At 47.2% G+C, this 72,089-nt stretch overlaps 1 protein-coding gene across 1 annotated transcript; it reads right to left on the bottom strand.

Moving 5' to 3' along the window:
* Positions 1-22,398: 22,398 nt before the first annotated feature.
* Positions 22,399-68,251, bottom strand: LOC138514503 (pepsin A-like). Its single transcript, XM_069629977.1, has 9 exons — positions 68,166-68,251; positions 66,750-66,909; positions 65,633-65,750; positions 62,392-62,510; positions 43,346-43,545; positions 41,438-41,554; positions 29,867-30,011; positions 28,596-28,694; positions 22,399-24,151 (listed from the first exon to the last, which is right to left on the bottom strand). Exons 1-9 carry the CDS (start codon positions 68,249-68,251, stop codon positions 24,002-24,004), a joined length of 1,194 nt encoding a protein of 397 aa, XP_069486078.1. The 3' UTR covers positions 22,399-24,001.
* Between the last annotated feature and the right edge of the window lie 3,838 nt (positions 68,252-72,089).

Here is a 72,089-nt window from a genome sequence, read left to right as displayed (position 1 = left end):
AAATTCAATTGTTAGATTTGACAAACTGAAAGAACCCCACAATTATATGGTGCTTTTTTTATTCGTTGATTTTGGACACCAAGAACCAAGATCAGGGCCACATCCAAGTATTTTCCCTGTCAATGATAAAAAGAAAGTCCCACATAATTGTTTTCTATCGTGGTCAGCACTGTGAGGCGACCATCAGTGTCATGGACCTTGAATGCCCAATCGCATGTTCATGTGATGGGTGAACCATTTTACATATAAATCCCAATGATAGGCAGAGGGGGGCACGGGCAGGGGCAGTGTGCAGAACCACAGTCTGAATCACCTTGGATTCCCATGTATTGTACCTTGGAGGGCAATAGCTGGGTTGCCATAAACTACTGTAGACAACAAACCCCCTTGCACAGGCAAGAGTGCAGAGCAGGGACTCTAGAAGAGGGCAATTGGCAGGGTTTGCTCCAGGTAGCATGCAGTGAGAATCGTGGCTCTGTGTGGTTAATGCATGCAGGGTTATCTCTGGCTAGTATGGCGAGGCAGAAGCTGATCTGTGAGCAAAGCTTGCTCCAAGTGGTGTATTGTGACAACGGAATCCCTGGCTGGATCACTTTCCCAATTGGCCCACAGGTTTTATGGTATCAACAGTGACAGCTCTGTGTGGCAAGGTGTGACAGGGAATGCGTTGGGCTGCCAACTGTGGCTGGTATGGCTCTTTATTGCAGCAACTCTTTGGGAGGGAAGGTGTGAAATCGAGAACTGGGCGTGGTAAACTGCGGCCATCTTGTTCCTGGGTTGTATCGTCTTTCAGAGGTGTCTGCAGGCAGTTTGGCGAGACAGTGATGGTTGCGAATGACAAGATGTGTCACCAGTGCGCGTTACTACTGATATCGCTAGTAGGTGAGGTGCAACAGTAGTAGTATTTGGCAGTAAAGTGTGAGGCTGCAGTTGTTCTCAGTAATGAGGTCTAGCCATGTTGGCCCTTGGTAGTGGGAGATAGAAACACTAGTCATGTTGTGAACGACGTGACAGTGATGGCCACAGTTCCCCTGGATTTTGAAGTGTGACAGTTCTGGGCTTTGTGATGTACCAGTTCTTGCTGCTTGGAACAATGTTTTAGACTGTGGGGTGGGGGTTAAATAACGTGACCGGAATAGTTCGGATGAATGGAGTCGCAGAGAAGACGATAAGCAATACTTATTACGTCTCTGGCTTGTATGGTGTGACAATGATAGCTCTGGGTTGTATTTTGGAACAGGGTTGGCTGTTGAGCAGTGGTGGTGATGACTCTGCATGGTCATGTGTGAAAGAGAGACGTGATTTCTGGGATGGTAAGGGGATGCAATGAAGCCTGCTGGGTTTTCATCCGTAACAGTCATAGTTTGTTGTTGTATGGTGTGATGGTCATCGCAGGTGCTGGCAAGTGGTGATGATAATGGTCCTGGGCTGTGAGTTGGTGCAGTAACATATCTTGGGTCTTCAGTGTGGGAATGACGTCTCTTTCTGGTAAGGGGTGATGACGAGTTCTCTCTGTTTTGCCCTGTGGCCATAATGACTATTTTTTCTGAGGGATTTAAAGGTGTTATTGCAGCAGAATGTATAATTTGCACAGCGAGACCGTGTTGGCTCTTGTTTTGAAGCCGAGAATGATAATGGCTCTGGGTTGCAATGATAGGCGAGTATTGTACAATGTTACAGAGTTGGTAATGAGCAATGAAGATGTCTCTGGGTTTTAAGGAGTCAATTAATGTTCTTTACTCATAAGGGGCAATGATGATGGTTTGTGGTGCTAGGGTGTGGCAGTGATAGGTCTTAGTGTTCTGGCCGGACAGTGATAGGCCATGGTCATACATAGAGTGTGGCGGTAATGGCTGCTGCAGGCAATGGATTCTAATGATGACTCTGGTTTGTAAGATGTGAAAATGATAGGCCCAGATTTCACTGTGTGGCACTGATGGGTATTGTTGTTAAGGGGTGATGGCGACCATGGTTCTGGGTGGTACAGTGTGGTAGTGATAGACCAGGGCTGTGAGGTTTGGCAGGGATAGCTGGGAGGGGGTGGTAGTAATAGCTATAGGGTGAAGACTGTGGCATTCTCAGGCTTCCCGTAAACATCCAGCAACAGGAGCTGTTTTTATAACTTTGCAAAAGTCTGTTTTAGCCTCACTTCTCTGTCACAGAGCAGCTACAAGAGCCGCCCTGTAATGATAACTGTTGTGAGGCATGCTCTCGCGAGAAACTGCGTCACTTCAATAGACCGCTTTCAGGGCGTCACTACTCTTCTGAGAGCAATGCTGTAATGTTAGCAAGCTGACAAAATGTCCCTGAAATCATGTTATTACTGGACTTTAATGTTTACATATTTTTTAAATAATCAGCTTTTACCACATGTCTGTAAATTGCCCTCTATTTAATACTGAAATTAAATTCATACATCTCAAAAATAAAAAGACGTTTTTCTAAATACAAAATGATTGGGAACTGGTCGTTAATATTTGCTGAAACACTCCTTTAAGTAAGCAATGGAATATATTCGCGCGCGCGTGCGTGTGTATGTGTATGTTTATATATAAAGTGCCTCAATTTTTATTTTCAAAAAGTTAAGATTAATGGTTGTCAGAAGTAAAAGTCTTAAGTAACGGGCATGCCGATCTTAATTTTGACTCAGCTGCGGCCCCTTGTCAGGTTTTATGTTCAGACTGAGACATGGGAATATATTTGTATGTACCGGACTTTGGGCCTCATCACGAGTTTGGCGGTAACCCTTAAATGCGGCGGTAGCGCTATTACCGCTGCATTTAAGGGTCCGCCAGATCATGACCTTGGTGGATTTCCCCCCAGCTCTCAGCTGGGAGGAAATCCGTGGCAAATTTGCCGATTTTCGGTACATTTACCGCCAGCGGAAAATCCGCCGGTGGTAATAGCATGAATTTTCCCCATTGGGCCCAATGGGGAATGGGCAATAACCGTTCCGCCAAACCCGTGACCCGGTGCTAATAGCGTCGGGGGTTTGGCGGCAGGGCTATTAGCGCCGGTGCTAATAACGCCGGCGTTACCGCCCAACTCGTGATGAGGCCCTTTCTTAATTCTGCAATGAAGGTATTCCCCACTTGGGAGAAATACTGATGTTCTACCTAATGCTTGGTGATACTTCCTTCAGAACTTTCTGAAGCTGTTGGTGGAGTCCTCCACACGTGCTGAGGTAATACAATCCCCCACACCTCCTCGTGACACTGGCTGTACTGGTATCTAAGACTTCTCACCAACTGGTTTCCCTTGATGAAACCAATTGGGCAAGATTTCTGTGGAACTATCCTGAAAAGAAATTGTCCAGTCAACCTGGCCTAGCGAAAAGCTGGTCTCAGCCTGAAAACCTATTAGGTTTCATATAGAATGTTGCAAGCTCTGTGTAGCAAAATGTAGTCAGACTCCAAATTAATTCTGTTCGTGTTTATCTCTGTTGGCATCAAGAAGCTCCCTGAAATGAACTTAAGTGCCTTGCACCTTATGGATCCCAGGTGGGATCTCTGTGTTTAGGCTGGGGCTAGAATGCAGGTGGTAAACAAAAACCAGCCATGGCATTCCTTTATTTTCTCCTTTCTTTTTTACTCAGAGTACCCAACTTGGCCCTCAGTCTTCCCTTTCCCCCCTTCAGCCACCATCTAGCCCTGGCCCCTTGCGTAACCCCTCTATGGAGTTTAACCAAGAATATTTCAGATAGTATTTTTATGGGTGGGTTTCTAATGCCAGCAGTAAGACCTGGGACAGGTAGCTGACATCATCCTGCCTTCAGGTTCTGGTAAAGGCAAGGGTGGGAGTTGCATCCATTGGAGCCCTTATGTTCTCCCGATGGCGAATAAAAGATTTCACCATCCGGTGATCACTGGCCTGTCTTCATGTACCTTCTTGCCTATCTGAATATTGGGGTGTCATTCTGGAAGCCCGTGCAGATAGAGAGGAACTATCTTGGTTGCTGAATCGTTCTTCTGATCAACCCTCCCACGGTGTGATAACCAGTGTTACGGTGCACTTCAACAGTATACTTGTGACAAATTGAATTCTGACATGCAGGAGTACAATGATGATTAGAGGCCAAAATGCCCACTCAGCCCTCACACCAAACCAAACCAAGAGCCAACACAATTGTGAAAGCAAGCAGGCACAGTCAAGAGATTTACCTCCTTCACCTTTTGTGGTAGCGTGGGCCAAGGGAAGGCTATACTCTTAAGAGGGGTGTGAATATGGTTTAGTAGCAGCCCAAATAGCAAAGTTTAACGGTCCAAAATGAAAGAATGTCCAATCAAGGTTCTATAAAAAATATATAATTTAATCAGACACACCATGTTCAATAATAACTAACTAGAAAAACAGTCCACAAAACCCTCCCCTGAGGAAAGAACAGAGAATAAGCAAATATACTAGATGCAGCATTCTGGGTAATCAAGCAGGGGTTAAAGGCCAGCAAAAGCAACAATGTTCTTTAAAAAGGATATGTACTTGAGTGCAAAAAGGATTCAAAGTGACCTAACCAATCTCTAGGCACCACAAATTGACCAAGGGGCAGTTAGCAGTCAATAATACCTTCTTTGAAGTTCTTTGGTGATTCGGCAGAGCTGTACCAAACTTCTTCGTGTTGTGTGAAGATCGGGAGAGAGCAAAAGGCAGCTACGGCGGGTCCTGCTGGTTCAAATGTGTTTAACCGTTGTTGAAACATGCTACAAGCATTTCAACAGCAAACAATACTAGGATCCCAGCTGTATTGGCTCTCAGGGTTCTGATCCAGGGGCTCGGGGACAAAATGAGTCATACATTGTGCTCCAAAACATGGGGGAGGCTGGAACACAACTGCAGGGGTCCTTAAACACAGTGGGGTTCTGGGAACTGCCGTGGCTGGCAGACAGGCAGTCTTGCTCCACCTGCAGGTCACTTATTAGGTTGCTGTGAGCCAATGCAGGGACTCAGGGACAAGATGGGTCCTTGTTCTCGGGGACCCAAACACGGGGAGGCTGGCACACAACTGCAGGGGCCTCCAACACTGAGGTCCTGGGTACTGCTGTGGCTGGCAGAGAGGCAGGTCATGTTCCAGCAGCAGATTTCACCCCCAATGATCCCCGGAGATGGTTGGGGGACAGAGCTGATCGCTGCCTTGGAACACGTGCTTTCACCTCATAGCTGGAGGTCTTTAGAAAGAAATGCTCTCTGAGCAGGGTACAAGTGATGATCCAACGATTCTTCAAGGTGATTCCCAAGAAGATCCAAATAAGAAGTGGGAGACCCCTTCTTTTATAGGTGAAGGTCCACAGGTGATTGGACTAAAGCTAGCCTACTTTAGGAGTCCAATCCCTACACTTCAAATGTGTGGACCTTGCCCTTATGATGTCACACCCAAAGTGCTTTGCTACAATGGAAGTGGATGGGACAGGCAAGAGAAAGAGAGGCAGAGAGAATCAAGATGACAGGACCCTCCACCCCGAAAACTGTACAGCTCCCTCTCTAACTACCCTAACTCCACCCGTCTCCTTCTCAATAGGATGAAAGGCCTTTAGAAATGTGTCCCCTCTATGAATGGATGTGCCCCTTGGTGTCTGTTCCCAGGGCAGTGTCCTGTGGAGGTGCTGTCCTGGGGAAAAGGGTGTTACCTGCCCTTAGAAAGGAACAAAGAGAAGCAATTACCGAAGGCTATAGTCCTGTCAGTGGACAGGAGTGGGTCTTGTCTGGGAGGAATACACATAATCCTTCCAAAGCTGAACTGGGCCCACAGGGCTGACGCATGTACACAATTAAATTAGATGTGGCTATAATAATTATGAGAATGCCATCCATCACACCCTAACTCTGGCATGGTTAATGTTCAAAGATCATTCTGCCACCAGGAGCTAGAACCATAATTATAGGTTTTTTGGAACAGGGGTGCATATTTTAAATGCAGCCCCTGTGCTGCAGATACTTGTATCTCACTGCAGCTGCAAGAGGGCACCTGTGATGTCTGAATCTGCTGTGTGCCACTGGTAGAGCAGGTGCTGCAAATCAGGATATTGATGAAGCAGGGCACAGGAACATACTATGCTTTTGCAGCTTATGACAGGAGAGTCTGATAGGCAGATTTCGCCTTTCGGAGATGGAATTACCCACAGAATTGTATTACTTAATTGAAAACAAAGGCCAGGGCTTTCACACACTTTCCAGATAGCAATTCATCACAATACTATATACGTTATAGACTAGGAATGGCAGCTATAGGTTGTACACTTGTATTTTTATTGGACTCAATAAGTGCGTTGGGAATAATATTTTTATGCTAGACCAGAATGGTGTGTTTACCTGAAGAAAATGTAGTTGCACTTTAATTGTATATTGTTTACATTACACTCTAAGAATGGCAGCTTTAGATCATGCACTTTCACTTCACTAGGTGTATATATTTATTTTATTTATTGGTTATTTATAATGCGCTATGCATAACATGGTGTTGCAAGGTGCATCAAGGCAAACAAGGGGGGAAGCACTGATACAGAAGAAACAAAACATTCATTCCATTCGGATCATGTAAGTGCTGAAACATGAAAAAGCAGGGTAGAGGAGAGGAGAAAACAAAAGCATTCCTATTAGGCCTTAACATGAAAGTAGGTAAGGGGTGAAGGAAGGGAAGTGCAGAAAGGGAGGAGGGAGAATACATAACAGAGGGAAGAGAATGGTACATAAGTACAGGTGAACAGGTTCAATCACAACGCAAGTGTGGACTGAAGAATGGGTGCACAAATTGGGAAAGCCTCACCTCATGGAGGAGGGGGCTACATCAAGTATGCAAAGTAAGTAAAGCAATAATTGAAAGCCTCATTTTGATGTGTGGGGGCTACATCTGGTATCACCTCAAGGTAAAAAATGCAAACACAGCACACATGTTAATCCAATCAATATGGGTAGGTAAAATGCAATACACAGCACAGGCTGTACAAAGCCAATCCATTGAATGCAGGTAGTCAAGATGCAATACACAGCACAGGCTGTACAAAGTTAATCCAGTTGATGCAGGTAGGTTAAATGCAAAACACTGCGCCGGGATGCGAATAGCAAACCAATGGTTGGAGGTAGCTGAATGCAAAACACAGCGCAGGGCAAGGGAATAAACCTATCAGAGGATGAAGCAAGGGATGCATTGGTAGGTGAAAACATATTGGGCAGCCTCATCAGGGGCGTTGCTAGGGGGGGGCTAAGGGGGCTATAGCCCCTGATCTTTTGGTTGTAGCCCCGGATAGAATCTCAGGAGCTACAGCCAAAAGACTAGCTAGCCCCCAGTCCCAACAGTTCTGACATCAGCGTAGCCCCGGGTCTTTTCCAGACCTAGCAACTCCCCTGAGCCTCATGATATGGTGGAGAGACTACTGCAAAGCAAGCAGAACAGGTAGGGACACAACGGGTAGGTACTAACAAGCTGGGATGTCTCATCAGAGGCTAGGGAGACAGACGTACATGTAATGCAATTTCACATCCCGCAGGTCATCCAAAGTCATCCGAAGTCATCCAGCAGGGCAGGCGAGTGCAACTTTAAAACAAATAACTGCTGCAAGGACAGCTGAAATGGTGACCCGGAGAGAGCATGCAGAGAATCGCGCCGGCTGCAGCGGACAGAGTGAGGGTGACAGAGGGACCCAAGACATGATGAAAGTAGGAGGCGGAATAGGAGAAATAGGATGAGAGGAATGGCTGGGAAATACAGGAAGGCAGAAAAGGTAGAGACAAAGAGGCAGTTGGGTGACATACCTGCCAAGATGACCAGCCACTTTGGAGGGACTTGCAAAATAAAAGCACTCTCGAAATTGGTGGAGCTGGTGACAGGGCCCCTCTATGCGCAACAGGCCCAGACAGGGAAAGTCCTGTCCTTTACTGTGGTCCTTCACCAGCGGTTGGCTCCCCGGCAATCAGACTAAAGCAGGCAGCAGCCTATCAGGGCAAATACAGGCTGGTGCAGGGCTGGAATGCGCCCGATCATCAAATTCGGACATAGCGTCCGTCATCTTGTGGAAGCTGCTGCTCCGGTGTGAGGGAGAAGGACAAGACAGTCCCTCGATCCAGGGCAGCTCCAAAACCAAAGCTCTGGGTGATCTCGAGCTTTGTAGTGGTGGAGTTGTGGCGAGGGCCACAGTCCTCAGCAGGATTGATGAAAGTCCTGTCCTTTACCGTGGTCCTTCAACGGGGGCAGGCTTTGCCTGCCGGCTCCCCGCCAATCAGATTAAAGCAGGCAGCAGCCTATCAGGGTGAATGAAAGCTGGCTCTAGGGATGCACCTACAGATCACCACCCCTCCCAAATGATTTTAATTGCAGAAAATATATTAAATGGTACAGAATGCCTAGAGGGCAGTGTAGGGGGAGGGGGAACATATGCATGGAAGTAGTTGATGGGGGAATACATGTATTTTAGGAACGTATGTAGGGGAATATTAACCATTGCTTTGTGACAGTGCCACTTAGAACACATTGCATAGGTGCGACATTCACAACATGAACTAGGGCTGCATTCGAGAATAGGCTTGAATCTTTGCAGGCCATGTCTGAAACACAGAACACCAAGCCCTCACCTCTTGCTTGATTATCACATTCCAATTCCCAGGCGTGGCAAGGAACATGCACGTACACCCACATATAACTGTCTCAAGTTAGTTCTTTGAACAATTAGGTAGGAAAGTCAGAAGGCGAATGGGAGACGGGCTGGAACCCAGTACGAAGGCCATACTCATGGGAGCCGGGACAGAGGTCTAGAGCTGCCAAAACAGGAACTGAGATTTAGGACACTAGCACCCACAGAAGAATGGTCATTCTATTTGAACTGCCAGATGCACAGAAATAGTGCTCTTAAATCCTTCATGGATTGAGGGGATTAGTAGGACCACAGGTCCATCCCCCTAGAGGGGTGGCTGATAGACGCAGGAGCTGAGCACAACAAAGTCTATGATTTGTACCAGGGAGAGCAAAGGGTGATGCCAAGTTATAATATTACGACGGGGAGGCACGATGGGGGTGCCTACGTGTCTTGGATGAGATAAGAGTTGCTTTGATTGCAAGGACCAGGCTAAACTCCAAGTTATCTGCTGAGTTCATGTTGACGACCAGGTGCACATTACGTGGTTAGGAGTGAAGGTAGGATGTTGCCTTTTTAAATGTAACAATTACCTTGCAGCGCTTCAAATTGAAGAGCCTGTCACCCACGTGGGGAGAATATGGCAAAAGCGATGACACCCCCAGTCGGTAACAGGGTTGTATGTAATCAGTAGCATGTATACAGGCAGCAGCCAATGAGGGTGGGAGATAAATACTGTATATCAAATGTGTCATGAAAGATGATGTTATCGTTAATAAAGAAGACTCAATTTTGATGAGGGCAGAGAGCTCTGTGGCAGTGGACTCGTAATACCAATAACACTGTCGCCATTTTCCTTTTTGTACAGAATAAAGTTCTTGTCTCCCCCAAAAAGAGTGCGCTAGCTTTTTTCCTTAGCAGGTTGTTTTTTCTATGTCTGGTTGTTAGTCTACATTATTGGTCACCCCACGTGATCCCAGATTCCACTGCAAAGACGCAGGATTCCTGGCCACACATCCAGAGGGGCTGCACCCACTTGCAGCAAACAGTCCCCACTTGTGCACACCTTCGAGAGAGTGACAGGAGCTATGTAATCAGAATTTCTGTCTGTTATTTGGAGCGGGGTGCTGTCCCCAGATTGTGCAAGCTGTTAACGGGACCCATTGACTGCTCCGTCTTTGGGGAAAAAAACAAGTGGTATATGGGGAGGGAGCATGAGAGCTCAAGAGCATGAGGAGTGGTGTGTGTATTTGTATGTATTGACAAGCCAGAAAACCATGTGGCATTGGACAGATGTTAAGTTGAGTTTGTTTTTATATATAAAGGATTGTGGTGTAATGGGACCCTTTCCTATGTTATTAGGCAAGAAGACAGTCCTGTGTAATGGAATAAAAAGGATGTGGATAGAGACCCTGTATATTTAGTGTGTCTAGGATCTCTCCGCCAAATGTAAGGGGGGGGTGAGAATGAAAAGTACATGTGGTAGAGGCCCTTTGGGACCTGGGATCTCCTCACCCAATATAAAGGGTTGGAACAAAACAGTAGACATTTTTGTGATTTATTTTTGCTGTTGGTGATTTGTTGTTGAAGATAGTTGCAGATGAGGGAAGACCTGTTGTGGTGTGTTATAGAAGTATTGAGAGGAGTGAGTGCATGTGTGTGTATGTGTGTTGTGTGGAGAGAGCACTGGGGTAGTGAGCATTGAGGGGAGGGGCATTGGGAAAGAGGTTTCTTGGTTGTTGGGTGGGGTGAGGGTGTTAAGGGCATCATAAAATAGGGAGACAGGGTGGCTACAATGGAGTCGGCAACCCCATTGTAATATATGTGCAAAGCCCTTCCTATGTACCGAGGAAAGATTTTTAAGTACCATCAGGAATGGCTTGCATAAGCCAAAGGAGGAATGTATAAACCATGGCCAGAAAAGAGGACAAAGAACAGGGATATACTAAGTCACATGTATACATTTTTGGCAGCTAAATATAAAGGGAGAACATTGAAAAACATAAAGGAAGTTTTAGAGTTATGGGAAATGGTGCAGATTTAGAAGATGTGTCTACAGAATCTCTTAAAATGGCAAGTGAGGTAGTAAGTTCTTGTGCCCAGACAATGATGCCCACCATCCCAAACGCCCCCGTTTACCACATTGAGGTTGCCCAGTGTCCCCCCGGTGGGATGTTATCGTACGCGTGCTGCCTCAGGATATATGAATACCACATATGTTCCACTGCCCACCACAGCTCCCCCACCGCCTATGCTGTCTCAATATCAGAATCTCCCTAACCCCATGGAGTCTGCCACCGCATAAAGTACCACCACAAAATACTGATATAAAGCAGCAGAGGAGTTTGTAGGTGCATTAAAGAAAGTGGAAGGGAAAGTTGTGTGGTTAAAATTGAATACGAGAACATTGTGTGGTTAAAATTTAATAGGAGAAGCGGACAGTGTGTTACTGTGGGAACGGATGAATGGAGGGTGGGAGATATTTTGTTTCGAAGAGATAGCACAGCTATCAAGGATGTACATGTAGAACAGGACAGAGAAAAAAGGAGGACACAACAGGAGAGTTTGATTTATGGTGCTGTACAATCAGATGAAGAGTATGATCGTACAAGAGAGGGAGAAGAAGAGTGGGATACTGTAGATGAGTTGGAAGAGGAGGAACAGCCACCTGTTATTTCCCCATGAGTGGAAAGCTAACAGGGACCTAGGTTACGAAACAGGTATGGCCACATGGCAGTGACTAAGAGTTCGGTGGCAGGAAATTGAAGGGGATAAAGCCGGTAGGAGTGCAATTTTCTATTGCTACACAAGGGGCCTGGGAGAGCTCAATATTTACTGTGGGCTCACATGGATAAGAACAATCTGATAAAGACACTCCCATCTCTTACTGCTGGGGCGGGGAAGTGGATATATGCTTTTTAAAAACAAACACCTGGCACAACTTTGGCTGTGTGTCTCTGTACTGAGAGATCTGGCTGATGACATATGGATTAAGGCTGAATACCCGAATTTGAAGTTGGGTGGTGACAGCCATGATGGGGTGCACTTTAACGATATTAGACCTCAAGTGTCAGCAGCGTTGCAACGCACATATCCAGACACAACCGATCTCCAATCGATTATACAAAGAACAATGTGGGACGATGAGGATCCCGCTTAGTACATATTGCACATGCAGAAAATGTTGAGGGCAGAAAAGAGAGACTCTTGGGACCAGGCGACTCCATTCTTTCATTTTGTTGTGAATAGCGGACTTCCGAAAGAGGTACAGAAAGCACTTGACAAGATCGTGGGGATCGAAGCAGAGGGGCGGGCGGAAATTCAGTCTATTATTATCCACTATTGTAAATGGTTGAAAGAAAAGGAAAAGGATGTGGCACTGTGAGCGTGAACAGCAGAAGCGAAACTGGTTCAAAAGAAGTTAGCAAAGGTTGCGTTGGAAGGAGCTGTAGTAACAGTACAGATGGAAAGACCGGCAGGGTTAAGGGCTGTCCAGGTCGATGTGTGGATGGCCCCAGGGTAGGTAGGTGAAAACAAGTGGGCAGGTGGGTACCAGCCTCAGTAACAGGGGAGATTTCAAGTGGGGGTTCAGTGAGAAAGAGGGGGGGTTTTCAGGGCCCAGGGAGGGCGGGGAGGTTTTGGAGTCATCGGCCCTCAAGGAGGAGGAGGAATGGGTCAGTGCTAGACATGTGCGCAAATGGATCATTTTTCAAGAGAGTGCAGGAGTAGGCAATGTTTCCATACCCCCATCAGCAAATGTATCCCAATACCCAGGTAGGTCCAGCTCTGTAACCTCAGTCATATGGCCCACTAACCCCAGCAGTTCCTTATGGTTCCGCAGTGTCCGCTGCCCCCACTGCGCCCCCTGTCATCATATCTACAGTTGTCAGCTCCAGGCTCCAGTAACGTGCCAACATACGTAGTGCATCAGGCACAACAGCAGGGCCCTCAGATACCGAGTAGTAATGCTGTGCCGAATGGCACAGTAATGCATTACCAAGGGGCTACAGTGGTTGGAGGAAATCCATTTGTTTTTCCAAGGACAAATACATAGCCAGATTAGGACAGCCCACAGAGAGTCTTAGAATGTCCAGTCCTATCGGTCACTGCCGAGCCAGAACAGGAACCCTTGGTGGGCGTGGAGATAGGGAATACATCATTAATTTTCATGGTGGACACAGGTGTGACTAAATCATGCATCAGTGAGGAAGGATTCCCTTTCCCAGACAATGTTATGGAATCACAGGGCTTCTCTGGGGCAATTCAATTGGTTCGCTTCACAAAAGAATTACCCATTAAGGTGGACAGCCGGGAAGTGTGGGCCCCCTTTTTGTATTCTATTGCAACCCTAATCAACTTATTGGGGAAGGACATCTTGCGTAAGCTCAACATGACCATCTCGTTCACTGAAAGGGGTGTGGTGTGTTCAATGCCCGGTATGTGCTCTGTGAGACTGATGTTGACTTTACATTAATTGGGCATTGAATCTGCAGTGACGGGAATAGAAGTAGCCCCAGATTTGTTCAAATACTGCATTGCAATCCTGCTCAGCGCTGTCACGCTCACCTGATTCCCACGGAGGCGCAGGTCTGGCTTCGAGTGCTGATGCTTCTTCAATGGTGAAGCGCAGGACTCTGAAGATGGACAGGTAGGGCCCCTCTACTCTGGCTTCTCTGGCTCGCAGGAATATTCCCCTGTGCGTGAAAAGGGAGTATTACCTACTGACGGAATAATGCTCAAGCCTCCCACTCCCTTCCAACCCTCCACGATACCCTTCCACGATTCCCCGTGAAGTCTCACCTTAGGGTCTGGAAGGATGAGTTCTCCATCCTGCTTCTGATGCAGGGGCGCGTTGAAACCCAGTTACTTCACTGGATTGAGGTTTGATGGGAGTTCAAATAAGCTTGACTATTCAGGTAAGGCGCTGTAAGAGTTCTGTTGCAAGTTCAAAAGTTCAAGCTTAATAATAATGTTCATTGTCTTATTGCAGCAAGCGCTAACGCTTATGTCTTTTTCCCCATAGGGGCCGGGGTCCGGAATGCCAGGAAGCGGCAGGACCCGAAATGAAATGGGAATGACCCAACAGGTAAGTCTTAGAAGGAAACTGAGCTTTTCCTATTCCCTTCCATCTCTCACCTTGTGTTCTTGTCTTTTTCTCTCTAGGCTCTGGGAAGTGGCTGCGGATCCGGATGATCGCTGCTGAAGATGGAGGAGCCCAGGAAAGGTGAGTGAAATGCAGCGCTGCAGCGATCGAAGCGAAATGCTTTTAAAAATGATGTCTTCCCTTTCAGGATCGTCGGTGTGATGTCTCCGTGATACAGCTTTAGCAAGTAAGGTCTTCTTTCTCTCCAATTCTCTCTTATCTCCCTTTTCAGGTGACCCAGGATGCTGACACGGTGAGCGTCCAGCTGCGAGGAGCAGAACAACGCGAAGCGTGAGTTGCTGATCGGACGTGGTTTAAATAGCTTTGGAAGAAGTTCCAGGTATGTATCCTTCTACCGATCAGGTATGTATCCTTCCCTGACCACACCCAGGTGGAAAGTAGTCCCACAGGTAAAGTAGTTCCATTCAGGCCTCAAGAGGGCCTGGATGTAGCAGCATGGTCTGCATCAGGTAAGTGCACATTAAAACACTTGAACACATGTCTAGCTTTATGAGCCTGGCGCCTAAGGCGCCAGGACAGGGGTCCAACATGAGCCTGGCGCCTAAGGCGCCAGGACTGTGTCCAAAGGGCCCCAGCTTGGGCCCGCTGGCACTTCCCTGGGGGGAATGATGCCTGCCTCTGGGGTTGCTGGGTCGGACCTGGCTCCTTGGAGGTAGGCATCATGACAAGCGCAATACCACAGGTGGCCAACCAATACTGGTGTGCCCTCTGAATTCTCGTTCCGGCCCGCCCAGCCCCAGGAGGTAGTTGCTGGGACAATTATAATGCTTGACATAGAAGGAGTTCTAGTGTCAAAAAACATGATTGTGTTGATTGCAGTTGACTCTGAAAATGGGGAGTGGCATACAGTGTTGTGCATCGACCCCACAATACTGATGAAAATATTTTCAGATGATGTACTTTTTGAGAATAAGGAATATCAGGGGGAGATAATATTGGGAGTATTAGTCCTGTGTAAGATAATGATCCAATATAGACACATGGCTTGTTCTATGTTACTAGTGGGGACTGGCCCCTTGTTTGCTTCAGAAGATTTATCTCAGGTACCAGATATGTTATGGACAAGTAACCCGCACAACGTAGGACTCTTACGGAGTGTTGAACCAGAGTGCATCACATTGAACCTCGGTGCTGTCTTACCCAGAGTGAAGCAGTACCCCCATATCGAAGGCAGTGGAAGAAGGGATTATGACACTATTATGGCCCTATTGCATTAGGGCATTATAGTACCATCTCATTCCCAGAGTAACACAGCTATCAGAAATCAAAGAGGGCTAGTTGGAGAATGATTCAGGATCTGTGCTCCCTTAATGATGTGGTGCTGGCCGGGTTTCTGATGGTTCCAAACCCTACCACAACATTGTGTAACATACCTGTTGAGGTGACTCATTTCACTGTGGTGGATTTGAAAAATGCTTTTATCTCAGTGCCCTTGCATCCAGAATCTCACAGCATTTACATTTGCCATGAGCTGATTCGAGCATATTCAACTGCCTCAAGGGTACTGTAAATCCCTGAGTATTTTTAATAGAGTCTTGCAAGAAGATTTTGCAACCATTGACATACCTAGCACGATTATTCAGTACGTGGATGATTTGTTGGTATGTAGCACCATCGAACAACAATGCAGGGAAGATTCTGTTGCCTTGTTGCAACTGTTGGCTCCCAAAGGATATAAGGTAGATAGGGAAGTACTGTCATTGTATTTGGGCCAATTAATATCAGTAGATGGAAAGGAAGTGACTCCAGATCGCGAGGCAGCAGTGTGCGCTACCCCTCAGCCAGTGACAGTTAAGGATATGCAAACATTTCTCTGATTATGTAATTATTGTAGAGCATGGATCTTTGAATGCATGTCTTACACAGGACGCTTGCTTCAAGTCCTCCCTCAAAGAAGCACAGCGAACAAAAAACATTATAGTTTGGACTGACAAGATGGTTAACAGTTTTCAGGAGCTAAAACTGTTATTTCCACGGCTCCTTCCCAGGCAACTCCTCACTACACTAAAGGGTTTTATCTTTTTTCCCATTCCGACAGTCAAACCATGGCTGCAGTATTGACACAACACAGCACCATGGGTCACAAGCATCTACCCTATTACAGTGGTATGCTAGATTCTGTTATGCAAGGACAGTTCCCGTGTTAACAGGCATTAAGTGCTGCTGAGTTTGCTATTGAGAAGTCTGTGACTATTGTCATGGGGTGTTCACTGATGTTGTACGTCGAACATGCCATCTTTGCAATGCAAGAAAGGTCCAAATCCACATTGACTACACAGAGAGCCTCTGCATACTAAGTGATTCTTTCAAGGCCATCTATTCACATTGTCTGTTGCAAAAGTGTAAATACAGCTACGTTTTTGACTGAGCCTATTACTGAAGATGATGAAGTACATGGCTGCATTACGTACGTTGGTTCTGAGGATGGTATTCCCAAAGCATGTGACTATGCTTTAGATGATGGAAAGGTGTTCTTTGTTGACAGGTCTTCCATTATTGACCAGGAGACAAGGCAGCGACATACTGGGTCAGCAGTGGGACGATAAGTGGACGGAGAGTATGAGGTTCTTGTACATCGTAGTTTGCCAGGTCACTATTCAGCACAGGCAGCGTAACTGATTGCCCTCATTGAAGCGCTTGAGACGGCGCCAGATTGTCGGGTCACAATTTATTCTGATTCAGCTAATGGAACCACCACTGTTCATTCAGTGTTGACGAGGTGAATGAGGAAGGGGTTTTCGGAGAGCAGACAGGTCTCCAGTTCAGCACGCAGTGTTGCTGGTTAGATTGATCGATGCACACAACCTTCACTTGCTGCTGACGTCAAATGTACTGCCCACACAAGTGGGGCAGACTTCATGTCCCTTGGAAATGAAACAGCAGACACAGCAGCAAAATTGGCCTTGTTTTACCAGTGCCAGATATTCCTGAACATCCAGCATTTGCAAACATGCAGCTACAATTGCTGGTTCCATATACTGCACTGCCAGTCACTGAATAATTGAAATACAAGGTCAGGCACCACAAAATGAGAAGTTGGCATGGCTTAAAAGGTGCTGTGCGTGGATTCCAAGATGGCCAACGGCGTGTGAGGACGTGTAGTTCTCAGCTCCGCTCCGGACTGAGTAAGCAAGCCGCGCACATCTGTATACCGGAGGCGGGCTGGGTGAAAGAAACACCCAAACAAGGAAGGAATAAGGCAGTGACCCACGTTGACAGCATTGTGTGCCCCACTGCAACAAAAGGAACAGACCCTTTGGCACACAGACACGACGATGGTGGTGGTATTAGGAGTTGGTATACAGGGAAGTGAGCAGAAGGAGCATGGCAGCTGGAGGTGTATTAGGAGGTGGCCCCTTACCTGGCAGGGGTGCAGTAGCGTCATAGCAGTGACCCTGGTGGCGCATGGACAATCGATCAAAGAACACTCTGAAGAAGGTAGGCCATCAAGTGGGGGACATAGGGGATCCAGGGCCAAGATTGAGAATACTCCCCAGGCAGATGGGAGATAGTCGGGAGATAGTCGGCGGAGGCTGGTACCCGCTGAAAATTATACAAGGAACGGGAGGAAGGCAGAGCGGGCAGAAAGGCTGTGGCAAGAACAAAGGCAAGAAAAATAAATATATAAAATAAAAACCACCCCCAGAGGGTGCAGGTCGCAGGAGGGTGGGGCTCTGGAGAAGGAACATGGGGTGCAAGATTCAGCCGATCTCCTTGGAAGGAAGCCTGGGAGTGAGCCCTGAAGAAGGAACCCAGAGACGGTGAAAGGGGGAGATAAGGTGAGGAGCCACCAGTGGAAGTAGCGCATTGAGGGACTGGTGAACATACAGCATTGGCAGCACGTAAGCAAAAGAAGCTGTGGCCTTAATGGACTTGTACTGGTTAAACAGTTAGCAAACATACATGCATTGTCCTTCTTCCTGGCGAGGCGCATGTGCATTAATAACATTGCACTCAGCTATCCTTGTCGTGCCTGAAGCTCATCTAGCAATAGCATCCGAGCATGGAGTGTCGCAAACTATTTCAGCCTCCATCCAACCCCCACGAAACAGAGAAGAAGAAGTAATCAGTGAAAAGGCAAAGGTGGAGGTCGAACTATTTGTCCGAAAATTCGTCGAGCCTGCTCAAAGGGAGTCCAGATCATTACAGACTGTACACCAACATTGAGGTATTCTTTGCATCACTCTTGCTTCCAGGCATCCAGGAAACAGCAAACACTAAGTGGTTGCAGATTGTCCAGTTGGAAGGGATCCAGTTGGCGAATGACACCGTTCAAGGTTTGAATGCTATCAAGAGTGAGCTGAGGGCGATCCGGTTGATGACGCTTCACTGGTATGTCCTGGATCTCCTGACAGCCCGGGAAAGCTGTGTGCGCAACTAAATAGGATTATCTTGCTGTATGTACATACCTCCAAATGATGTTGAGAACGGGTCCCTGATGCACATCATAGGGGCCCTGCACAAGTTAAAGACTGATATGGCAACTGAAGCAGGTGTGCAGGCCGAAAATTGGTTTGACAAGTTGTTTTCATGGCCACCATCCTGGCTTGGGGCAGTGGTGAAGATACTGGTTCTTATCGTGGTGCTACTGCTAGTGTTGTTCTGCACATGCCAGATGATGCTTCAATGTTGTGGAAAGACTATCCCGAACAGTGCAATGATGCTGGTTACTATTGGGGCAAGAATGGCTTTCCCAGGTACAAAGGATGGGCAGGCTAATCAGAGGACCCGGATAAACCACAAATGGTGAGAATGAAAAGACAAATGGACCCCCTGGGGATACTGATTGCACCCCAACTGGAACCAGAGAAGTATTTGGAGCACTGGGTCAATTTATCAGGGGACAGGGACTCTCTTTATTTCACATGTACCCCAGAAAAATATGCCCAAGATGGGGGAAGCTTGTGTCATGTATGTAAAGTATGGGAACCAAAGAATGATGATTAGAGAAGAAGGGAATCAGCTGGGTTAGGTAATAAAGGATTAACTGAAGGGGGAATGTAGGGATGCACGTTCAGATCACTGCCCCCCCCCCCCCAAAAGATTCAGATTGTGGGAAAAATATTAAATTGCAGAGAATGTCTAGAGGGTGGTGTAGGTGGGGGGGAAATGTATGGGTAGAAGTAGTTGATGGGGAATACATGTATTTTAGGAACTTATGTAGGGAATATTAACCATTGCTTTCCGATAGTGCCAATTAGAACACATTGCATAGGTGCGACATTCACAACATGAACTAGGGCTGCAGTCGAGAATAGGCCTGAATCCTCACAGGCTGTGTCAGAGACATAGAACAACAAGGCTTCATCTCTTGCTTGATTATCACATTCCAATTCCCAGGCACGGCAAGGAACACGCACACACACCCACATATAATGCATCAAGTATGTTCTTTGAACAATTAGGTAGGAATGTCAGAGGTTCAAATGGAAGACAGGTTGAGGTCCAGTATGAAGGCCACACTCATGGGAGCCGGGGCAGGAGGACAAGGCAGCCCCTCAACCCAGGGCACCTCCACCACCATAGCTCTGGGTGATCTCGAGCCTTGTGGTGGTGGGTTGTCTAGAGGGCCGCAGTCCTGGGCAGGATTGATAAAAAGAGGCCCAGACAGGGGAGGTCCTGTCCTTTACCATGGTCTTTCATCGGGAGCAGGCTTTGCCTGCCGGCTCCACGCAAATCAGATTAAAGCAGGCAGCAGCCTATCAGAGTGAATGAAGGCTGGCTCTAGGGATGCACCTTCAGATCACTGCCCCTCCCAAATGATTTTGATTGCCGAAAATATATTAAATTGCAGAGAATGTCTAGAGGGCGGTGTAGGGGGAGAGGGAACATATGCGTGGAAGTAGTTGATGGGGAATACCTGTATTTTCGGATCGTATGTAGTGGAATATTAACCATTGCTTTGCGATAGTGCCACTTAGAACACATTGCATAGGTGCGACATTCACAACATGAACTAGGGCTGCATTCGAGAATAGGCTTGAATCCTCGCAGGCTGTGTCGGAGACACAGAACAGCAAGCCCTCATCTCTTGCTTAATTATCACATTCCAATTCCCAGGTGTGGCAAGAAACACGCACGTACACCCACATATAACTGCCTCAAGTTAGTTCTCTGAACAATTAGGTAGGAATGTCAGAAGTCGAATGGGAAACGGGCTGGAACCCAGTACGAAGGCCATATTCATGGAAGCCGGGGCAGAGGTCTTGAGCTGCCAAAACAGGAACTGAGATTTAGGACACTAGCACCCATAGAAGAATGGTCATTCTATGTGAACTACCAAATGCACAGAAATAGTGCTCTTAAATCCTTCATGAATTGGATGGATTAGTAGGATCTCAGGTCCATTCCCCGGGAGAGATAGCTGATAGAGGCGGGAACTGAACACAACAAAGTCCATGATTGGGATGAGATAAGGGTTGCTTTGTTTGCAAAGACCAGGCTAAACTCCAAGTTATCTGGTGAGTTCATGTTGATGACCTGGTGCACATGGGTTACGTGGTTAGGAGTGAAGGTAAGATGTTGCCTTTTTAAGTTGAATCAATTACCTTGCAGCGCTTCAAAGCAAAGAGCCTGTCACCCACATGGGGAGAAGATGGCGAATACGATGGCACCATCAATCGGTACTGGGATTGTATGTAATCATTAGCATGTATATAGGCGGCAGCCAATGAGGGTGGGCGATTAATACTGTATATCAAATGCGTCATGAATGAAGATGTTAAAGTTTATAAAGAAGACTCAATTTTGACGAGGGCAGAGAGCTCTGTGCAGTGAACCCATAATACCAATACCACTGTCGCCATTTTCCTTTTTTTATATAGAATGTAGCTCTTGTTCTCGTCGAAAAAGGGTGCACTAGCCTTTTTCCCTAGCAGGTTGTTTTTTCTAGGTCTGCATGTTGAGGAGTTACCCTACATGGTGCAGGGCTGGAACCCACTCGATCATCAAATTCGGACATCGTGCCTGCCATCTTGTTGGAGCCGATGCTCCGGTGTGAGGGAAGAGGACAAGGCAGTTCCTCAATCTGGGGCAGCTTCACCACCATGGCTCTGGGTGATCTGGAGCCTCATGGTTGTGGAGCTATGGAGAGGGCCGCAGTTCTGAGCAGGATTGTTGAAAAGAGGCCCAGACAGGGGAAGTCCTGTCCTTTACCGTGGTCCTTCACCGGGGGCCGGCTTCACCTGTCAGCTCCCCGCCAATCGGATTAAAGCAGGCAGCCACCTGTCAGGGTGAATTCAGGCTGGCCCAGGGCTGGAACACGCTGATCATCGAATTCAGACATTGCGTCTGCCATCTTGTTGGAGCCAAAGCTCCGTGTGAGGGAAGAAGACAAGGCGGTTCCTCAATCCGGGGCAACTCCGCCACTATGGCTCTGGGTGATCTGGAGCCTCATGGTTGTGGAGCTATTGAGAGGGATGCAGTTCTGAGAAGGATTGATGAAAAGTGGTCCAGACAGGGGAAGTCCTGTCCTTTACCGTTGTCCTTCACAGAGGGCCGGCTTCGCCTGCCAGCTCACCGCCCATCGGGTTAAAGCAGGCAGTCGCCTATCAGGGCGAATGCAGGTTGGCTCTGGGCTGGAACATGCCGATCATCGAATTCAGACATTGCGTCTGCCATCCTGTTGGAGCCGAAGCTCCGGTGTGAGGGAAGAGGACAAGGAGGTCCCTCGATCCAGGGCAACTCCACCACTATGTCTCTGGGTGATCTCGAGCCTCGTGGTGGTGGAGTTGTGGAGAGGGCCGCAGCCCTGAGCAGGAACAATGAAAAGAGTTGTGTAATGGAAGATGTGGATTATGAGCATTGTGTATGCTTGTCCGGAATGTATTTGGATGTATGCATTGTTATATTGATGCTCTCTTTGGGTTTACCAGAGGTTGCTTTTATTTACTGTTTTTCTTTTCTGCCATTGTTATGTATAATTGATGCCTTTTGTGGCATTTGCCGAAATGAAGCAGCTGAACAAACGAATGGATGAATGAATGTTAGGTAGCACCACCTTCAGGAAGAGCAGGATGGGTTGCATCTCAATTTCCCCATTCTTGCATTCAGATATCTCTGTAGTAAAAAAAATATTACTTTGTTTTGAAACTTTTCTGTACTAAAGATTGAAACAAAATGGTTGGTTATAATCTTTACGTTTAGCTTACAGGTTATCTCACCTGCCACAACACATATTGCTTCATCCATTTTAAATGCCACAAAAATGTTCACCTTTCCACCCAGCTTAAATAAAGCATGGGGTGGCACATACATTGCACAGCTCCCTATAGTGATAGCCCTTGGTTCCTTTGCTGTTACCTGCTACCTGTTACCTTAAATCTGGACCTGTCCCCTTCGAGTCAATCGACGCTGGTAGCGCAACATTTTGGGAGGATCACAGTGGAAGGAAGCTCTTGCTCAGTAAGAAGCCCCGCTCTATGGGACACACCTGCATGGCAAATTGATCCTGGTTCTGCATACACCTTTCCCGAGGCTTCTGGTTTCTTCTTCTTTGATGGCTAGACCTCTTCTCCATTGCCATGGGCTTGGATCTGCTCCATGGTCACTCGAATGCTCTGGTCATTGCGTGTGGTGCTTTCAAATAAAGCACCAGGTGCAATTTTCAAATCCACAAATTCTAACACCATTTGTTAGTGATGGTCGCACACAAAGAAATGATAAAAACGCCAGTCACACAGGTCACCATGTTTTTTATTTTCATAGAATACAATTAAGTGATAGAAAGGAAATTATGCATGGAGGGTCTATAGAAACCAGCAACATGTCACCGGGTGATATACACGGCGTATCCATATTATTATTGCACAGGAAAAACCGAATGGCCATGCAGCTAAGTTACTTTTCTAATGGACACAACAGAGTCTGGAGGAAAAGTTACTTGTTAAATCTTCCCTCGCTGTGGGCATAGTTCGTGCCCAGCATTTTTCAGGGCAACAAATATTGAAGGAATAATCCCTTTTAACACCAGTTTTAGGGTTGATCCTGTCGACACCAGTAACATGTTGAGGCCATTACTCCTTTCTTCAACTCCCTTTGACCTGCAGTGTTCACGGCCATAATGCCCTGCGCCTAGAAACAAAGCATGCACTGGTACTGTGTCCATGGCACTAGCTAAGCACCATGGAAGATGTGTCAAGCAGATGCTTGGCCATTGTGACGAGAGTAGTCCACAATCATGGCCAGACTGTGTCATGGTCGGGGTCATTGTTCTTGGCCTACGCAGGCTCTTCACACCTGAGCATATCAAGAACCCGGCCTCTTCCAGAACCAGATCCTGGAGTTCAACCTTACTTACGAATGGGTTAGTTATTGCAACCGAACAAACTTTGGGCCTGTAGTGTAGTCCTGTCTTGTCACTGGCCTGGGCGCTTGCTGTTAGAATGTTGATGCATGAATGAAGCTCAGGAGAATGTTGGGTGGATCTGTGTGTGAATGTTCTGAGTGTGTCAGTTGGGAGCATGAGCTGGGGATGGCTGGATGGCAGGTGGGTCTACTCCTTTGTCAGCAATGTCTATACCTATCCATGTTCCTGTCAGTGTCTACACGCGACTGTAAATACATACAAGAGTAACTGGAGTAATGTACAGGTTGTACATAAGTGAAACAAAGCCTACCTAGAACTAATCTAGACTATAGCTGGTCTGTGCTTCAGTGAGGCATCCTGAATGTCTAGTATAAGGCTTTACAACAGGGCCTGATTCACGGAAGTGTTTTTTAATGGCGCAATCCCATAGGAAAACATTATGTGAATCAGGCCCTTTATATAGTAAATGGCCAATCGTCCATTGCCGATGTCCAGTGATCATGAAACGCTAAAATAAGTGACATGTTATAAGACATTGGAAATAAGTAGTTGCTTATGGCTATACAGCGACTTAGAAACAATGCTAATCTATCTGACCACCATGAGGAGAAAATGCTCCATTTGCAGCCATTTTAAACTCAAGATATCAATGGTCACAGTTAATGGGAGCAGCAAATCATGACCTGGCCTGCCCAAGCTGCCATCACTTGTTCTCACATTTCATGGTTTCTGAATCCCAGCAAATTTGGACTAAGCATCATTCATTCAAGGGTGGACTGGCCAATAGGGAACTCTGGAGATTTCCCTGTTATGCCTTTGCGCTCTGGGCCTCTTTTATGCGGTAACGTATGTGATTTCCAAATGTTCTCATAGGAAAAGGGTTGAGCTTGCTGAAAATGTGTAATCTGGGGCTACTTTGGAAATTATATCCAGGGCCTCGTTTGGTTCCCAGTCCACCCCTGCATCCATTCCTTAAACGGCTTGAGCGTACCCAACTTGGTTGGTGCTGCGGTCGAAGACGCTGTAGTATTGTCTGATGAACACATCTCCCAGGATCCAGAGGTCCCCGGACGCAGTGGCGATGTCCATGCTCTGGAGTCCAGTCAGGCAGGCTGTTTTGCTCTGAACAGAAAGGAGAGAAATGAGTTCACAGTTTATCATTAAAAGATCTCTTTGTAGTGAAAAGTATGTGATAATTTGTAGGACAGAGGCATAGCGCATAATGAAAATGCTTTGGTGTGTATGTTACGTATATTTCGTTTTTTTGAGAGTACAATTAAACTCTTATGCTATTGGTTGTGGAGTCCCTTGTGTATTAAGAGAAGGCGTTAGCATGCGACCGCATGACCAGCTAGCGGAGACAGTATAGTGATTGGGAGAGTATTCCAATTTTTTATATTAATATCACGTTTTTAAATATAATGCTTAATGCCGAGTCCTATTGCATCTAAGTGCTGTACTAATAGGTATTATTATTATTCCCCGATGTAATTTACCCATTTTGTCGACCTTTGAAGGGTGAAGGGCAAGCTGAGCCGGACCGGCCTAGACTCGAATCTGTGACCCCATGTTCCATTCAGATCTCTGAAGTAGGCGCTTAATTCTCTGACCTATCTTGCTAGAGAAATCCCAAAATCAGCAGAGCCCTGGCAGTCTCCAGAAGTACCCCCGAGCTGGGCGTCTGCCAAGGTTACCCGCACTAATGCCGACCCCTGAAGGCAGCCCTTTCACTGTGTAGTTGGGGAAAGGACTGCCTGCAGGGGTCAGCACTGTAAATTAAGAAAGGAAAAAGGAGACATATGCAGCAAAATGAATGCAAGCAATGCACCTGCCTCTCCCACTGACCTCTTGCAAAGGCGGGACAAAAGGTGCCAGTGCCTTTTTGTAAGAGATCAGTCGGTGGGAGGGGGCACATTTCTAGCACTCATTTTGCTACACCCGCCTCTCCTTTTGTTTTTTAATCTACAGAGCCAACCCCTGCAGGCAGTCCTTTCACGATAGACCATGACCATCTCAATAGGGAGATGAGCCTGGTCAAAGGGCTGCCAGCAGGGGCCGGACCCACAGATTAAGAACAAAAGAGGAGATAGGTGCAACAAAATGAATGCTAGCAATGTGTCCCCTCTCCTATCGGCCTCTTAAAAAAATGTACACCTTCCTCCAACCCTTACCTTCCCCCTGGTCAAGTACTTAGGCACGACCCATGAGCCCCCCTCGATTATCCATTACACTTAAAACACTGCCTGCAGAGGTTGATTTCACCTGGAATGGTCTGTGCATATGAAGGTCCTGCATTGCCTGTAGGGAAGCGAGCCTGAGCACCAGAGAGAGCCAGTCATGTGTGTTGACTCCAGGAGACTTCTTATGAAGGATGATTTCAGGGATGGGAGTGAGGAGGTATTCTATAGAGGAGGTATATTGTACACTAGTTCCTTGTTTGTCCACTTCAGTCTGTTATGTGGCATCCATTTTTGTTACCCATGGAGGCAGCTGACCAAAGTCGTCAATGTCACTGATTTTCAGGCATGGCCTATAGTCTATAAGTGCAAATATATCAATAACTGGTGAGATGCACATATCATGTATTTGTTGTGGGACTAACGTTTTTCCATTGAAGCACATTGGAAGTGCTCTTCCAGGGAGGCCTTAATGCAGTTCAAGAAATGCACCTTAAGACCCACCTTATCTTTCAGGGGATAGGGTAGGGTGCTGTGGACACGGAGTAGGGTGCTGACATGGGGTACGATACTGTGGACATGGAGTAGGATACTGTGGACAAGGAGTAGGGTGATGTAGACATGAGGTGGGATGCTGTGGACATGAGGTGGGATGCTGTGGACATAGGGTAGGGTGCTATGGACACAGAGTAGGATGCTGTAGACATGGAGTAGGATGCTGTTGACATAGGGTATGATGCTGTGGACATGGGGTAGTATGCTGTAGACAAAGGGCAGGATGCTGTGGACATCGGGTAGGATACTGTGGACATCGGGTAGGATGATGTGGACAAGGAGTAGGGTGCTATGGATACGGAGCAGGGTGTTGTGGACATGTGGTAGGATGCTGTGGACACGGAGTAGGATGCTGACATGGGGTAGGATACTGTGGACATGGAGTAGGATACTGTGGACAAGGAGTAGGGTGCTGTAGACATGAGGTGGGATGCTGTGGACATGGGGTAGGGTGCTGTGGACACAGAGTAGGGTGCTGTGGACATGGAGACGTTGGTGTGGACATGGGGTTGGATGCTATGGACATGGGGTTGGATGCTGTGGACATAGAGTAGGATGCTGTAGACATGGAGTAGGATGCTGTTGACATAGGGTGTGATGCTGTGGACATGGGGTAGTATGCTGTAGACATGGGGTAGGATGCTGTAGACATGGGGTAGGATGCCGTGGATACAGAACAGGGTGTTGTGGACATGGGGCAGGATGCTGTGGACATGGAGTAGGATACTGTAGACATGGGGTAGGATGCTGTGGACATGGGGTAGGATGCCTTAGACATGGGGTAGGATGCTGTGGCCATGGAGTAGGAATCTGTGGACATGGGGTGGGATGCTGTGGACATGGGTAGGATGTTGTGGACATGGGGTGGGATGCTGTAGACATGGGGTAGGATGCTGTGGATATGGGGTTGGATGCTGTGGACATGGGGTAGAATTCTGTGGACATGGGGTAGGATGATGTGGACATGGGGTAGGATGCTCTGGACATGGGGTAGGATGCTGTGGACATGGGGTAGGATGCTGTGGACATGGGGTAGAATGCTGTGGACATAGGGTAGGATGTTGTGGACATGAGGTAGAATGCTGTGGACATGGGGTAGAATGCTGTGGACATGGGGTAGGATGCTGTGGGCATGGGGTAGGATGCTCTGGACATGAGTTAGGATGCTGTGGACATAGGCTAGGATGCTTTGGACATGGGGTAGGATGTTGTGGACATGGGGTAGAATGCTGTGGATATGGGGTACGATACTGTAGACATGAGTTAGGATGCTGTGGACATAGGCTAGGGTGCAGTGGACATGGGGTAGGATGGTGTGGACATGGGGTAGGATGCTGTTGACATGGAGTGGGATGTTGTTTGGACATGGTGTAGGATGCTGATTACAAGGAGTAGTAAGCTGTAGACATGGGGTAGGATGCTGTGGGCATGGAGTAGGATGCTGTTTGGACATGGGATAGGATGCTCTGGACAATGAGTAGCAAGCTATAGACATGGGAGTAGGATGCTGTGGACATGGGGTGGGATGCTGTGGAAATAGGGTAGGATGCTGTGGACATGAGGTTGCTGCAGCTTGTTTAATAGCTCGAGGAAGGAACCCTGATTGTCAGAAGTTTATCAGGTGGGGGCTTTGAAAGACATGTCTCCTAACAGCACTGAGGATCCGGTTCAAAGCTCTGTGTGTTACCAATGAGCACTGGACAAACAGGCCACACATTGAAAAGGATTTAATGCTAAGGCCCTGGGTGGCCTCTCTCTTCGGCCAAGGGTTTTAGACTGTAAGTACCTAACATATAGAGAGCATGCACTGGCCACTCCTTATCCCACATGCGAGTATGCACTTCAAACTTGTTCCCTGCTGCTCTGACCTTCATGACCTCTCACCTTAGTTTCAGTAACCATCTTAAGTCTTTCCAATTTGACACATCACCATAATCTGTCTGTCCACAGCCATCAAAGCACTGAATTTGTACTGCACCCGGATGCCGGTGGCGAGTAAATGCAATGCATGCGCCTAGGCACATACAACTATGTGCCTACCTTACAGTCGGCTAATCCTTATTGCCGGCTAAAGGCAGAGCACACAGTCGGCTATGGCAGCACCAACGTTGCTCTGGTGCTACCATGCCGAATATTGAAATACTGTTGAAGTAAGCTGGGCACAGAAAAACTGCACAGCTGTACCCCTCCTCTGTGCCCCTCTGTATCTTACCGTCCCCTGCTGTATATCTGTTCTGTTGTTGTCTACCTCTGAAAAGCACTCCGTTATGCATCTGTACTGTAGAGATCCGTTATGCATCTGTACTGTTCTATAGCTCTGTAAAGCACTCCGTTATGCATCTGTACTGTTCCATACCTCTGTAAAGTGCTCTGTTATGCATCTGCACTGTTCTGTTCCTCTGAAAAGCACTCCTTTATGCATCTGTACTGTTCTGTACTGTTCTGTACCTCTGAAAAGAACTTTGTTATGCATCTGTACTGTTCTGTACCTCTGTAAAGCTCTCCGTTATGCATCTGTACTGTTCTATACCTCTGAAAAGCACTCCGTTATGCATAGCGCTGCGTTATGCATCTGTCCTGTTCTGTACCTCTGTAAAGTGCTCCGTTATGCATCTGTACTGTTCTATACCTCTGAAAAGCACTCAGTTGTGTATCTGTATTGGTGTATACCTCTTTAAGGCATTTTGTTGCTTCTCGAAACTAGATATGCGCTCAATAAATAGAATAATAATAATAATACAAGTTTACGGTTAGAGCAATGAAGACTGGCAGACTTTTTAGCTGAAGGCATGGATGCTATGCTATGCTGCCATACTCAAGAAAAGAGAACCTACCTGTAGGACGTAGGCCGAAGGAGTGAGTGGATACTGGATTCCATGAATCTCAAAGATGATATCTGGCATGTCGGGAAGGCTGCAACATTTCACGGAATACTGTGTAGAACAAGGTACATGGTCACGTGACAGCTCTGCATCGCATTGCAAATGACCATCTCTTTCACGCCCCCATGACCCGCCTGGGAGCAGCCATAAGACAGCAAATGTGCTTTACAAAGGAGGAAGCCCACCACGCTGCCCTACCCTCCAACCAACTCTGTTACCCTCATGGGTCCTCCCCTCCACTGATCCTCATAGCTGGGCTGACTCTACAAATATGGCAAATGTGTAAGTACTACCAAAACCAAAACAATAGATACATTTCTAATCAATCAAAATCCATGCCCATTTCAGATGTTCTTTTCTTAAAGGTGGGGAGAACGAGTTTTGAGCCTTTTCAGTCTAGTTTTAAAATCTAGCCAAATCTAAGTTTGTATTCCTTTTACTGGACGTACTGAAGATATAATGCTGAGATGGTAATGTCAGGAGCTTTCGAAGTCCCAGAGACCTCTTCATTAGATGGTGGTCACCTGATAAATGAGCAACAAGGAAAATCACACTCAGACCTCTCTTTCTATGTAAAACCAATGTCCAGGTCTGAGTGTGATTTTCCTTGTTGCTCATTTATCACGTGACCACTATCCGTTGAAGGCATCTCTGGGACTTCGAACGCTACTGACATTTGTTTTGGTTTTGTTTTTTGTTACGGTTGAGTAAATCAACCTTTCAATATTCAATCACATACGTAACATTTTTACAAAAGTGAGCAAAAGTATAACCACATCTTGAAAATAAAATACAATTTGATTAAAACAAAGAAATATGAGTAATTTAACAAATGGTACATAAATAGCTTTTATAAAAAGGATTTCCATATCAGCATAATATCTTCAGTGAGTTCAATAAAAGGTATCAAAACTTGGATTTTGTTTGACTTTTCTTAAACAGAATTCATTTCACAGGGAAAGATCATACACCATGTTACTTCACTGTGTATTTTCACTCTTAATAGGATTTCTAACACACCATTGGAACATTGGGATGCTTTTTAAATGAAAATTATCCAAACATCATGCATTTTGGAAGGGGTCATGTGCTATGCTGAAACAGTACATTATGACTCCATGCCCAGTGTCTCCTTTCTTCTCAATCACATTTGTGGAACTGCAAGGCCTGTTTACCTTTGTAAACTCAATAATGAGTCTGATTGTTTTTATCTATGCCTTTACCTGCCCACTGCTCGTTAGAGTCGCGCCAACAGCTTTTTGGATGCTGGTTACTGCAGATGTGGGACCAGACAGCAGGGACGTCCCAGTGTCAACAATCGCTGAGCAGCCGGCGTTGCAGGCCACAGTTGCGCCATTTATTATAACCCTGGAAAACAAGAGAAGACGTTTTACTTCTAATCAGGGCTTTAAGAGGGCCGGGGCTAGCCAGGGCAGAGCCCCGGCAGGCTCAAAAAATTGTTTCTGAGACAGGGCCCGGCCAGGGCTCCCTAAAGTCCCCTGCTAACCCCAGCACACCAGGCTGCTAGAAGGCATTGCTTTTTTTTCTAAAAGCCTGAAGCTCTCGCGTGTAAGCAAGAGCTTGAGGCTTTGGAAAAAAGCCTTGCATTTTCATTGTCTTGCCTACCCCTTACAAGGTACCCCTTTCATTAGAGATGCTGGGGTGATGATCTTTGCATCTCTTCCATGAAAGGAGGGCATTGGCAGGGGATTGGCCACCCAATGACAATGCAAGGCTTTTTTTCTAAAGCCTGAAGCGCTCGCATGGAAGTGAGAGTTTCAGGCTTTACAACAAAAAAAGCCTAACCTTTTTATTGTGCTGCCGAACCCCTGCCAGGCACCCCTTTCATTAGGGATGAAGTGATAATCACCCTCACACCCCAGGTGAGAGGGTGATGATGCCTACATCTCCAGTGAAAGCGGTGCCTGGCAGGGGGTCAGCGCAGCAATTAAAAGTCAGGCAACACTTACTTGACCCGAATGCTGCCTGTTAGGCCACGGCCCCAGCCCTTTTGCAAAGTCGAGCCGGGGCTCTTACGGTGGCGTGGCCTAACAGGCAACACTGAGGTGAGGTAAGCGAACCCCTGCCAGCCCATCGCCCCATAAGGGCCCTGGCTTGAGTTTCGGGCCACTTAAGGTGCAGCTTCTAATCATAATCAGAGTAAATCATGTTGTCGAGTGGTAGGGGGTGCATGGACTTGTTGAAGAATTATGACTCTGACACATAGATCACAAGCACGTGGCTTGTTGGCTTTCATCTCAGGCCCATTTTCTTCACTGGTGACCACCCTCGTCGGTACTCTTTCCTACACCCCGCTGTCCGTGTCTCCCAGCCAGTGTGACACCTCCCACTGGTGCTGAAGAGAGGACCAATCGCTACTTTCCCCCTTTCTATAAAAATAGTACAATATGATGTTTGAAGGCATGCAAGAAGCCACGTAACCTTTGACCTGTCAAAGTCTTGAGATCTGCTAAGCAGCCGACGAATTTCCCTAAAACCGCCTGTCCTTCGCTGCACCCTTTCTTGAGAGATATCTTCGTTTGGGTGCTGCTCTTGGTACATGACTTCCTCTGGTTCATACCACTGTGTTGTGAGGTTTCCTTTTATCTGCACAGTGCTGTTTACATCGATTTTGGATTGTCCTCTGTTTTTTGCCTTTCAGGTTCCTCACTGACTTGGGTCTTGTGTCTCTTATACAGTTAGGGTGGCCAACTTTTGTATATCCTTTTGCGGGACACTTGCCCACAAGGCGGTGATGATGTCACAGCATCATTCACGTTTGGCCCGCCCCATTTGTAATTTAAATATGTTAATGGCTCTTAACACCTTGCTTAATTGAAACGCAAATGGTTTGTCCTTGGGAGGTGATGGTCACGTGTTTTAACTGCAAACATGACCATCAGGACCCCAGGAACAAAGCCAGAGATGTTTTTATCGGAGGGCAAAAGGGGCACTTGCCCAGGGCCCCCACCTTGGAGGGGGACCCCACAAGGCTGCCTGATCTAGAGACGTAAGATTCCATTGTTCACCAGACTTAAATAGCACATGTCAGGATATTTTATGGCATGCTGCTGAGGTTCTAAATCCATTGCCTGTCTGTTTTGACAAGTACTTTCTGCCTTGATCAATTCATCGTGTAATGCCTTCTGTGTTCACTGTGTTATACATACCTTGTGTGTTCTTAACGGCACAACTCTGTAGCATTCTTTCCTTCCTGCGGGAAGTATGTTGATCATGTGCAATAGCTAAATTTGAAATGCATATTGATAAATTGATCGCCACAATCGTTTAGTAGTTAGCTCAGTGTTTTAAGGACTCATTGCAGAGAGCTATGTGTTCATATGAGAGATTAGAATAGCATATTCCAGCAAAGCTGGCTGAGCCTTTCCTATGTTTGAAGTTTATAAACCTGCCTGCATATGTACCTGGTTTTATAGCACAACAGGTGCTATTATCAGCAATGCACCTGCACCAGATAGGGGTTGCTATACAAACGAACATGTCATCTGTATGGTGAAGGTCTAGACATTGGTTTGTTCACATCTGGTGGTGTAAAACCTAGGCAATCACATCCAATGATGCGCAAAAACTGTTAGTCCAAGCGGTGAACAAGTATCCAAATTCAAGACTGTGGAACAAAAGCGTTTATTCTGGTATCCTGGCTTTGTCAGCAGATGACACAGTGATCCTGGTCAAATCATCTAATATCTCTTACATTACTGTGCTGTCTTCTGTGAGGTGTGCCTTTGTGCATGGAGTGGTATTTTTTAGCCCATTAGTTGATCTTTCTTCTTATGTAGGCCATTTGAGTGGAAGGGGTGGTAGACAGAAGAGAGTGGACCAGATGTTGCAGGCCTCGAGCAAGCATATTTTAAGGTCTGCTCATAAAAAACGGTTTGCGTTTTTTGTAAAAGTGAAAGGTTTTTATGCATGTTTATAAATGACAATGTCACAAGCCATTATTTTGGGAGTATTTAAATCTTTAAAATACGAAAGAAAAACCCAGATCAAATGTGTTAAATAACATTGATTGGTATGCTGGTACTCATATACTTCCCTTGACGATGGAGAGAATTAATCTAGAATCATTCCCATTTTGCGTAACACCCTTCTATAATATTTTTTTTTTTTTCAAATGGTCATGTTTGGTAATGTGATTTGTGTACTTTCCAAGTCAGTTTTATGAAATTAGATTGTTTTAGTTCATTATAAGAACTAAAAAAGAAAGTGTTCAAATGCAGAAATTGCAGAGTTGGCACACATCTACCCATTAGCCAATGTGGGATCCTGGGCATATAATTTAATCTTGTATTGCTTAACCTCTCAAAATTGCCAGTCCCTAATCCTTTCAAAATTGTCAGCCCTTCAGAGTGATTTCCTTCTCAGGGTAGGATCTTCATAAAAGCTGCATTCATGGTTTCACTGGCTACAGGGTTGCTTCCACTAGAATAGTGAGCATTGATATATTGCACACCACAGGCACTTATTACTTTGATTTCTAATGACAACACTATTTGAAAACTATATCCCACTTCTTATCTCAGTCTGCCTGAATACAGATACCTTCCTTGTAGTTTATAATCTGCATCCACTATCCATGCTATGGTATGCGTAGCTTTCTCCTTCCTTCCAATGTGTCTCCTCTATCAATGCTTGATCCCTTTTGCATTCTGTGAGGCAGCTAATGTGAGTTCTCTGTTTATTTTGGGTTACATGTAGCTTTTACATACGGTCCTGCATTAATACTACAGGCTGCATACCTTCCTGGATGCTACTGATAAAAAGTATTCTGTATTCTAGAACAGAAGTAACCTCTTCATAGACTGCTAACGTTGATCTTCAAATGCTACTTGTTTATCATTCTGATTAGAGCAAGAAAGAAGAGGGTACGGGGACTTAAAGGGAGTAAACATGCTTATTTTGAATGCTGCAAGGCAGCATATCAACCTATGAGTTGTGATCGTGACAAGGGGCTTGGGGTTGCAACCAGATATTCTTGATCACTTAATTCCTTTAGTTTGGTGTAAGGGGGCCCCAAAGATGTCTGTGCCCAGGGCCCCAAAAGTGATTAAGATGGCCCTGAACAAAGCCTTAGCATTTGAATGAAGACAGGTGTCAGAGCGTTAGCAGCTCGACCTGCAGTCTCAAAAGGAGCCGGGGCTGGCTGCTGAGCCGCCCAGAGAAAGAAAGGAGCAAGCAGCAACGCCGTGCTGTGTAGATGACCACTTCACTTTACAGAGTGGCTGTGCTGGAGGCAGGTTGTCCTGACGGGAGTCGGGACAACTTGCGTCCCCCACAGCCACTCTGCAAACTGCGGGACAGAGTCCCCAATTACGGGTCAATCCAGTAAAATACAGGACAGTTGGCCAACCTAGATATAGTACAAACCTTCTAATGTTCCAGACCTTTCCATTATTGGTGTGTACTGTACTTTATTCAGTATTGCTGGCTTTGTGAACTAACTTCATTTTCTCCCGATCTCCCTCCTTTAGTAAGTGAGATTTTGCAGCCTTTCTGCCCTCAGAATTATTTCTTCTATTCATTTGTTGTGACCACGCCCTTTCACTTATCTCAATTCAGGGAGTCTTCTTAGACTTTGTGTTCTGCAACACCCACATTGGTGCCAGCTGTGCTTTGTCTGCCTTCCTTTCATGGGGCAGAACGTTGACAACCCTGTGATGGAGTTTGGCATTATTCTGTGGCCCACTAAGGCTTCACGCACCACTTCTGCGCAGCCCTGCCACCTTGCAATCACTCCTTCGATGTGTACCTTTCATGAGCCTGCGCATCCCTGCATGCACTGCACGGCATGCACCTTCAGGAACCCAAGCATTTCTTTCTCAGGAGGATAGCTCAAGGGCAACGTGCTTGCTTTGGAAGCAAGACGATACAGAGCAACACAGGTTCGATCCCCGGGTACCGCGCTTAGAAACCTCTTGGTATTACGAGCGTTATAAATAACCTATCATATCATATCTGCAGAGAGGAGCTGGACACCAGTGTGATTGACCATTTCACAAGAGGTCCTTTTCCGAGGAAAAGCTTGCAGAAAAAAATCAATTGTGGTCCTGGTACAGATGTCCTCCAAGAACGTCACTTCTGCCCCCTTTGAGGTGTAGTTTTCCTACTAGGAATCTGCAGAGTGTGTTTGTGGTGATATGTGGTCGGCAAGGGCCAATGAAGTTTACTCCCACTTTTTTTCTCCAAAGTTCTGCTTTTCACTCCACATCTGTGAGAGGAGTGGACCTGCATGTGTCAGGGGTGAGATTTTAGTGGAGATGTATAGCGATGAGCTCTTCGAAGGGAAAACCTCTGATGGCCACTAGGAATCCACGGGCAGATCCGTCAAGCTGCGGATGTCAGCTCTATGGGTCTCCCTGCTGAGGACAGCTCATTTGTGCTGTGCTATGCATACTCAAAATCTCGACTAGCATAGCAGACGACACATGTTTTTTTATGCCTTGAACTAGTGTACAGGGACCTCTACACTGGCCAAATTGCAGTTTTCATTAACACAGTAGGACCACTACATATCCTAAGCCTACAGCTCCCTCTAACGGTGACAACAGGTGAAGCTATGAGAATTGGCATCGTCTCTACATATCCTAAGGCAACAGCACTCCCTAGCGGTGTCAATAGGCAACGCTACTGCATCTGACAAACATAGAGAGACAGACATACCTCTGGACTTTTATTGTTAATAAAGATGCTGTGCTTCTCTTCTCGTGGTTCTGCCTGCCTAGGTACTTGCTCGCCTCCCGCGGCTTGCATGGCTCCATCGCTTGCTGCACTTCATCGGCGTCCTTTCCTTGCTGGTCTCCAGTTTTCTTTTCTTTGTATTATATATATTTGTATTGCTGTTCTCTCTCCTAGTGTGTGTCTCCATCGGTGTCAGTTGTACCATCGCGGACACGTCGTTCTTCATCTCAGTATCCATTCACAATAGCTCGTCCTGCTTGTGCATAATCTCGGTTTCCCTCCATGGGTCTCTTGGCCCCTGCCCTTTGGAATGGTCTTCTTTTCTCTTTCCGTTCTTCTTCTCTCCGTTCTTCTCGTAAAACGTATCTTCCCACTTGTAGTAAATGAATTTGTTCTTCATGTTTGATCAATTATATAACTTCTAATTATTGAAAATATTTATCTAATGTATTCATAGCGCTTCGGCCAAAGCGCTTTATAAAGTCGAATAAATAAAAGGGCCCTTCACAGTTCTACATGCTTACTACTACAGAAGTCTTCGTCGGCGTCCTGTCGAACCGAAAACTCTTCTTGCCTCCTCGCCCAATGATTTCCTTTTGAAACCCCAAAACGTTGTTAATCACGATAACTTTATTGACCACAAGGTGGCAGCAAAGTATCAAATATCACTCTTAATGTTTTCTCAACAGAATCGACAATTATTTACGGTTTAAATCGGCTCGAAGGACACGATACTCAAAACGTTGTTTCAGGAGGCGAAGGCATGCCTAAGCACATCTCAAGCTGCGGCAAATTCAGAAAGGTGATATGAATGAGCATCCACATTACATTTGTGAAACCATGGAAACAGATACTTCACCGTCCTGACCAATACCAACTGTCCAAAAACCTCCCCTCCTGCAGCGCACCCCTAACTTACTTAATGTTTCTCTCTCCTGCCACCTTACACTACATCCACAAATCCGCATGCACAGCATGTCCTAATGCTTGCTGGCATCCCCACACGGACATGGCGCAACAGAGAGTTCCCTTTGCACTGCCCGCAGAAGCTCACCCTCTTGCCCCAGACCAGTGCCTTTCCCAGGATCCCAGCATTGATGGGCTCTTCCCAGGGTCTGACTGGGGCATGTCTCGGGCACCAATGAAAAAGTGGGCCACGGTTGCTAATGGCGATTCACGCCTTTTGTGACAGAGGGTCTGAGTAGTACCCAAGGGGGGAGGTTTTTGATAAAAAAAATGTGATGCAAATTGTGTATTTTTAGGAATATGTATTCAGTAACACTGGCCAAAATGACTAGTCGCATGTGAAATAACTCATCAAACTGGCCCACACGGGCCAAAAAAGTGGCCACCTTTCATCCAAAAAAGTGCCCACTCTAGCATTTTTGGTTCAGGCATTGCCCTATTGCCCTACAGGCCAGTCCGAGCCTGGCTCTCCCCTTTGCATATACACACACCCAATTGTCACTGGCACAAACCACCTAGAAACATACCGGCGTATAGTCCTCTGGTACTTCCGGCCTGTCTGCAGCAATACCTTCCGCCCCCTCCCATCCCTCTAACCCGCCCTCCTCTCCCCTTTCTCTCCTAGAACGCGTGTCAATAATCTCCCGAATTGGTGAAAGTTGCACTTTTAACGCCACATTAAATTACATTGTGTAACGAAAAGTCCAAATCAGCTAGTGGGAGGGTGCATCTCCTTGCATTTAAACATGCATCCCCTGTTCCGATATGGGGAATGCATTGGAATGTGGGTGCAGTCCTGCATCCACCCGAGCCTGCTTGGATCAGGCAAAGCGGAGTGCGGCCATTCACCATTGCCAGTGTGCAATGCACAAATGCCAAACGACATACCATAGAAGGGTCTCCTCTGATCCTTCTGTGCATTGCTGTCGTCTGTGGTAAGGTGGCATGACCCTCTGCCCTGCCGCGTGCATTTCTATTCCTTTTATAGGGATAGAATTTCATGTTTCTTCTTCATTCACGTTTAACCATGGCAGACTCATTATGACCTGAATTAAATTGAAGTGAATTGAATTGTTTATTTGTATAGCGCACCGGACCCTCGGGTAACTGGGCACATTGCTTAGTGTACAAGTCCTGTTTTGCCATTTCAGTGCCGGGAGCCTTTCCTACATTAGTGAGCGGCGTGGGCCCCCAACTTTAATCCATACACGGGTTATGGCCTCTAGAAATGTTGTATTACTTTTACAGAATAACAGTTTTGATACATTTTGTTCCTGCATTTTTTCCACACTTCTTGTGGTACAAAAATACAGATGGTAAGTTTGGGTAAGGTATATGGGGTGGAGGGAGAGGAGTTTGGAAGGGGGAGAGTGTGGGGGTCTCCCCCACTCTTCGCTGTAAACAAAAGTGGTAAAATCGGAAAAAAGAAATTGGTGAAATGTCATCCAGCAAAAAATACTCAGGAAACCTTCATAGATCCAGACATCTTCAGGACTCCCTTGTGAAATTGATGACCTGCATAATTCTCTGAATACACGCGTCTTTCATTTGTTATGAACTGGGTCCGAATATTTCACTTCTCTTGTGTATTATTATCCCTTTAACAAACGGCATGTTGCTTGCAGGTTTAATGAATGCACTGGTGGGAGAAGCCTGCCAGTCATCACTAAACTCACCCCATCGCCCTTAAACATTATTCTCTGAATGTCTTGGCTGAAATGCACTGCAAAGTGAAGGGCCAGTGGGATGCACTCTAACTTGCTGCTGCTGATAACAGCAGACACTGGCCTCGGATTAGTGGGCGGTTCCATGCAGCATTGGCCCAGGGCAGGCACCACAAGTTCGGTGCCAAGGGTGCCACCAGTAGGTGGGTGCCAGATTTCCACAACAAGCGACACAAGTGGTTTCATTTCCCTGAGTCAGTTTGGCCAAGCAGGCTCAGACTGGCCTATGGGACAAAGGGGCAATGCCAGTGTGGGTCCGTGGATTTGTCAAAGTGGGCTAGTTTGCTCAAATGTGTAGCTAGAAGTTCTGGCCAGTGTTACTGAACAAACATTCTTTAAAATGCAGAATGTGCAGCACACTTTACCATAAAACTCCCCCTTGGGTACTACTCAAACACTATAATGTCACAAAAAGAAGGAATTGCCATTTGCGAGCGTGGGCCACTGTTCCATTGGTTCCTGCGCCATTTACATGCCCCTGTCCGACCCTGCGCCTAAAGTGTTAAAAATACTGGCCTCTCCTAGAACTTACATTAGAACCGTAAACACCTTCCACATTGATATTACTTGTCCACCCCATCATCTACTGATGGGGAGCAGACAGGGAGGATGGGGGCATCAGGCAGACTGGAGAGAAAGAGGAGGAGCCAACCGTGCCCTTTAGACACTTCGACACTACTGACCCAAGCGCTACACCGGAGGCCCACCTCCAGCACTCCAGGGCCTGCAGCAGTGTTGTGGGACTCCCATGCTCCTCCCTAAGGACCCGATGGCGCATTCCAGACCATCACCTGAAGGAGGGCATCAGGCAGACTGGAGAGAAAGAGGAGGAGCTAAGCGTGCCCTTTAGACACTTCGACACTACTGACCCAAGCGCTGCACCGGAGGCCCACCTCCAGCACTCCAGGGCCTGTGGCAGTGCTGTGGGACTCCCATGCTCCTCCCTAGGGACCCGATGGCGAGTTCCAGACCATCACCTGAAGGACGGCATCAGGCAGACTGGAGAGAAAGAGGAGGAGCTAAGCGTGCCCTTTAGACACTTCGACACTACTGACTCAAGCGCTGCACCAGAGGCCCACCCCCAGCACTGCAGGGCCTGTGGCAGTGCTGTGGGACTCCCATGCTCCTCCCTAGGGATCCGATGGCGGGTTCCAGACCATCACCTGAAGGAGGGCATCAGGCAGACTGGAGAGAAAGAGGAGGAGCCAAGCGTGCCCTTTAGACACTTCGACACTACTGACCCAAGCGCTGCACCGGAGGCCCACCTCCAGCACTCCAGGGCCTGAGATGGTGCTGTGGGACTCCCATGCTCCTCCCTAGGGACCCAATAGCGCATTCCAGACCATCACCTGAAGGAGGGCATCAGGCAGACTGGAGAGAAAGAGGAGGAGCTAAGCGTGCCCTTTAGACACTTCAACACTACTGACCCAAGCGCTGCACCAGAGGCCCACCTCCAGCACTCCAGGGCCTGTGACAGTGCTGTGGGACTCCCATGCTCCTCCCTAGGGACCCGATGGCGCGTTCCAGACCATCACCTGAAGGAGGGCATCAGGGAGACTGGAGAGAAAGAGGAGGAGCCAAGCGTGCCCTTTAGACACTTCGACACTACTGACCCAAGCGCTGCACCAGAGGCCCACCTCCAGCACTCCAGGGCCTGTGACAGTGCTGTGGGACTCCCATGCTCCTCCCTAGGGACCCGATGGCGCGTTCCAGACCATCACCTGAAGGAGGGCATCAAGCAGACTGGAGAGAAAGAGGAGGAGCCAAGCGTGCCCTTTAGACACTTCGACACTACTGACCCAAGCGCTGCACCGGAGGCCCACCTCCAGCACTCCAGGGCCTGCAGCGGTGTTGTGGGACTCCCATGCTCCTCCCTAAGGACCCGATGGCGCATTCCAGACCATCACCTGAAGGAGGGCATCAGGCAGACTGGAGAGAAAGAGGAGGAGCTAAGCGTGCCCTTTAGACACTTCGACACTACTGACCCAAGCGCTGCACCAGAGGCCCACCTCCAGCACTCCAGGGCCTTTGGCAGTGCTGTGGGACTCCCATGCTCCTCCCTAGGGATCCGATGGCGCGTTCCAGACCATCACCTGAAGGAGGGCATCAGGCAGACTGGAGAGAAAGAGGAGGAGCCAAGCGTGCCCTTTAGACGCTTCCACACTACTGACCCATGCGCTGCACCAGAGGCCCACCTCCAGCACTCCAGGGCCTGCGGCGGTGCCGTGGGACTCCTGTGGCCCTCACAAGGGGCCCGATGGCAGGTTCCAGACCATCACCTGAAGGAGGGCATCAGGCACACTATAGAGAAAGAGGAGGAGCCAAGCGTGCCCTTTAGACACTTCGACACTACTGACCCAAGCGCTGCACCGGAGGCCCACCCCCAGCACTCCATGGCCTCCGGCGGTGCCGTGGGACTCCCGTGGACCTCACAAGGGGCCCGATGGCAGGTTCCAGACCATCACCTGAAGGAGGGCATCAGGCACACTATAGAGAAAGAGGAGGAGCCAAGCGTGCCCTTTAGACACTTCGACACTACTGACCCAAGCGCTGCACCGGAGGCCCACCCCCAGCACTCCATGGCCTCCGGCGGTGCCGTGGGACTCCCGTGGACCTCACAAGGGGCCCGATGGCAGGTTAAAGACCATCACCTGAAGGAGGGCATCAGGCACACTATAGAGAAAGAGGAGGAGCCAAGCGTGCCCTTTAGACTCCATGGCCTGTGGCAGAGGGGTGGGACCCCCATTACATTCCCTCCAGGAACGCCGGTGGGTTCCAGACCACCAGACGCCTCTCTGAAGTCAAGGTCTGAATGATGGGTGCCTTGGAAAGTTGATTCAGGATTTATTATTTCAGAAACTTTAGAAGCTGGAGTAAATCCACAGCCACAAGTTTTACGTAACTTTGTGAACATGAAAAATGTAATATATATATAAATATATCTTGCTACATAAGAGTCTCTTTTGTATAACAGTTTCTCTTTTTTTCGCTGCCGGCCACGAACACTCATGGAAGACAGCGTTTACAATGGATCCCTACGGGGTCTGCCTGCTTTGTGCCGGCACATAGCGCGGGCGGGCTCCAAAGGGAGCCCCAGCATTTGCGCCAGGTAAGAAAACACATGCCGGCGCAAATGCTGGGGCATTTGTATGACAGAGAGGAAAGCAGGCGGCGGAAACGCAAGGTGTGTTCCGGCCATCCGTTCCACTATACAAATGCACAAAAATGTGGTGTAATGTGTTCCCTTACTGTTTCTGTCTCCCTTGTTCCATGACTTCACCATCTGTTCCTCAACTTATCGTCTAAAGTTACTCCTGAGTTATGACTTGGAGTTGAGGGCTATACTCCAACACATTTGAGCCACAATGTAGGTGTTCTACCCAGCATAATGTAAAAAGTCCTTACTTGTCAATCTTGATCTCCCAGTAGGTTTGAGAGGTGAGGGGTATCCAGTTGATGTCGCCAGTATAGTACGCGGGGTCAATTTCTCCAAATGTTATGACGCTGCCAGCCCCTTCGATTCTAGAATGTACAAAAAGAGGAAGAAATATAGACATTCATGAAATGATGGCATAACAGTTAGATTACTGGTGATGTAAATTACCCTACAGCAATGTATGCTATACTGGGGCAGACGGGAATGTTCTTTGGGAATGTGCAGAATCTCCCTAAATTCCACCTCCCTCCTCACGGCACGCAATTCTGAGTATTCTGCTTGCTTTTACCGCCAGATGTGAGAGGGCCTCTAGGATTGGCCAGCCTGCTCGGAGTTCCAGCCAATCACAGTGGCTGCTGAAGACACCTCCTTAACCAATTGCCTACAAAGCGGGGGCACCCTAGCCATCCAGTGATTATGGTGTGTCCCGGTGTCCAGATTGGCAAAATTCTCTCTACGCCATGATTGGCCGGAAGATTCCAGACTCTCTGATTGTGTGGAAAGCCAGCTTCTGCCCATCACAGAATTTTGGATGGCATCAATATGTCTGCCCTACCACCGGGAGGAATTGGGCAGAAAGCCCCTACTCAGCTTCATGGCACAGCGGGCATCTACACCTCCCACCTGTAGGTTCTACCGTGTGTGTTTCATCCCTATGGAAATTATGAGATGTGGTGCCGGCACCCGCGCTGCAAGGCCGCCACCTCACGCCTCTTCCCCGTAGCACTGCGAAACCACGGTTTGGGTCTATTGGACCTAAAATATTTGACCTAATCATATTGGATCACAATTATTTGACCTTTTTTCGGTCTAAAATGTGGGGGGAGACCCCCGCAATCCCCCTCACTTCCTTCAACCTAATCTATACCCTTACCGGTGCCCATATACATATTCAATTAATTTTGACCCAAAAAAGTCACAAAAATTCCATCAAATGTTTTAGGTCAAATGTTTTTAGGTCAATTATGCTAATACCGGAACAACGAAAGCACAGGCTTAGCGCCATACAACCCCCGTCAAACATAGCGTGATGGTGCAGTTTTGCTCCTTTTACCCCCTTCTCTCCCGCTTCCTGCCTCTGCCTTTTCTAGTCTTCCCAGTCAGTGCTTTGAATCCGCCCCAGAAATGTGCAAGTGATCCATCTATACCACCGATATATGAGTTTATCTCTTCTTTGCGCTTGTCTCCTTCTGACTCTGTGTACTCAGACCCACGTGACCCACACCACCATAGGACGTGGCAAACATGACCCCATCGAACATGACCCTTTGACATATAACATGCCCCCACTTTATCATCCGGACCAATGTATGTCATAACTTGGAGTTATGCCATCATGCACCCTGAGAAAAGCAACCAGGTCTCAAAGGCCAGAGCAGTTTCATTTGGCATCAATAACAAAAATCGAAATAAAATAATACAGTATAACAATTCCACTCTGAAACAAGGCTATTCTAAGCCACCACATTTTCCTAGAGGCACTGCTGTGCAAGCCATGTCTTACCTTGCAACCATTTCCATCAATGATATACAGAAATGTGGGAGCCCCGCTACTGGGACCAAACACTGCCACATTGCCTGTTTTATGAGAGGTTTTAGCTCACTGCACCCTTCACATTTGTATGTCAGTCTGATCCCACCCACAAGGACAATCCAGCCCCGAAACGCCAGGCAATTCTCCTCTGCACCCGAGTACCATAACCAACCTCAGACACGTGTTTCGGCCTTGTCGGGCTTCATCAGTGTGGTGAGGCAGAGCCTCTCTAAGCACAGTGAGCAAAGGGTCCACGTCTGAATTACCTTAGTAACCTGTTTGTGTTGCACACAGGGGTTAGTTCAGGCTCCAGAGTAGGCGGGTTGAACATTATTTTACCTACTTGTTTAAGTAAACAGAGAACAAGTCCTTGGAAACGAGCCCTTCTTTCATCATGTTATCGAAGACAGGTGTGGCGCCAGATGAGGAGACGGACGGGTACGCCAAGCCCAGGATGCCATCAAAAGGAACGTTGTCAAAGGTGTATCCGGGCTCCATTGTACTCAAGCCAAAGATCTGATTGGTGTCTGCAATGTCGGAAACCTAGACAAGGCGATCGCCGGTTAGCACCCATTTCTTGTGAAAGGCATCCACAGATATTCATTTTAGTTTAACTTGTACAGATTATTGGTGCACAATTCCCACCCACACTATGGAACGTTTTGGAAACGTTACTTTGCTTAACACAGTACAATTGTATCACAAATGCACCCAAGCCTTGATTTTACAGGAAAATCTAAACATAAGATGCTGATAATTGAATGAAAAAAGAGGTTATGGTGCAATTATCTTTATATACACAAGGGGTGTCTTGCCTACTAATATTTGGGTTTGCAATGATTTAGATGCAATAAAAGTTTTGGATCATCCGGGATTAGGTCAGTAAGTCATTATCAATGATGCATTTACTGAAGACAAGAGGAATTATCCAGGCACTGGACTAGTATCATGGAAGCCTTTTTTAATTCGGCTACACAAATAGCTTTGCAATCATAAATTGTGAAGACAGAAAAATACATTTTCAGTTAAGTGAATCACAGTTTTTTTCAAGTGTTTTACCAAAAAATCAAAAACAGCAATGTGAACACAGATGTGAAAACAGATATATAAACAGTAGAGAAAAGCACTTTTATATTCAACGCATTCTTCAACTGGGGTAAGTGTTACATAACCACACACTATTCGGTCCATATAAAGTCCATCTTAGCAATATAATGTCCAAAAGGGCTTATGGATTGGTCCACTTTCAAGTGGACTGTTGACCTAAAGTGTTTTTAGGGTCTGACCCTGTAGGATAATTCCTCTTGTCTTCAGTAAATGCATAATTGATAATGACTTACTGACCTAATCCCGGAGGATCCAAAACCTTTATTGCATGTAAATCATTGCAAACCCAAATATTAGTAGGCAAGACAGCACTTGTGTATATAACTATTTGCTAGCCTCTTTGTCCTGCCAGTTCCGAGGCTGTCCCTCCTGTTATAAATATAGTGCAATTATCAGCATCTTATGTTTAGGTATAACTTTTTAAGGAAGTTGGGGTTCCTCCTTATGCTGATACTGCTGCAGATAACACAATAACAGGACAGGTCATAGTGCACCCCTTCTTGGTTATACCCCAATCTTTATATACTGTTGAGATTACAGGAGTAACTGCTGGCTGGTACTACAACAGAACTATCAGGGCCTGAACTATACCAGCAGCTTTAGAAAGGTTAGCCCAGCAAGTTGGGCATGCATGCAGTCGAGCGTGACACCTGATAATCATTATTTCTTTATTGCACACAACAGGCTAAATTACCTTACATTCGTCGATGCATTATGGAGACCCAGGCACATCATGATTTCCGTCAGGGCATTAAATTGAGCACATCATTTTTTTTCTTCTATTTTGCTACTTATGTATTAAGAAACTGAGCTAACTGACTTATTCCACTTTGCAGATGTCGGAGGTGGGACCAAGTCTGGCACAAAACAAGTGTATTCTTTTCTGAAATCGTTGCCCTTTTTCCCAGCAGTGGAAGATTGCGCGCCCTATGCTCCAGTTGTCTGGTGATAGCATCATTGCTGCTGGTTTAAGAGACCTTGGTACAGGTTGGCAGGACCGGGGAAACTGGGTGTATAATGGAGGGGACTGCCAGCTGGCCTATCAAGCCCAAGTCAATTGCTACTCTTGGATTCGAGTCCGCTCAGCTTTTTCTGGAGGCATAGCCAGCCTTTATGGGGGGTTTATATGAAGCCTGAGCAACATCCAGCCCACCAGTTATAGCGGTGGTACCAGTTTTGGAAACCTGAGATCAACCTCTAGTTTGAATGAGGGACTATGGAAGCCAGTGAACGGTCAACCGTCACTAATCCCTTCAGTCTTCTTCTTTGATGGAACTATCTGCCCATCTTAAGGTCAGAGCTGACCTTGTGAATGGCTGGAAGGTGGGCTGAAAGTTCAGCTCGTGTCCTTCTCTCCTGCTGCTCGGCTTTACAGATCTCGCACGCCCACCTGGAACCAGGTCCCTCTCATTTACAGGGGATCTACTGGCATCAAGCAGGAAGCCAAGCACACAGTATCCTGAAGAAGACATCCATGGTTTCCACGCATGCGGCGAGTGACTGTGAATGAAATGCCCCATAGCTCAAGGGCAATGTGCTCGCCTTGGAAGCAAGACGACACGGAGCAACACAGGTTCGATCCCCGGTCCGTGATGTTATAAATAACCAATTACAATAGTCACAGCCTACAGCAGGCAACACCTGAACACAAGCACAATCCCCCATGCAGGGGACAAAAGGGAAGTCTGAGAAGCGGCAGAGAGCTGCTCACCTAGTGAAACACTTCTCATGCCTTGAAAACAAAAGCAAGAACGCCCGAGGCAGAGGCCAGGAGGTGGATTTGGCAGGAACATTTAAAAAACTCATACAGGGTTAATAAAAAAGCTGATGAGGAAAGGACTCCGTTGCTGACAGGGTACAAAATGAAAACCATAGCTCATAGAATAGTGATATACATATGTGGTCTCCTGGCCTTGGGGTGTTTCAAAGTGTGAACACAGTGTGTGGGTTTTGTCCTAGACACAAGTGGTCCAATAAGGTGGAAAGGTGAAGAACAAGAGTAAAGAGCTATATAGCATTTTGGGGTATTGGCTTATCAAAGTTGTGCAGTGTGCACTTGTATCTGAATCGTTGAACTTTGAACCCGGATCAGCCCCAGTGGTCTATATGGTACCCCTTGATTGGTCTGACTCTCGGGTCTAGAGTAATACCTTCCTGCACATCATTTTATGGCCCAGCCTTAAATTAGTGCCTGGTAGGATTGGCTAGGAATGTGCTGCATTGTTTACATAAAGGGCCAAATTCATGGAATTGTTTTGCGCGCTGCGAAGTCTGCCAACGAACACCCTGATTCACAGAGCGGTGCAAAGTGTATATCTGTAGTGCAAAGCCCCTTTTTTCACTAGTGCAAAGTTACTTTACACTGCCAACAAACACCCTGATTCACAGAGCGGTGCAAAGTGTATTTTTGCAGTCCAAAGCCCCTTTTTTCACCAGTGCAAAGTCACTCTGCACTACAAAAATACACTTTGCACCACTTTATGAATCAGGGTGTTTGTTGGCAGTGGAAAGTCACTTTGCACCCAGCTAAAAGTTCCATGATTTGGGCCCCCAATGACTCTCACTTTTTCCCTTCATGCTCTTGCGGACTCTTCAGCTCATGGATGCTATTCTATTGCGCCCCAAGTCACAGAAGGCCTTGCCCCACTGGGGACAGTAAAAGCCGAGTCCAGTGCAGCGCCATCTCCCTGCTATTCAGTACAGCGGAAAACTGAAAAACAGAATATATGTGGCGCAAAAACTCATGATGTAAGTTGGGTTACTGATTTACGTGACCTCCGAGCCCGTCATACGTCATACGCAACATCTCTCAGCTCAGCTGCCGAATCCTGGTACATTCAGAGTCAACACGTTAATGCTGCTCCTCGCGCTGCAGCATTATTTAAAGTTATGAAACACTGTATAGATCCAATTCCCAAATCAATGGGCCTCATTACAAGTTTGAGGGTCTGGTAACAACGGTGCCGGTAAACTACCGGCACCGTTGTTACCGAACCGCTAAACTATGAGTTCTGCTCGCGGGTGCCTTTCTGCCTGCCAGGCCTGACCTGGTAGGCCGGCACCCGCAAGCAGACCATGATGGATGCACCCGCACAGTTCATGAATGGTGCAGGTGCATCCGGCCTCCCCATTCCCATTGAGTCCAATCGGACTCAAATGGGAATGGGGGGTAATAATTACCGGCAATGAGGATTTACCGGGTCCGCCGGGGCTGCAATGCCCCGGTACGTCCCCATTGCCAGGTGCCGATAAATTAATTACTCCGACCAGGGTCATAATGACCCCTTTGCCTTTTTTAACGTCGATCAATCAAATCTTGTAAATCTGCACTTTATTGTAAAAATAACATCTGTAGGGAATCATACTTTGTCTAAATCTCCAAATGCAGCATGTTCTAGAACGCCTGTTCCTGCCAGAACAATCCCTATTTGGGACTTGTTTTCCTCTGCCTCTGAGCCAACGCTCCTCATAGGCTCCTCATTCATGAAAGCGGGCCCACAAAGGGCAATTCTTTACCCGCTAATTCCGTCAAACAGATCAGCTCAACTGTCTTGTCTTCTGTTGGTACATGTCTCTTCAGCAAGGCGTTTTCCCTAACTCCCTTTAAAGTGGGACACGTTGTACCCTTTTAATAGAGCCTGGGTTACCAACTATCATCCAATTACTTCTTTGTCCGTTTTTGTCAATTTCCTTGAAAAGTGAGCAGCAGATCCACTTTCACTTTACTTGTCCAAACATAAATTTCTTCAGGACTACCAATGTCGACTCTGGTTTTGGTGTCGCACCAAAACAGCAACGCTTCAGGAGGTGGATGATACCACCTGTGTCCTGAATGCTGGTGCACCATGTTTACTCGTACACCTTGATTTCTCAGCTGTGTTAATACATTGAGCCATGGGCTACTCATTAATCTCCTGTCCTGAGTCATTGACCTAGGTGTCTTCCCTGGCAGCTTTCTTCTCCTTTCTAGAGCATTTCACCACATTTGTGCAGGTGGATTCCTCCAGGCCTACCTGCCTCCCCCTGCGATATAGGGCTGCTCAGTCCTCCTCCTCACCCCCTCATGCTTTTGGCATCTCCTTGGAACCTTGTGAGGATCTGGTTTGCGGGTCAGGTGTCTTGGTGCGTCAGTACGCTCATGATACCTAACTCTATCTGAAGGTGCCTTCATTGGCTGATATTCATCATCCAATGGGCCGTGTCAGTGCTATTGAGGACAGGATGTATTTACTTTCCCTCAAACTAGATCCCATAAAGGTTTGGTTAATATGTTAATTGCTGTTTCTTCTGGTTCACCTATCCAGGAGTGACCTTGACAACTCTCCTCTTTAGGTATCGCTCCAACCATGGTATCCATGAGTTGGACTCTAATCTTCCTTTTCAATCTTACATTTCTTCTCTTTCTCAATCCTTTTCTTTTCAGTTATATCTTCTGAACAAAATGACATCTTTCCGTTCCCCTTTTGGATTTACGCACATCCATTCAGTCTTTAGTATCTTTGCATCTCGACAGAGAAAATGCTCACCTGACGGCCCTTGCTGCATCTTGGCTGGCCCTCTTAGAAACGGTGTTCCATTCTGCATCTCTCACCCACTTCCCACCCATGCTAATATTCTCTCGATTGGCTCCCCATTCCCCTTTGACCTTTTTTGAAGATCTGTTACATTACTTTCCAGGCTGTAGGACCTGGCCATCCTGCTAACCTGTCCTCATGGCCTTAGAAATACTCATCACTGGTATCCTCAGGCTCAGCATCCCTCGCGTTCAGCAGGCACGTTCCTCTGCCCAAGCTTTCTCCACAGCAGCCCGAAGGGATTGGAATTCATTATCTGTCTCTATCTGTCTCTTTCACTCTGTGTTAGAGTTTTGAATGCTTCAAAGTCAACTTTTTACTTTGACTTATCCTTAATTACTCCCACTGTACTACTTTTTTTATTTTCTCTTAGATTTCTTTAGTTATGCTTGTTTTAATTTCCTCTTATATTTCTTTAGTTATGCTTGTTTTACTTTGCTCGTAGATTTCTTTAGTTATGCTTGTTTTAATGTGCTCCTAGATTTCTTTAGTTATGCTCGTTTTAATTTCCTCTTAGATTTATTAAGTTATGCTCGTTTTATTTGTTCTGGGATTTCTTTAGTTATGCTTGTTTTAATGTGTTCTTAGATTTCTTTAGTTATGCTTGTTTTAATTTGCTTTTAGATTTGTTTAGTTATGCGTGTGGTATTTATTCTTGTTATTCAATTGTTTACTTTTCTCAGGGTCTACTTTTGAAATGTTATTACTTGCTCCTCTTGTTTTATTGATTGTTATGTTGTCCTGGAAGTACCCTGTCCCCTTCAGGTGATGGAGCAATGTATCCAATTTTAAAATGAAAACAGTATATAGGAAGCTAGGGCACTGGCTGTGTTTGTTTATTGCCTTCCCAGTTGGAGTGAAGTTCACCAATAATTATTGAAGAACAGTCAACAACTAATGGTGCATTTCTGTGCTAAAGGTCTTGGTTCTCTCCTTTACAAACACAGAAAGCCAATGTGCCGCACATGCCAAATAACATTCTTCATGTCTCTTCTCTTATTTAATAATCTTACTATTCTTGATCTGTATTTGCTGTGCTCTTATTATTTAAATTGGGGCCCGCCAAGAAGGAAAAGGTGAAGATGTGATCGCAAATGATCTGCTTTTTATCAAATGTAATGCCATTTTAATACATAATATGCACTTTTTTTGCTGACACAGCTGTTGCCCTCTGCTTTTTGTTTGGAGGTGGGCAAGTGTTCCATGTGTCTTGCACAAAGGCTTGGAAAAGCCTAGAAGTTCAGAAAAAGCCCTGGGAGGCCTTGGCCTATTTCACAGTGTTTACTCAGGGTGCAGCTGTGTGCCGCAGTCCAGCTGTGACTGCTCTTTGGAAGGAACCCCTGCACTCCCACCATAAAGAGCTGTATTAGCTTCTTATTGCAGGCCAAAGGTAAAAAAAAACTTCGACAGCTGTGTTGTGGTAACCTGCACTCGATGCATGCGACGCAGAGCCCAGAAAATCGCTGCCATGTTGTGGGTCTAAATGCGCGCTGGTGAACATGGATGTATCTCTTTTCATGCAAATAAATATGCAGGGAGCACGTTCATGCCATTGGGACTAGAGGTGCGGAACTATAGAACATCCGGCAATGGATCCCATCCATGCGATCAATTAGAAAGATGACGCAATATTCTCCTGGCGAGAGGCCTATGGGTGATTGGAGCAGCTGGTCCGGTACGTGGCCTTTATTGGTAGACACAGAAGTTTACAGGTAGGTGGGTACGAGTAGCAGTCGGAGGTAAGTGTGGGACAGAGACACTGGGCATCCAACACCAAGGGGAAGGGGACTGACACTGACCAGCTGACCCGGGTGGACCACTGGGGACAGAACATCCCACTTCATTCATGACATGCACCAGCCAGTCCCCCAGGGCCCCATGCACACAGTGGCATGCAGGCAACACAGCATATCACAGATCCATTAACCCAAGTGCACATGTTGCATGCCTGAGGAATCCCTTTGGAACGGTTCCATGTGTTAAAATCGCTGCAAAAATGGCTGTGGACGCAAAATATTGCGGCAAAAAGGCTGTGGTTTTGCCGCTGCAATCCATGTAAAGGTTGCAGGGGACACCCCCGCAACCCCTGGACCCATTATACCCTTTGGGAAGCGGGGGACACCCCCGCAACCCCTGCTCCCCTTAAATGGTATAATGGGGTACACCTTTTCCAGGTGAAACCACAGAATTTTTGACGTGATTTTTTGCACAGGCAACATTTTTTCCCGCGATTTTATCACTGCATACCTTTTGAACTTGCTATCTTATAACCACACCTGGCGCCATACACATCATCAGTAGACAATCGGAGCTAAATCAGTGAATGGGTGGGTGAGTGAAAAGTAAGTTACACCACGCATTGGGTTTGTCTATTCCGGGTCAGAAGTTGCTTGTTTACCATGGAAGAGTGGTTTCCCCGCAAGGGAGGCTCCTTAATCCACATGGCAGCGTGTGTCCTCTGCATACAGAGTGGACACTCTACATGTAAACACAGCAGCTGTTGATGGGAGGTTGTTTTAGTCCCCTTGGGTGGAAGAGAGTTTACTTCACATGGAAAGCCGATTCCTTCAGGTAGGAGTTTCTGGCTTCGCGTGCAAGGTTGGTAGTGTCAGGTGGGCTGCACCGAGGGTGGTCTGTGATATCACGTGGAAAGTTGATCAGTTGGGGTTATTTGACGTCTGAAGCTGACCAGTCTACTTTGGAGGTCAGTTGCACTAGAAGGAGCTCACCTGCGTTCATGGGTAGTTGCTCTTTATGTGTCAACAAAGAGGTGGGTTGCTCAGGTGGAGATGTATTACCCCCTCTGCGCAGAGGCGTGTTCAGACTCTTTTGACTTGGTTGGCCCAAGTGGGGCACTGACGTATGCAGGGGTGGCATGAAGCACGAGCCCGCGCACCCATCTGAATAGCAGTAATCTACTATGTCTCCACTTCCAACCTCTACTTTAATGACTAACATTAGGGTCTTACATTCTTGTGTTTAAAGTTTATTGATCATAGTTTAGGATAATGGTTTGGCACCTGGGGTGGCCAGTCAGATTCCAGGGGTAGCACGTGCCACTCCTGGCCACTCCCTGGACACCCCACTGCACCTGTGAGGTTGTACACATGGGGATTGGTTGCTAAGCATGGGACGTTTATGACCCTACCTTGGTGCCTGTTTAGTTTACGTGTAGGGCCTCGCGACTTTGTGTAAGGATTGTTGTGTGTTGTACCCCACATGTGAGGTGTTTCACCCCCACATGGGGATTTATTAGTAAACATTTGAAGTTCTGCCATTTCAAATAGGAGGTCGTTTGCACTGCCTGGCTACGCAACGTGTTAGGCTTTTCACACCGCATGGCGATGAACTATGCTAGCAATATGTAGTATTATAACGGTAGTGGCATTTTGGCGCCGAAGTTATAAACACGGCTACCTCCACAAAGTGCATGTGACGCACTCGCGTTAGTTAAGCTCCATGTTTTTTTTTGTTACACAGCATCTGAAGTTGTGCAGAACTGCCTTTCAGATAATAAATGGGTCAACATTGAGGCACAGGAATAGGCTGGCCAGGATGACGTCGTCGCCTCCCGTGCTCCTGTCCAGATGTTGAGGCGGAAGCTTCGGGGCCATTGTCCAGGTCCAGGGAGGAAGTGCCCACATCAGTGAGCCGGTTCCCTTCCGGGAGGTCACAACTGCGGGGCCAAGCATGGAGCAAGCACAGCGTTGGCCTTCTCCTCAGCCGCCCCTCAGCATGGGGGTGCACAGTGCGGGGGGCAACGTGAGAACCTCTACCTCGCTGCGCAGCTCCAGTGCTTGCAGTGTGAAGCTTCCAAAACAATGCACCGCCGAGGACGGCTCACAATCACAGCATTCCCGCAGCTTTAGGAATCACATCTAATCAGTGCCTTAAGTGGCACTACAAATCGAGCCGGGGCTCATCGAGGGGGCGTGGCCTAACAACAGGGGTCTTGATGGCCCGTTAGGCCACGCCCCCTCGACGAGTCCCGGCTCAATGGGCTACTGCCAGCCCTTTGTAGAGATTAGCACCCTCTCCCCTATCGGGGAGAGGGTGCTGATCTGAGCATTTATTTTGTATAGGCTTGCCTGGCAGGGGACAGCGCCTCGCCTATTCAGCCTTAATGGTGGTGCTGTCCCTCGCAGCTGTGGAGGGGCAGCGTCACCATTAAGGCTGAAAGGGTGAGGCCACTGGAAGCAGAGGCCTCATGTTTTCTCCATAATGGTAGTGCCGGCCCACGTGCATCACTTGATTAAAGGGATGCCGCGCAGGTGCGGCGCCACCATTATGGCTCAAAGGCATTTTTTTCTGAAGCCTGAAGCTCTCGCACACGAGCGAGAGCTTCAGGCTGTAGAAAAAAAATGCCTTTTCGTGTAGTGGCTGGAGCTGCCAGGGGAGATTAGTGGGCCCCGGCAGGGCCCCGCCTCAAAACGAAATTTCGAAGCCTGCCGGGGCTCGGCCCCGGCAGGCCCCAGCCCACTTAAAGCCCTGCATCTAATCAATGATGCCATTCCCAAGAGTGTTTCAATCAGTCTCTGGTACTGTGTGAGCTGGCACACTCGCTCACTCATTCACTTACCGTCTCTGGCACTGTGTGAGCTGGCACGCTAGCTCACTCATTCACTTACCGTCTCTGGCACTGTGTGAGCTGGCACGCTAGCTCACTCATTCAGTTACCGTCTCTGGCACTGTGTGAGCTGGCACGCTAGCTCACTCATTCACTTACTGTGTGAGCTGGCACACTAGCTCAGTCATTCACTTACCGTCTCTGGCACTGTGTGAGCTGGCACACTCGCTCACTCATTCACTTACTGCCTCTGGTACTGTGTGAGCTGGCACACTCGCTCACTCATTCACTTACCGTCTCTGGCACTGTGCGAGCTGGCACGCTAGCTCACTCATTCACTTACTGTGTGAGCTGGCACACTAGCTCACTCATTCACTTACCGTCTCTGGCACTGTGTGAGCTGGCACACTCGCTCACTCATTCACTTACCGTCTCTGGTACTGTGTGAGCTGGCACACTCACTCACTCATTCACTTACCGTCTATGGCACTGTGTGAATTGGCATGCTAGCTCACTCATTCACTTACTGTCTGAGCTGGCATGCTAGCTCACTCATTCACTTACTGTGTGAGCTGGCACGCAAGCTCACTCATTCACTTGCTGTCTCTGGCACTGTGTGAGCTGGCACACTCGCTCACTCATTCACTTATCGTCTCTGGCACTGTGCGAGCTGGCACGCTAGCTCACTCATTCACTTACTGTGTGAGCTGGCACACTAGCTCAGTCATTCACTTACCGTCTCTGGCACTGTGTGAGCTGGCACACTCGCTCACTCATTCACTTACTGCCTCTGGTACTGTGTGAGCTGGCACACTCGCTCACTCATTCACTTACCGTCTCTGGCACTGTGCGAGCTGGCACGCTTGCTCACTCATTCACTTACTGTGTGAGCTGGCACACTAGCTCACTCATTCACTTACCGTCTCTGGCACTGTGTGAGCTGGCACACTCGCTCACTCATTCACTTACCGTCTCTGGTACTGTGTGAGCTGGCACACTCACTCATTCACTTACCGTCTATGGCACTGTGTGAATTGGCATGCTAGCTCAATCATTCACTTACTGTGTGAGCTGGCACGCTAGCTCACTCATTCACTTACCGTCTCTGCACTGTGTGAGCTGGCATGCTAGCTCACTCATTCACTTACCGTCTCTGGCACTGTGTGAGCTGGCACGCTAGCTCACTCATTCACTTACTGTGTGAGCTGGCACACTAGCTCAGTCATTCACTTACCGTCTCTGGCACTGTGTGAGCTGGCACACTCGCTCACTCATTCACTTACTGCCTCTGGTACTGTGTGAGCTGGCACACTCGCTCACTCATTCACTTACCGTCTCTGGCACTGTGCGAGCTGGCACGCTAGCTCACTCATTCACTTACTGTGTGAGCTGGCACACTAGCTCACTCATTCACTTACCGTCTCTGGCACTGTGTGAGCTGGCACACTCGCTCACTCATTCACTTACCGTCTCTGGTACTGTGTGAGCTGGCACACTCACTCACTCATTCACTTACTGTCTATGGCACTGTGTGAATTGGCATGCTAGCTCACTCATTCACTTACTGTCTGAGCTGGCATGCTAGCTCACTCATTCACTTACTGTGTGAGCTGGCACGCAAGCTCACTCATTCACTTGCTGTCTCTGGCACTGTGTGAGCTGGCACACTCGCTCACTCATTCACTTATCGTCTCTGGCACTGTGCGAGCTGGCACGCTAGCTCACTCATTCACTTACTGTGTGAGCTGGCACACTAGCTCAGTCATTCACTTACCGTCTCTGGCACTGTGTGAGCTGGCACACTCGCTCACTCATTCACTTACTGCCTCTGGTACTGTGTGAGCTGGCACACTCGCTCACTCATTCACTTACCGTCTCTGGCACTGTGCGAGCTGGCATGCTTGCTCACTCATTCACTTACTGTGTGAGCTGGCACACTAGCTCACTCATTCACTTACCGTCTCTGGCACTGTGTGAGCTGGCACACTCGCTCACTCATTCACTTACCGTCTCTGGTACTGTGTGAGCTGGCACACTCATTCACTTACCGTCTATGGCACTGTGTGAATTGGCATGTTAGCTCAATCATTCACTTGCTGTGTGAGCTGGCACGCTAGCTCACTCATTCACTTACTGTCTCTGCACTGTGTGAGCTGGCATGCTAGCTCACTCATTCACTTACTGTGTGAGCTGGCACGCAAGCTCACTCATTCACTTGCTGTATCTGGCACTGTGTGAGCTGGCACACTCACTCACTCATTCACTTACCGTCTCTGGCACTGTGCGAGCTGGCACGCTAGCTCACTCATTCACTTACTGTGTGAGCTGGCACACTAGCTCACTCATTCACTTACCGTCTCTGACACTGTGTGAGCTGGCACACTTGCTCACTCATTCACTTACCGTCTGTGGTACTGTGTGAGCTGGCACACTCGCTCACTCATTCACTTACCGTCTATGGCACTGTGTGAATTGGCACGCTAGCTCACTCATTCACTTACTGTGTGAGCAGGCACGCTAGGTCACTCATTCACTTACTGTCTCTGCACTGTGTGAGCTGGCACGCTAGCTCACTCATTCACTTACTGTGTGAGCTGGCACGCAAGCTCACTCATTCACTTGCTGTCTCTGGCACTGTGTGAGCTGGCAAGCTAGCTCACTCATTCATTTACTGTCTCTGGCACTGTGTGAGCTGGCACGCTAGCTCACTCATTCACTTTTGTGTGAGCTGGCACGCTAGCTCACTCATTCACTTGCTGTCTCTGGCACTGTGTGAGCTGGCACGCTAGCTCACTCATTCACTTACTGTGTGAGCTGGCACACTAGCTCATTCATTCACTTACCGTCTCTGGCACTGTGTGAGCTGGCATGCAAGCTCACTCATTCACTTGCTGTCTCTGGCACTGTGTGAGCTGGCACACTCGTTCACTCATTCACTTACCGTCTCTGGCACTGTGCGAGCTGGCACGCTAGCTCACTCATTCACTTACTGTGTGAGCTGGCACACTAGCTCATTCATTCACTTACCATCTCTGGCACTGTGTGAGCTGGCACACTCCCTCACTCATTCACTTACCGTCTCTGGTACTGTGTGAGCTGGCACTCTCGCTCACTCATTCACTTACCGTCTATGGCACTGTGTGAATTGGCACGCTAGCTCACTCATTCACTTACTGTGTGAGCTGGCACGCTAGCTCACTCATTCACTTGCTGTCTCTGGCACTGTGTGAGCTGGCAAGCTAGCTCACTCATTCACTTTTGTGTGAGCTGGCACGCTAGCTCACTCATTCACTTGCTGTCTCTGGCACTGTGTGAGCTAGCACGCTAGCTCACTCATTCACTTACTGTGTGAGCTGGCACGCTAGCTCACTCATTCACTTACTGTCTCTGGCACTGTGTGAGCTGGCACGCTAGCTCACTCATTCACTTACTGTGTGAGCTGGCACGCAAGCTCACTCATTCACTTGCTGTCTCTGGCACTGTTTGAGCTGGCAAGCTAGCTCACTCATTCATTTACTGTCTCTGGCACTGTGTGAGCTGGCACGCTAGCTCACTCATTCACTTTTGTGTGAGCTGGCACGCTAGCTCACTCATTCACTTGCTGTCTCTGGCACTGTGTGAGCTGGCACGCTAGCTCACTCATTCACTTACTGTGTGAGCTGGCACACTAGCTCATTCATTCACTTACCGTCTCTGGCACTGTGTGAGCTGGCATGCAAGCTCACTCATTCACTTGCTGTCTCTGGCACTGTGTGAGCTGGCACACTCGTTCACTCATTCACTTACCGTCTCTGGCACTGTGCGAGCTGGCACGCTAGCTCACTCATTCACTTACTGTGTGAGCTGGCACACTAGCTCATTCATTCACTTACCATCTCTGGCACTGTGTGAGCTGGCACACTCCCTCACTCATTCACTTACCGTCTCTGGTACTGTGTGAGCTGGCACTCTCGCTCACTCATTCACTTACCGTCTATGGCACTGTGTGAATTGGCACGCTAGCTCACTCATTCACTTACTGTGTGAGCTGGCACGCTAGCTCACTCATTCACTTGCTGTCTCTGGCACTGTGTGAGCTGGCAAGCTAGCTCACTCATTCACTTTTGTGTGAGCTGGCACGCTAGCTCACTCATTCACTTGCTGTCTCTGGCACTGTGTGAGCTAGCACGCTAGCTCACTCATTCACTTACTGTGTGAGCTGGCACGCTAGCTCACTCATTCACTTACTGTCTCTGGCACTGTGTAAGCTGGCACTCTAGCTCACTCATTCACTTACCGTCTCTGGCACTATGTGAGCTGGCACGCTAGCTCACTCATTCACTTACCGTCTCTGGCACTGTGTGAGCTGGCACACTCGCAACATTCATTCACTTACCGTCTCGGGTGCTGTATACAATGGCACACTCGCTCACTCATTCACTTACAGTCTCGGGTGCTGTATACAATGGCACACTCGCTCACTCATTCACTTACTGTCTCGGTGCTGTATGCAATGGCACATTCACTCACTCATTCACTTACCTTCTTGGTGCTGTATGCAATGGCACACTAGCTCATTCATTCACTTACCGTCTCAGTGCTGTATACAATGGCACACTTGCTCACTCATTCACTTACCATCACGGGTGCTGTATACAATGACACACTCGCTCATTTATTGACTTAACGTCTCGGGTGCTGTATACAATGACAAACTCGCTCATTCATTTACTTACCATCTTGGGTGCTGTATATTTGTATTTATTTTTATTTATATAGCGCTTTAATCCAAAGCGCTTTACAAGAGGAACAAGCATAATACAACAAGCAATACATGACAAATTAATCTGCACCAGAGAACAGAACAAGGAACAATTTGCATTATTGATGAGGAAAGGTGCTGATGGAGAGGGGCTAAGTGTGGGAGGGGGCAGGAGGAGTAGGAAGAGGTAGAGTCAGTAGTGAGAGAGGAACAAAGGATGCTAGGGGGGTGAGTGGAAGAGATAAGATTTTAGAGAAGTTTGGAATGAGGGGTAGGAGGTAATAGAGCGGATGGGAAGGGGTAGGCGGTTCCAATGGAAAGGAGCGAGAAGTTGGAAGGAGCGGAAGCGGGGAGGGGCACAGGGTGGAGGAGGAGGAGAGAGAAGAAAGAGATCCGCAGAACTGAGTAAACGAGAAGGAGTATAAAAAGTGAGGAGGGAGGATAGGTAGGGAGGGGCAAGGCCATTGATGGATTTGAAGACTGGACAGAGGAAATTAAATTTAAGCTGTGAATGAAATGAGAACCAACCCAGTGAGATGAGAGAAGAGGAGGTGGAGCCGTGAGGTGAGAGAAGGCAGAGGGAGCGGATGGCAGAGTGGTAGATGGATTTGAGGGGGGAGAGGTGAGAGGAGGGGAGTTCAAAGAGTGGAGCAGTAGAAGAGTCTGGAGAAGATAAGGGAGGTGACTAAGAGTTTAGTAGCGTGAAAGGTTAGGAAAGGGAGACTCTTACGGATGTTATGGAGGTGGAAGCTGCAAGATCTGGCAGTCAGAGAAATGTGGTGAGAGAGGGAGAGGTGGGGGTCAATATGGAGACCTAGGTTGCCGGCGTGGGGAGAGAAGGGGAGTTGGGAAGGGGGGAAGAGATTAAAAGGAGGACGGGAGGGAGGAGGAAGAGTGTTGGCAGGGAAGAACAGGATTTCGGTTTTGTCAGCATTAAGAGTAAGGAAGTGAGAGGACATCCAAGATTTAATAGCAGAGAGGCAAGAGGAAAGCTTATGGTGGATGTCAGGAGAGAAGGAGGAGAAGGAGAGGAGGAGCTGGGTATCGTCAGCATAGAAATGGTGTGAGACCCCAAAGGAGGAGATAATGGGAGCTAAGAAGGAAGTGTAGAGAGAGAAGAGAAAGGGGCCAAGGACAGAACCTTGGGGAACACCATGGTTGAGGGGAAACGTAGGGGAGGTGCGGCCACCTCAGGAGACTGAAAAGGAGCGGTTAGAAAGATAGGAGGAGAACCAATTAAGTATAGAGTCTTTAAGGCCAAAAGAAGAGGGTGGTCGACAGTATCAAAGGCAGCAGAGAGGTCAAGGAGGATAATGATAGAGAAATGCTTAGAATAGCAGGCAGAAAGGAGAGAGTTGAGAACAGAGATGAGAGCAGTTTCCATGGAGTGCTGAGGGTGGAAGTCGGATTGGGTGGATGGGAGGAGAGAATGGTTGGAGATGAAGGTAGAGAGTTGAGAATAGAAAATGCGCTCAGGAAGTTTAGAAAGGAGGGGTAGAAAAGAGATGGGGTGATAGTTGGATGCAAGATGGGGATTAGCTGAAGGTTTTTTGAGAATGGGTATGATGGTAGCATGCTTGAAAGGAGTGGGGAACGAGGATGTGGATAAACAGGTGTTGAAAAAGGAGGTGAGATAGGGTATGAGGAGGGGGTAGATTTTAGGAATGAGGGAGGTAGGAAAGGGGTCAGAGGGAGAAGCAGTGGGATGAGTTTTATAAATGAGGAGGGCAACTTCAAATTGAGAGATAGGGGTGAATGAGGACATGGAAAAGGGAGGGGGAGGGAGGTGGAGGAGGAGATTAAGAAAGGGAAGAGAGGATAGTTTGGTGGAGATTAACGACTTTGTTAGAGAAGAAGGTGGCAAGATTAGAGGCAGAGAGAGGAGAGGCGATGGAGTGGTCGAGGGTATGTGGAGAGAGAAGTCAAGTTAAGGTTTGAAAGATACAGCGAGGATGGGAAGACTGAGGGTGGAGAAGGTAGGAGAAGTAAATGCGCTTAGCAGAGTTGAGACAAGAGTCGTAGAGGGAGTGATAGTAGAGGTATGCAGCTTGGTTGGAGGGTGTAGGGTGATTAAGCCAAGATTTGTTCAAGGCTCCTAAGAAGGTGGCGCATATAGGAAAGGTGAGATGAGAGCCAGGGTTGAGCAGGTCGGCGAGAAGGGCAGAAGGAGGAGAGAGGGTAGAGAAGATCAAGAGTGGAGGTGAGGGAGGAAGTTAAGGTAGAAGAAGCTTCAGTGGCTGAGAGAGAAGAGAAGTGGGAAGGGGGGGTGGAAGAGGAGCAGGAAGTGAGGAAGAGAGAAGGGTTGGAGTTACGTAGGTCACGTCGGAAGAAGGGGTGGAGGAAGGAGGGGAGTGGGAGGGAGGGAGGGAGGGAGGAAGGAAGGGTGAGGGAAAATGAGAGTAAGGAGTGGTCAAAAAGATATGTAGGTAGAGAAGATATTGGAGAAGCGGTAAAGGAGGTGGTAAAGATGAGGTCAATGGTAGAACCAGATTGGTGAGTAGGAGGAGAAGGGAGAGGAGTGTGACATGCTCACTCATTCATTCACTTACCGTTGCATGTGCTGTATACAATGACACACTAGTTCACTCATTCACTTACCATCTCGGGTGCTCTATACAATGGCACACTCGCTCACTCATTCACTTACCATCTTGGGTGCTGTATACAATGGCACACTCGCTCACTCATTCACTTACCATCTTGGGTGCTGTATACAATGGCACACTCGCTCACTCATTCACTTACCATCTTGGGTGCTGTATACAATGGCACACTAGATCACTCATTCACTTACCATCTTGGGTGCTGTATACAATGGCACACTCGCTCACTCATTCACTTACCATCTTGGGTGCTGTATACAATGGCACACTAGATCACTCATTGACTTATTGTCTCGGGTGCTGTAGACAATGACACACTAGTTCACTCATTCACTTACCGTCTCGGGTGCTCTATACAATGGCACACTCGCTCACTCATTCACTTACCATCTTGGGTGCTGTATACAATGGCACACTGGCTCATTCATTCACTTACCGTTGCGGGTGCTGCATACAATGGCACACTAGATCACTCATTGACTTATTGTCTCGTGTGCTGTAGACAATGACACACTAGTTCATTCATTCACTTACCGTTGCGGGTGCTGCATACAATGGCACACTAGATCACTCATTGACTTATTGTCTCGGGTGCTGTAGACAATGACACACTAGTTCATTCATTCACTTAACGTCTCGGGTGCTGTATACAATGGCACACTCGCCCATTCATTCACTTACCGTCTTGGGTGCTGTATACAATGGCACACTCGCTCACTCATTCACTTACCGTCTTGGCTGCTGTATACAATGGCACAGTCCCCCATTCATTCACTTACCGTCTTGGGTGCTGTATACAATGGCACACTCGCTCACTTATTCACTTACCGTCTTGGCTGCTGTATACAATGGCACAGTCCCCCATTCATTCACTTACTGTTGCAGGTGCTGTATACAATGGCACACTGGCTCATTTATTCATTTGCCGTCACGGGTGCTGTATGCAATGCCACACTCTCTCACTCATTCACTTGCCATCTCAGGTGCGGTATAAAATGGCACACTCGCTCATTCATTCACTTATCTTCTCGGGTGCTGTATACAATGGCACACTCGCTCATTCATTCACTTACCGTTGCGAGTGCTGTATACCATGGCACACTCGCTCATTCATTCACTTACCGTTGCGAGTGCTGTATACCATGGCACACTCGCTCATTCCTTCACTTACTCGCGGGTGCTGTATGCAACGGCACACTAGTTCACTCATTCACTTACCGTCTCGGGTGCTGTATAAAATGGCACTCTCCCTCATTCATTCACTTGCCGTCTCGGGTGCTGTATAAAATGGCACTCTCCCTCATTCATTCACTTGCCGTCTCGGGTGCTGTATACAATGGCACACTCTCTCATTCATTAACTTAAAACAGTCATTTCCTTAATCCAGATTTAAGTAGCGGTACAAATTAGCCGACAAGTGTTTGGAAAATAAGAAGTTAGCCACATGTACCTCATTTGTTGATTCCCAAACTACTATCTAAAAACAACATGTCATCTAGGGATGGAGGTACAGAAAAGGAAAACAAAACAAACCAAGAACCTAATAAAATACAGATGTTTAGGTCGCTCGCCTGCTTAGCATCTGGGTCTTGTCATAAATAACTTGATGTTCTTTGTAAAAAGTTGCATAACTTGACCCCAGGCTCCAGCACCGTGCACCGCAGGCAAGGATCTTTCTAGTGAACAGAGGGCCCAGAATTATTATTATTTTTTTGTGGTTGAAAACAAAAAAGCACTCCTGGGGGAATCCATCTTGTCTTGTGTGCTTGATTCGCCAGAGAGGTGGTTCATACTTACCCAGACGGTGTCGTATCCCAGGACTCCGATCATGAAGCCGGTTCCGTACTCGATGAACAGGTCCTGCTTCGTGCTCTTGAAGGTGGACGAATTCTTCGGATTGAACCTGGGGTGGCTGGCTAAACGAAAAACACAAAGACACCCACAATCAAAGATGGCACATCTTGGAACATACCAATGTCTTTGTGGGCAGATTAATACATCTGACAGGCCCATTTTCTACCAGGTCGAGTCACACAGAACCTACATGGTCTCCGGCTTAACCCTTAGCTACACGGTACCAGCTGCATTAGAGGCAGCTCTGACATAGAGGGTTTGCCAATTAGGTATCACTCTGCATGTGCGCATAATGTTGTTGGCACAACCACATCAACTGTATTATGCCAAAGCTCTCTAACATGGTACAATGGACAAGCCGGCACTATGGGAATGCAAGCAAGACAGATCAATGGGTCAGCGCACCACCTGCCTAGACAATTCTGCAATCTACTTATCAAAGGCCCACAATTTGACAGGCTGGATTCCGAGTACATATGTGTCTACAGTGTGTACAGGCAGAGATAAGTAGTAAGACCCCTGTGCCACAATTCCATACCAGGGTACATAAAGTTGCCTCGATCTGAAGTAATGGACTTGATTACTAATGTATAGATCGACCACCTGGACACTTGCACTAGTCCAATACGATGTGCTAGAACCGCCACAAGATCAAGGTTCCTGTATCAGTGAACTCATAATTAAGGGCTGCTTCTTGGTTGATGGTTGTTTTTATGTTTGTGCATATGCTGACTGCCACCAAAGTGCCTTGCCGCCCTTGCGCTGTAGGATAACCCTGACGAGGTTGCGAGGAACCTGTACCCTCCTCATTAAGGCATTTAGCCAGCGTGTTCCTGGGCAAATACCCATGTGCTAAGGCGTTTGCAAACTATGAGCGGGCCAGCTATGGTGTCTGTTGCTGCTTGGTTTCTACCCAGGTGCAGATTTGAGATGCCTGTTGGTGGTATAGAGGGAATATATTAGTGAGGAATTGAAGGCACACTCTGTAGAACCTACAATACGAAGCACACATTGCCCCTTTCTGATCACAGTGGTGAGGGCACCTGACTTTCAGGGCCAATAACCACCAGTCATGTCACTACCTGAACGCATGACGGCCATGCTGGCAAGGCAATCTGTGTCACATGAGGACCTGTACATTTACAGTGCCCTGGGGAGAAGATAGAGAGGGCAATGAAAGAAACATTTCAATACAGAAAGGCTGGAAGTGGTTTGCACAGGACTATCCATGTGGGTGTCAAAAGAGGTGCCAACACTTAGTGTAGCCAAGATTGGGTGTGTTATGCCAGGGGAATGAGGAGACAGAATGGGGCTGGTCTCATGTAAAACACTTCCAGGGGGGTTCATGGGGACACTGATATTGGCATCTTTTTAGTAGACTTGAGACAGTAAGAAGGGCTTTTCATCGTGGGCGAGTGAAGCCACAGCCGAATGTCACGCGAGCTCTGTGTTACTTATGACAGAAGGAAGCCATGACCCCAGTGCTCTGTGTCTCATGTCCATTTCTGAATGTCAGTGAAAGAACAAATGGACAAATAAAACAAACGTTAGACTGTGAGGGTGGTTATAAAGGAGTTACCAACATAAAAGCCTACGTGTCTAGGAAAGTGTCACCTCACAGAGAACTGGACTAATCTGGGGGTGCGTGAAACTGACAAGTAGAATCACCAACCACCAATGATTTCCGAAGAGCTGGGCCTTCATGAGGCATGCCTCCCCTCCCCCACACCTCCATCCCCACAACTCATAAAGGGAAGGGGACCTAATAAAAGCCGGGAAAGTGTGAAATGAGCTAAATTTTGTCCAAGGAAAGAGAGGATCATTGATGAGGATAAGAAGACCATCCGTGGAGACGAACCAGTCTTCCTCTCATCCACACCGGAAGGTGTTCAGTGGCAAGAGTCTTACCGGCCCTTGCTCTCTGTCTTTTCTTCCCCCTAAACATTGTTGAAGGGTCTAGACAGAAGAGCATACATGGGTTGGCCAGTACACCGGCTTTCTCTAGTGGCTTGGACTTTGGAGCCAAGTCAGAAAATAGCGTCTTGGACATTTCGGTCCTAAACCAATGTGTTTACTCCATTAATACCCGCTGTCACCAACTATATTGACTTCTTTTCTTGCAACTAGGTATGGTCAGACACTTCTCATATTTTGTACTTCCCTTGTTATTTGCTTGTATATGGGCAGACACCTCCCCTGTTCCCTATATCAATTTTTATTTGCTTGTCTATGGATAGACATCTCCCCTGTTCCCAACATCAATTGTTATTTGCTTGTTTATGGGCAGACACCTCCCCTGTTCCCTACATCGATTGTTATTTGCTTGTCTATGGACAGACACCTCTATTGCTCCCTACATCAATTGCTATTTGCTTGCCCATGGACAGCCACCTCCCCTGTTCCCTACATCAATTGTTATTTGCTTGTCTATGGACAGACACCTCTCATGTTCCCTATATCAATTGTTATTTGCTTGTCTATGGGCAGACACCTCCACTGTTCCCCACATCAATTGTTATTTGCTTGTCTATGGGCTGACCCCCCCCGCCCCCCCGTTCCTGCATCAGTTAGTGGCATGAATATGGGCAGACACCGCCCATATTGGCTGCTCTGCTGTCACTAGTTTGTCTATGAAGAGATCCTAGACAGATGCGTGCCATATTTTATACCTCTCAATCCGCCAGTCAGTTTATGGGCAAATGCCTCCCAGGTTTCCTACTCCATTTTCCAGTAGTTTGCCTATGCACAGACACCAACCACATTGCATTTTAATTTAGTAACCAGTTTGTGCATGGACAGACACCGGCCATTATGTCTACTTTATATATGGACAGACAAATCCCATACTGTCTACTCGGTTCTGAATTCGTATGTTTATGGACATGCACCTGTTATGTTGTCTTCTCTGGTAAGAACATGTGTGGATATGGACAAGCACATCATATATGGCCTACGCCCGCTATAATCAGCTTTGCTGTAGACAGGTGCCTCCAATATTTCTGACTCCACTTTTTACCAATTGGTTAATGAACGAAGGCCGGCCATGTTGTCACCTCTCCTTAGAACCGGTTGTTCTGTGTCCCAATGCGTTTTATTAAAGCCTCTCACACAATAAAGTTCATGGTGCTAGAAAAAGCATTATACACTGTAGAATGTGCATTATTCGCATAGGAGTGTTACTTACTGCAGGAAGGGCTGCTACAGTACACGGAAGGAACCCAGAGGTTGGAGGATCCGGTGTCAAAAATCACATTAAACTTCTGAGGGGGGGTACCAATTGATATTGTGCCGTAGTATTCCGCCTGCCGGTACAACAGAAAAAAAAGAATAGTTTAAAACCCATTTCAATACTAATTAAAAAAAAACATTCCAATCCACTGGTAGAGGGGAGTTGGGATGCCACATAAAGTAGGCCGCATTGATGTTGCGCGTGGAGCGCCACCACGGTGGCCTCTTCTGCGTCCAGCATTGAATGACTCTTTAAAGGCAAAAATTGATATCTGAATTGATCCTAGTCAGATTCCCCCTGGCCCGACATTCACCAAAGATTAAAGTACGGTGCTCGCCATGAAGACCTGTACTTGCTTCGTGGTAACGCAGAGCTCTAGAGAGTGACAGAGACTCTTCCAAAGCGTAAAGAGCACCAGTTCTCCATTCAAAAACAGCTCACCTCCTGCTACTGCCTTTGTGACCTAGCTGCCCTAGTTTGACCCCAGTATGGGGAAACTCTTTGGTATAGTACTGCCACATCAACCTAATACAGACTATATGGAGGAGTACAGGGGCAGAATTCTGACCCCTTCAAATATATTTCCCCCGTCCGAACCGTGCTGGACCTCCAGGAAAATCCTGACCACACACAAAAGGTCTGATCCTACAGGTGAGCGCTTGTTACTAATTATGGTACTTGCCCTCCAGTTAATTCTCAGCCTTTCGCTAATCGATGGAGTTGGCTCATAAGGCCGCCCTTCAGAACAATACCCCTTGGGTATCGCCTGATCCTTCAGTGCAGTATTGCCCAACAGATGGACGTCGCTGCTACAGCACGTCCTATGTAGCACTTCCCCATGAACGCTGCACCAACTCCCATTATAGGATCTCGTGCTGATTATGGCACTGGTCATCCAGTATGGCGCTGATTCATTCTTCTGTATTGACCATTAAGCCATCCACACTGTGAGGGTGAGTAAATGTCAGTCTAAACCCTCATTGTTTAACTTCTCCACTCACCACATCTTCATCTTGGCATGGAAATTAGGTCTTAATTTACAAGAGAAAAACACTAGAAAAAAGGAACTCACGTCTAGGTAATTTATGAGCGGCTCGCTGGCCACCCTGGCGGATGTAGAGAAGGTCCGATATTTGGTGGACAAGTCGTATGGGTTCCTCTTCAGGAAATCTTCAAGCAAACCCTTTTCTTGAAGGACATTCCTCAGTGGCTTCCCTTTGTGCAAAGGGATCCTGGAAGAAAAGAAACAGAATTGTCAGCACTGATTTAGTAACTTGTGATGACTTTGCCCTGTTTGCATGGCTGCCAAGCAAAGAGCCCGGCGGTTCAACCTACAAACGCGCATCTTCCCCCACAAAGGCACATTTCATGCATTTAAATGTATCTTAGATACCTGGCACTTTGAACAGTTTTTGGAAGTTATCTGAATATAAACACTAAGCGCATAGGTTAAAGTGTGTGATGTTTCCACTCAGCTGATCTTTCTGCTCTCTGGTGCCTACTTCCTAGACTCCTTCTGTACTGTCCACATTGCTCTGAACACAGGAATACCCAGTTCTTCCCTATCACCTGGTGTGTGTGCTGTGATTAGCGACTTTGCATCATTAGACAGAGTTTCCCAGAAACCTCTCTCCCGTTGACTTCAATGGATCCCAAAGCATATCTTCTTTCTGTCTGGACCATGACTCATTTTTTTGGGTGGAAGAGGCCATTTGGCCTCGCTCACTTCTTCTCTCATTTCATTTGGGGTTGGGTTGTCAGTCCCTCTGGCTTCCACTGCAGGGAATGTGTCTCCCCTTAATGTTTTACTTTGTTTGACCATGTAGCACGATTTGCTTCGAAACACTGTCTTGCTGTATAAGCGCCTTATAAATATCCAATAATTAAATAAATAAATCCCCCTTCCGCGCAATGCTGCAGGGGCACTTGGTGTCTCTCTTATTTTTTGTTACGTGAAGCATCCCATTCATGTGTGTGATGTGTACTGAGCAGGCCAGTGGACATGAAGTGTTTTTATCTTTTTCCCATTGCACCTCCATGCTAACTTTTACCACTTTCGGGACCCAGTCCACATGCCAACAGGGCATGTCCTGTTGCTGAGCAGAATGTGATGGGGCAGACCGTTCCTTATTGGACAGCATCCACCTTTTTCAAAGTTTCAAGCCCCCAGCCACCAGCCTGTGGCCCCTAGCCACAAATCTGGTTACAAGGAGAGGACCTGGAGACATTCAAAATCCTTAACCACAGGAAACAAGCATCTGAAGCCGTAGGGCCACCAGACACCGGCCGCAGGACTACTGCTGTGACCAACATTGGCCAAGCCAACCACTGTGCTATGGACCTGTGCCTTCAAATCAACTCGGAAGAACTTAACCTCCGTTCTTCTCGTGTGGACTGGTGGGATCAACCAGTCCAAAGCCCTGCTCCAAATCCGTCGCGGTTACAAGTTTGGAGTCATCACTGGGTCTACAACTGGCCAGCACCTGACTGGAGCAGGACTGCAGCTTTGCACAGGCCCATTGGAGCTTCATCTCTTGACCCTTTGCTGGCATTCTCAGAGCTCTGATTGGTCATCTCACCCCTGATTCTTCCTTCTCTCAACGCAAGGAATGGCCTGCTGGAACCCGAAATCTGGCCACGCTGTTCTCGAGGGCCTGTCAATACCATCCTAGGTCACAGCAATGTCTGCTCCCATCTGACGCTCCGGATGGGTCCTCACATGCTACTGGAACTGAATTTGTGCTATCTTCACCCCGCCCTGGTGTCTCTGCCTGAGCCTGCCCTAACCGTTCCTGGAAACCTCGAATCCGCAGCCTGTGAGCCTCCAACAGCTACGCTTATGGTGATCCTCATTGTCCTTATCGATTTCTTGGCCCAGGGGGTCTATGTCGTTGCAAGTTGGAGTCCAGGAGTGAAGATACCTTTTATATGTTTACATGCCCCTAATCCTATTGACTTTAATTGGACGTAGAACGCTTAAGTTAAAAGTGTCTTCCTTTCTGGGCCAAAGACAGTGGAGCCTAGATCAGGAGTCCTACATTCAGTCCCCTAGAGCCTAGGAACTGGTAGCCTACCCCTTCTATAGCTGGAGGACTAATTGGACCTTTGCTATAGTGACTTTTCTCAAGAACCTGCTTGATAACAACATCTGCTTGTAATAGACTGACCTATCACAAGGCTACAATTGGTCTTCTTAAGTGGTGATCTTGATACTTGAGGTATTTCTGGTCTACCTAAGGCTTGTCAAACTGTTAGAAACCTCTCCTTACACTTTTCAGCCTCTAATGCGTACATTTCTTTACTAATGATAATTTGTAATCTAAAGTGGTAGGCAGCCCATTTTGGTGTTAACAAACTGTGGTGTAAATATGTTTTATAGTGATTTAAAGTACCATGAATGTGTTGATTTAACTGATACCCGGTGTTAATCAATATTATATTTACTTACTTGTGTCGACCTGTGTTCCTTTACAGTCTTTGCTTTGCTTCACACCAAGCCTACCTCCTCCTGATTCTAAGCCCAACTGCTCAGGCACCCTATAGCAGAGAGTTTGGTCAAATACTTTAGTGCAAAACGTGTTGCACCTTTAGACTGCTCTCACAGAACCCCCCACCAGAGCAGGTTCCAAATAAACCCCCTTAACACTACCCATAGTGTGAGCATGCAGAAAACACTCCAATTAGCCTGTGCATTACCCCTATAGTGTGGCAGACATTGAGCTCATCAGTGTGTCAATAGTGTGTGTGGGTGGTAATGTTCTCAGAGCGGCAGTGTCCCTCAACTTCCTTATTCACTCCACCCAGCTCTCATTCTGTACCCTCTTCCACCTTCTGCCCAATAATTCAGTTCCTCTCTTACACTGCGCTCCCTTCTTTCCACTTCCCCTCCCTCTACTCATGTGCCCTCTTCCCTTTTCCCCTACCTTCCCACTGAATCACTTTTTATAATCACTTTTTATCCCCTGTGGGGGGGGGGGGTTCAAGGTGTGTGTGTGGGGGGGCTTTGGAGGGGATGGTGGGGGGTGTGCATGTGTAAAAGTTAACACTATTGGCTTTGTTAGTGCTTGTTCACAACACTGCACCATGTATACAAGAAATTCAATCCTGCTCTCAGTATTTGTATGATGCCTGGAACTCCATTTGGCGAGAACAGAACCACTCAGGAGCAGAGGCGTAGCCAGGATTGTCTAACGAGTGAGGCCTGAAGCGAATGTAGTCGGGCCCACCGCAGTGACAGTAACATCTGTGGGCATTTGCAGATTTTGGGCGTGCCATTTCAAATAATTGCTCAAAGCACGGAGCATACACAGATTGCTTCAGTGCCATATTATTGTCGAGTGTTTAGAGACTAAAAAAGGACTGGCCGGCGCAGAGTCAGCCGCTGAGTGCCACTGCACGTGCACAAGTGTGCAGTCTACTGAGGCCCTGGAAAGAGAATGCCTGGGTGATGAAATCCCTAAGAATAAACTGGGGCTGGAAGAGGTGTCCATGAGAGAAGCTGATCCTTTGGAAAAGAAATCTGAGAACAGCGCAGTCTTCCTCCAATATCGACTGACTCCTTCACTGAGATTGTGAGACTTTTGTGTCTTGAACGGGTGCTGTTTTTAAGGACTATGGAGCTGGGCAGAACTGATCTACCCTGGAAGCTGGACATCACAAGGAGACGGCACCGGCTCATATCCATGAAAATGGTCCTCATCAAGGACATTGCAGCTGAGCAATGCTGGTTGATGCCTACAACTCACATGTGGAAACCAGGCAAGAGTGTGCCTGTGAATTCCCATCCCCGAGCTACACCTTTATTCTAATTGTTTTAATTGTGATATTGGATGTACAAGTCATCCTTACACAAAATTCACACAATCGATTAATACAGTTTACAAAATGCAAAGCAAGCAAATATGCAAAGTAGATCAAACATAAAACCAATTACAACTTAATAAAACTCTTTTAAAAAACCTACTGATGTACATACATTTTAAAGTGCAAAGTGCTAATATCCGAGTTTTACAATACCTGCATGATTTAACAGTTTAACAGTTACTATTGTCAGGGATGTTTCGACCCCGGTAGTTAATCTTAGAAATATTTCATTAAGTTAAGTTTATTATTTATAGATAATTAAAGGGTAAATAATTAAATAAATTAACGTTTGAATACATAAAATGATGAGCATATGGTCCTATCAGTGTTGTCCTCTCCTCCTTCAGGACCGCACAGTTCATTATAACGTGTTCCCTTGTCTATAGCACTCCCACCATATTCCACTTATCAGACGACCCATCAGTTTCATCGCTTACTGTCGGTCTTACACGACGTATCTCACCCGTTGCAAGCAAGTTTTACCTAAACCGAAAGAATTGGCAGCGCCAAAAGGCATTCGGAAACTTTACAAGGTATGCAGGGACATCCCCCAATCGTTTATCGCAAGGTGACAGACCCTTGTGTAGTTTTAACCCTCTCACTCTACCAATTGTCTGTCGTCAGTCATATTCAAACAAGCTTCTTCAACTGCCCAGAGATCGGAGATCAAGGTACCAACAGATTGATCACAAGCCATTAAGATCGTTTTCGATGCCTCAGAAAGGTCTACATAAAGAGAATTTACTGGGAAATCCAAATGTTGACGCTACTCAGAGAATATCTTCCAGTCCAAGTGGCCAAGCAAGGATACCAAAGTGAGCTCAAATCACAATGCTTGAATTGGCACACAGTCTGGTAAATTCAGGGCCCTTTTCCAGACTCTACTTTCCACCCTTGTGTAGTCAGTCGAACAAGATACTGCAACCAGTTTCATGCCATACAACAGTACAGGTACGGTCTTCATTTTATAGAACGCAGTTAATGGACAGATGGAAAAACGGCAAAATCTTGAGTTGATCTTTCTCATCTGTGCGGAAAGTTGGTTTGCTTTAATCATTAGACGGGACAGAGTGGAGGCAATACTCACTGAAGTGTCTGACACAAAACCCAAGTAGATTACACTCGATACCAGGAGCAAGACCTGATCCTGCAGGACCCAAGTGAAGCACATTTTTCCCTTGCATTCCTGCTAATTCGTAAAACGCTGGTTTTATTTTCATTGATAGGTAATTCATTCTTCAAAGAATAAGATCTTATTGACACAGTAAACCCACCTGGTACTGTCCAGCAGCACCACGTCATCCACATAGGTAAAGTATGGAACTGTAGGGGAGCAGCTGCAAGCCTCTGCAGGAAATCCCACACCCTACCTCCTATATGTTGGAGGCCTAAGATCGTGCCATGTTTGACAACAGCAGTTGTGCTAATACTGCAGCGAATATTCGAAAAAAGGTATCACTGAGAAAACCCTATCGAATGTATCCCCCGAAGAGACGACAATCGGAGGGAAGAACTCCCTGAAGGAATATGAAAAGGAGCAGAAGGCGAA

Source organism: Ambystoma mexicanum, chromosome 12 (assembly GCF_040938575.1).
Source record: "Ambystoma mexicanum isolate Mex_15411 chromosome 12, UKY_AmexF1_1, whole genome shotgun sequence".
NCBI classification, from domain to species: domain Eukaryota; kingdom Metazoa; phylum Chordata; class Amphibia; order Caudata; family Ambystomatidae; genus Ambystoma; species Ambystoma mexicanum.
Note: the sequence above shows the minus strand (reverse complement) of the source record. Positions and strands in the feature narration are given on the sequence as shown.

What these genes read in the sequence shown, in the direction of transcription:
- LOC138514503 (XM_069629977.1), bottom strand. Translation starts at nt 68,251, where the DNA reads ATGACCAATCAGAGCTCTGAGAATGCCAGCAAAGGGTCAAGAGATGAA. An exon ending in AAAGCTGCAGTCCTGCTCCA is followed by an intron (nt 66,910 to 68,165) that starts GTCAGGTGCTGG and finishes CTTTTCTTCCAG; the next exon opens with GATCCCTTTGCACAAAGGGA. An exon ending in TGGGATACGACACCGTCTGG is followed by an intron (nt 43,546 to 62,391) that starts GTAAGTATGAAC and finishes CGCCTTGTCTAG; the next exon opens with GTTTCCGACATTGCAGACAC.